At 42.3% G+C, this 72,089-nt stretch overlaps 1 protein-coding gene across 1 annotated transcript; it reads left to right on the forward strand.

Annotated features, from left to right (window-relative positions):
* The first annotated feature begins 22,226 nt into the window (after window positions 1–22,226).
* DPT (dermatopontin) lies at window positions 22,227–59,290 on the forward strand. Its single transcript, XM_006054331.4, has 4 exons — window positions 22,227–22,618; window positions 42,012–42,137; window positions 53,546–53,653; window positions 58,168–59,290. The coding sequence occupies exons 1-4, from the start codon at window positions 22,314–22,316 to the stop codon at window positions 58,232–58,234; spliced, it is 606 nt and encodes a 201-aa protein (XP_006054393.1). The 5' UTR covers window positions 22,227–22,313; the 3' UTR covers window positions 58,235–59,290.
* The last annotated feature ends 12,799 nt before the right edge of the window (window positions 59,291–72,089 follow it).

Below are 72,089 nucleotides of genomic sequence, written 5' to 3' on the forward strand. Positions count from 1 at the left end.
AAAATCCCATGGATGGAGGAGCCTAGTGGGCTGCAGTCCATGGGGTCACACAGAGTCAGACACGACTGGGAGACTTCACTTTTACTTTTCACTTTCCTGCATTGGAGAAGGAAATGGCAACCCACTCCAGTGTTCTTGCCTGGAGAATCCCAGGGACTGGGGAGCCTGGTGAGCTGCCATCTATGGGGTCGCACAGAGTCGGACACGACTGAAGCGACTTAGCAGCAACAGCAAGGTCTCTTGCAGGCCTTTGACTTTTCCCACCATCACACACATCTTGGAGCAGAGTGTGAAAACAACACCCAGACCTGCCAAATCCCATCCTTGTATTTTGCCTGATGAGCACTAGGCTCTTGGGGGCACACCTTTAGAAGAGTGAGGGCTTTCCAAGTCCGGACTCCATGGAGCCCACAAGGCACCAGGGCCTTGGCATTTATTATTCCTCGGGAACCTTGAGCTGTCCTATAATTTGCAATTAATATGGTGAACTGTTTCTCACTTGTCGGCAACCTTGACTGAGTGCCTGCTTGCTCCAGAGCACAGCTCACGGACCAGGGCTTTAAGTCCTGACTTGGAAGCCCATAGCATGCAGTGGGAGCCTGCACCACGGCTTACTCACTAGAGGGCTTGAAGTTCAATTGGTCCATCTGTAAAATGGGGATAATGTTAATGTAAGCTGTTGCAAATGGATGAATGCCTTGTCAGACACTTTCCCTAATGCCTGGCACTTGTTAGATGCTCCATAAATGCCACTGAGACAGTGAACAGTAGAAGAGTTGTATTCTCAGTGTGGTCACACTATAAAACAAAAGAGATAATAATAGAATGAAATGTACAGATTCCATGACTACATGGGTTGTAGAATACTGGACAATGACCTTAAAGGCATGTATTTTAGACAGAAGGTCACATTGTCAATGATGAAAGACAGTCAGAACTAAGGGGGCCTCAGCTTTAGAACTGCATTTTAATGAGAAGGATTTTTAATATAGTTATCATATGGCTCAGGGGTGTTGGTGATAATTTCATTCATCCCACAAATATTTTTACTGCCTACCATGTGCAAAATTTTTAAAATAAAACAACTGCCATATCCAACCTAGAGTGGCACACGTAATTTCTTATGAACTGATTGGAATTATTTGGGTTGAAACTAAAAAAAAGGCAGTTTGCCCTGTGCATTTTCCACTGATTGTTTCAGCTTTCCCCTTGCTCCGGTGTCCTCTCCTTGAACACATCTCAGCACAGGGGTCCTTAGTCATCTCTTGGGGTCTCCCTCTCTTCCTGATGTCAATCAGCATTTACCTGTCCTTGCTCATTGTCTTTGGTTTTTCCATGTCCAGTCTCAGCTAATTGAACTGGGAGACCATGTTTCACATCATATTAAAGATTACAATCCCATTAAAGTCTTTACCATTACGGCAATTTTTATAGCATAAACAGCGACGTGCTGGGTACTCAACACATTGGCTCAAGGAATCAAATCTAACAGGATTTCAAACACTGCAACGGAAGGATGAGGTACATACAGATATTTTTGCTTCCTATTGTGATACTGTTTTTGCCAAATGATGTAAAGAAGAAAGAAAAGAATTTGGAGAAAGAACAATGGACCGGATCCTGACTTGGATTTTGGAAATATGTAAATAAATAAGACAATCTGAATAAGTTTTAAGTAAGAGAAAGAATGTGATTTGGAAAGTGCAAATATACCTAATACATTTTCCTCCACCTGGAGATTTTAACCATGTTATGATATTTTCCCTTCATTTTTCGCTCTTTTGAAATCTCCTATGCTTGTCACCTCTCACCATGCACCTGATTCATCTCCCATTTGATCTGTTGGATCACTCCTTGAAATGCTGCAGTTCACAAAGCAGATATTTAAAAAGGAATCTTCTATTGTATTGACACAGTGCTTTTGCAGTCAACCCTTAAGTTTGTTTTCCTGGCATTTTAAAACAAAGGTCACAGCAGGGTGGTGCCTTCAGTTAGGCCAATAAGGTGTCACAAGTGAATATTCAGTTCAGTTCAGTTCAGTTACCCAGTCGTGTCCGACTCCTTGCAACCCATTGGCTGCAGCACCCTAGGCGTCCCTGTCCATCACCAACTTCCGGAGCTTGCTCAAACTCATGTCCATTGAGTCAGTGATGCCACCCAACCATCTCATCCTCTGTCGTCCCCTTCTCCCACCTTCAGTCTTTCCCAGCATCAGGGTCTTTTCAAATGAGTCGGTTCTTCCCATCAGGCGGCCAAAGTACTGGAGTTTCAGCTTCAGCATCAGTCCTTCCAATGAATATTCAGGACTGATTTCCTTTAGGAGTGACTAGTTGGATCTCCTTGCAGTCTTATCGAAATGTGATTATTTATTTGTCTTTACAGTCTGGGGTCAATTTTTTTTTCCCCCTGTGGAAATACCTTTGAAATCATAATTCAAGTAGAAAGTTTGGTTCATTAGGAAAGTTTGATTTTATTTACAAATATACAGAAAGGAAACTAAGGCTTATAATTTGAAGTTGTTCGATTAAAGTTTGATAATACTATATGGGTTAAAAGTCAGGAAATATCATATTTTTATGATTATAACCTGATACTCTCTGGAATGTTGAATTTAAAATTAGTGTCTCTGAAGGCAGAAGCAGTGCTCCTGTGCTTTATCTTCTCTCGGTAGGAATTCATGTTGTTGTTTAGTTGCTAAGTCGTGTCTGACTCTTTGCAACCACATAGACTGTAGCCTGTCAGGTTCCTCTGTCCATGTGACTTCCTAGGCAAGAATTCTGGAATGAGTTACAATTTCATTCTCCATTAGATCTTCCTGACCTGGGATTGAAGCAGTCTCCTGCACTGGAGACTTTACCACTGAGCCACCTGGGAAGCCCGGTATGAATTCACAGTCATAAAATATTAGGAAAGAATCCTTTAGAGCAGGGACTCATGGTCTGTGGTTGGATTCAAAGTGTCCATAATACCCCTGAAAATGTACATTAAAAATCTAATGTATGGATTTTCTTCTAGAAAGAAGGGTTTGTGTTTTCCTCAGATTCTCACAGTCTCTGATCTTCAGAATGCTAAGAATCACTGTCTTGAAGATAAACTACCTCAACCCTCTCATTTTACTAGTTGAGAAACTGCTCACTCCCTCCCAAACTTACTCGGTTAAGCAACTTCCCTGATGTTCTTCATAAGAGCAAGACAAATCCCAGGCATGGATAAAAGTCTGTGGACTTCCAGGACTGTAGGTATTAGAATCTTCCCCAGTAACATCCCTGGAGAAGGAAATGGCAACCCACTCCAGTATTCATGCCTGGAGAATTCCATGGACAGAGGAGTCTGGCAGGCTACAGTCCAGGGGGGCACAAAAGAGTCGGATTAGCGACCTAACACACACTAACACCAGGATCCTCTGGACTTTTCAGGCAAACAATAAATACTAAATTTAGTTTTTTAAAAATATCATTTTCCACCATAATTGTAAGTGGCTCATTAACACTAATGAGGAGCTGGAACGTATCAGTGAAACTTTGCATCATGTGCTATGTTCACTCGCACCCAGTTTGGCTTTCATTTAGCACGGGGGCTGCGTGTGTGCTGGAATAAACACCCTTTCCCTCCCTTTCACCTGCGCTCCTTCCTTCTCACGTTTGGTAGCAAGTGTTCCGTCTCCTCTGAAGGAGCCCTGGAGGTGGGGGGATGCTACCTGCTTTTTGCTTCATGGAAAATTACTGCCATATCTGGCCCTGATATCTGAAACCCCATACCACAGTTCTCATCCAACAGGTCTGTCAGGCGTGTGGTGTTTGCACAACAGTCTTTAGATAATTACAGAGAAGATAAAATTTCCCAGATAAGGAGGAAGTGGTGTGAGTTGAAACCTGCAGAGGTTTAATTTCCAGCTCTCCTCTCCTCACCTCATGCCTGCCCCTCTCAGAGTTACTGAGTGCAATGACAGCTGTCTGCGTACGCACTGCAAGCTGTACAGAGCCCACAAATAGTAGTTGTCAGTGACCCACAAATTAATATTTATTCTACTTACCCGGTGTGGAAAATGCTTTGCCTTTAGCTGAGTAAGTGTAAATAGAGTTGAATTGGAAAGGTTAAACTGTCAGGAGTTGAGTGACCTTGATTCCTTTTCCTGGCAAACCTGGGAAAAATCACCCCATTCATAGATCTCGACCCTCTCCGCATAACTTGTTTAATAACATTAATTCTAGGAGTTAAGTCCTTTGATTCCAACATATAATTTTTTTTCTCAATGATTTTTTCTTGTAAAACAGAATTTTCACTTGTGTTTGAATCACTTCTCACTCTTAGCCAATTTCCTGAGCACCCATGTCAGGGTGACGGTTAAATCTGACTTGTTTCTTGCTGTTTTGATTTTTGTCAGGGAGACACAGCACCTCTTTTCCCAGTGATCATGTTTGGCAGAAGGAGTTTTCTAGTTCATCATTTCAGTTCCATCCAACAATGACTTTTTGAGACTTTGCTGTGTACCTCCGCTGATTGTGAGGAAATCATGGCTGAATTAAGTCATGTGCTTTGTCCTCACGAAGCACACAACTTTGTGCAGAAGTCTCGTGTAAGCTGCTGGTTTTAACGCATGGCAGCATGACAATTTCATGCTGAAAAGAAATACAGGCAATGTGTTACGGCAACTCAGAGCAATGACAGTCTTAGCTGTGTGATCAGAAAACTCTTCAGGGAAGAGGATGCATGTGAGTTGAGGTTTTTTGTTTTGTTTTGTTTTGTTTTTGCCTAGTATAGTAATGGGTATCTTTTATTGAGTACATACTATGAAGTATTTTTTCATTTCATACTCAAAACAATTCTGTGAAGTGGATACTATCAATATTACCCCTCCATTGCAACTGGACATACACAAGCATAGAGTTCAAGTAACCAACTGCCAAAGGGAGTTCTTCTTGCTAACTCTAGAATCCTTTCTCTCACCACCCCACCATACACCAGCTTATTTGAGAAACTTCTCTAACCAGCAGAAGATGGAAGCATTCCAGACTGTACCTCCATGTTTACTGGGTGAGCAGCAGAAATGGAGTCTTGGAAGGCAGAACTGTAGAGCCTAGAAAAGTGTATGGGAATCGTCCTTAACTCCTTAATGGTTACTCTAAGCCAGGCTCTGCCTGAGCACCTCACAGACACAGTTAGCCTCTCATCCTTATAACACTCTTGAGAACTAGAGGTTATTATCACAATTTTTTAAATTGAGGAGACTCAAAGAGTTAAGTTTGCTTACTTGAGGCATCAAGGATTATTGAAAGGCAGGGGTTTGATCTCAAGTCCTGACAACTCCTTCCCAACCTCTTTAATCTATTATGGGAAGAGGAGGCTTCACAAACCTGATCAAAGACTCCTGTGCTTTTAACCATAAGCATACTTTCAACTCCTTCCTCTCTTCCAGAACCTGAACACAAATAAAAAAACAAATATCCTAGTTCCTTTCACCAAATTGCCTTCCTATTATCATTTGGATTATAAATTGGCAATGAGGAAGAAAGAGAGTAGATTAATTCTCACCATAGTCTCCCAAGATATATACTGCTTACGTTATTTTGCAAATGAAAGAACTTGCACTCAGAGAATGAAGAAACTTAGTCATGTGGATGAAAATTCAATTTAACTACCAATAAGAAAGAGAAAGAATTTTATCTGAGCCAAACTGAGGATTATAACCCAGGAAACAATTTCTCAGGAAGTTCTGAGAATTGTTCTGCTTGCTACACATCAAAGGCACAGTCATATACATTTTTGAGACATGGGACCAGTCAATATGACATAGTTATAGTTTACATAAAGTTGATCATGGATATATAGTCCAGATAAATGGGTACAAAGTGAGCAGCAAGTCACCATGACTCCGTTCAGAGTCAGGAAAGACCTCTACTTTTTAAGAAGTTACACTGCTATGGTCACAAGAAAGAAAAAAAAAATTGGTCTTTCTGGTTGAGGAGGCACTCCCCTCTTTGAGGAGCTCTGGTTAATGTGTAGATGCACACTACACATTAGAGAGGGAGGAGGAGGCCCAAGCACACACAGAGACTTTTATGTTTAATATTTTCTTGCCCTGCCTTAAAATATAAATTTATTTCATCAGTCAAAATCAGATAGCAATTATGAAAGGCAGAAGGGATGACTGTATCATTGGTTGATATTTATGGAGATTATCGAGATGTAAAATGCTTTGTATTCAGATATTTGGGCTTCCCCGGTGGCTCAGCAGTTAAGAATCTGCCTCTCAGTGCAGGAGATGCAGGTTCAATCCCTGATTCAGGAAGATCCCCTGGAGAAGGAAATGGCAACCTACTCCATTGCCTGGAAAATCCCATAGACAGAGGAGCCTGGCAGGGCTACAGTCCACAGGGTCACAAAGAGTCAGACCGAGTGACTGAGCATGCATGTAACAGACTATGGGAGGACAGCTTCTAATCTTTCTCAATAAGTTATTCTTTTCCAGAACCAAGAATGGAGAAGGCAATGGCATCCCACTCCAGTACTCTCGCCTGGAAAATCCTATGGGTGGAGGAGCCTGGTAGGCTGTAGGCCATGGGGACACAAAGAGTCAGACCGAGTGACTGAGCATGCATGTAATAGACTATGAGAAGACAGCTTCGAATCTTTCTCAATAATTTATTCTTTTCCAGAACCAAGAATGTAATAGTGGCTTTGAGGTTTCAGAAACAGAAGCTTTGACAACAAAGAGTATCTTTTTTCAAGAATAAATTTCAGATATAGAATTACTACATGGTAGAGATGGAAAGGGCTCCTCATTTATTGTAATCCGTTTGGTTAACAAATGAGGAAACTGAGGCTCAGAGAGGTGTGATGACTTATCCAAGGTCCCAGTGAGCATTAATACATGCTTTTGCTTTAATAAACGCACAAGTAAATTATATTCCTGGATGGGATGAAAGTGTTGTCAAAACGAATACTTTTTTATTTTCCAAATCAGGTATAGCATTCATACAACTCCACTTCAAGGGTCAAAAGGATTATTTATAAACAATACAACAAAATCACTCTAGAAATCAGCGAACTTAAGTGCTCAAGTCATTCAGGGGAATTGTCTATTCCACAATACAGTCTGCACAGAAAGGTAGAATGGAAGATAGGAACACATTCCTCTGAACACACAAGATAGTTTCATGCGTTATACCCCACTTTCAGGGCTTCCCTGGTGGCTCAGGCCGTAAAGAATCTGCCTGTGATGCAAAAGACCCAGGTTGATCCCTGGGTAGGGAAGATCCCCTGGAGGAAGAAGTGGCACACACATCCCACTTTTAATGAGTCTGAGTACGTTTTAAGAACACACTTTCCAAGGGAAGTGTTCTGGTCCTTACTACTGTCCTGCAACCTGACAGCCAGCTAACAAGCTTATGTTCAGGTAAGCCTTACAATGACGCCTTCACTGAAAGGAGCAGTAAAACCATCCTAATCGTCCCTGACTCAAAGCCTTCCATATCAACCCTTAAAAACACTTACTGTGTTAGCTCTTCTTCCAACTGCAATAATAATTAACACTTATATAATGTCTCTTATCCCAGGAGCTCTAAGGGATTGGCTGACATTACAGTGCTTAGTTCCTTTCTGATTAGGCATGGGAAAATGTCAGTTCTTGTTGCTCAGGAAAATGACTACTATACCCTGTACCCCCCACACAGCCTAATTCATCATTCTCAGGTCAGGGGAGCAGAGTGCCTGCACCGGAAGGAGAGACTGAGACAGAAAGAAAGGAGGGACTTGTGTCAGGAGTGGGATGCTGTTGTGGAGGGGTGTTGGTGTTTACTCTGGGCTCTGACTCCATCATGTGAGCAGTGCTGTGGGAGTTCTATTATTTAGGGAGCCTCACCCTCCACGCTGCTGTCCTTGGCTCACTGCAGTGTGCTTTAGTTCTGTGGTTTCAAACCATGCACTTCTTGTAAGCCACCTTTTTGATGCCTCATGAGTGAGTCTGTTTCAGATGCTAAAAACTCATGTGTGTGTATGTGGTTCCTAATTAACAGGGCAAGGGTTGCAGAGCATGGTGCTCAGTTCTCAATCCCTCAGTCTTGTCTGACTCTTTATGACCCCATGGACCGTAGCCCGCCAGGCTCCTCTGTCCATGGGATTTTCCAGGCGAAAATACTGGAATGGGTTGCCATTTCCTTCTCCAAGGGATCTTCCTGACCCAGGGACCAAACCCGAGTCTTCTGCTTCTCCTGCATTGGCAGGCAGACTCTTTACCACAGCACCACTTGGGAATGGACCACCTCCTTTTTATGCAATCTCACTTGTAGGGTATCCAAGTAGTTTGAGAACACAGATTACTCCTGTGGGGAAGCTAGTACTTTATACTCCTTCAGTATTTTTCCATCCTTGTAATAACTGTCTGGTTTTAGAGATAAACACAGGCTGCCTAACACAATAGGGAAAGATGAGATGATGAACTTATTCTGAACTCAAATCCCAGGTACTCTGCTTTCTGGTTTTGTGACCTTGGGCAATTACTTGTCTTCTTTCTATGAAACTGTTTTCTCATCTCTGAAATGTGTACAATCCCATGGCAAAGGTTGTTGTGAGGATTAGAGATGATGATAAGAATAAAGAGCTTAGCTTGATGCCCAGCACATCACCATGAGAATGGCAGCTTTTGTTACATCTGTGACATGGTTGCTATTGATAAAATTGCTCCTAGACTTAAGCCAAGTACCCTTTGCCTTTGCAGAAAAGAATAGGAAATTTTTTTCCTCTGTTACGGTGATCAGGGTTTTTGTTTGTTTGTTTGTTTTTAAAGAAAGATTTATAAACTGACACCTGGCAAAAACAATGTTTGCTTTTGGGCCCTTTTTTCTTAGTGACTCTTCCCCCCACATGCTGTTTCTTTTTTTTTTTTTTCCTTTCTTCTTTCTGATCACTCTAATGTAAGATATTTACGTAGTTATCAGCTTGTTACTGAAAAATTAGGGCTTACTAGAGAATTCTTATTAGCATTTGGTGTTAAAACTAAAATCTTCTTATCCTCTGTAACATTTAACATTATTTACCTCTTATTACATACCTGTATACCTTTCAAGTGTTCTATATATGTTGACTTATTTAATTCTCACCATACTTGTATGAGGTAGAAACTGTCAATCTCCCCATTTTACAGAGGAAGAAACTGAGGCACAGAAATGTTTATTAATTTGCTCAAGTTAACCATCCTATCTTCCAGGATCTGAAATCAGAGCCTGAAGCCAGGACTAAACTGTCAAGTCTCAACTTGGGAAACGCAGATTTGGGTGAAATGAAGAATCCCAGGGATGGGAGAGCCTGGTGGGCTGCCATCTATGGGGTCGCACAGAGTTGGACACGACTGAAGCGACTTAGTAGCAGTAAGCAGCAGCAGCAGTGATGAGGAAAGAGGTGAAGCCTGGGCAGGCATGTTCCCTTATGAGTCTGGATTTCTCTGGAATCAAGGAGACAGTATCCCTTGGAGGAATCAAATGGAAGGGACATTTGTCCACCCCTTTTCCGCCACGTTGTCATCCCTTTTGATGGAGGTGCCCTTCCCCTCCTCCCTGACAGCTCACTGCCTCTCACCTCTAGGGTTTGTTGTGTGGTCCCTCGGCTCAGTAGCTGCTCAGGAAACCAACGCTGTGCCATGGAGTGGCCACACAGAGCAGGTGGGGTGCTGTCAGAGTCAGAGAAAGAGGAGAGTGTTTGAAGGAAACTGAGAAGGCTGGCAAGGATTATGTTTCCTTCATGTTTAACTAGAAGGATGACTGTATCGCTCCAGTGCTAGGTAGAATCCTCAGCACCCAGATGTAATTTCCTAAAATATAACCTCAGATCTGGTGGCTTAGAACAGAAACTTACTCTCTCACAGTTCTGGAGGCTAGATGTCTGAAATCAAGTCATCAGAAGGACCATGCTCCCTCTGAAGCCTCTAGGTGAGAATCCTTCCTTGCCTCTTCCCGGCTTCTACAGCTTCTTACAACACTTGGGGTTTCTTTGCTGGTAGATGTATCACTCCAGTCTCCCCATTCTTCACATCACCCCCTTATCTGTGTCTCTCTGCATTCCCTCCTCTTCTTATAAGGACACCAGCCATTGACCCATTGCTGTTTAGTCATTCAGTCTTGTTCAACTCTTTGCAACCCCATGGATTGTAGCCTGCCAGGCTCCTCTGTCCTTGGGATTTCCCAGGCAAGAATGCTGGAGTAGGTTGCCATTGCCTTCTCCAGGGGATCTTCCTGACACAGGGATCAAACTCAGGTCTCCTGCATTGGCAGGTGGATTTTTTTTTTTTTTTTTTTTTGCCACTGAGCAATGAGGGAAGCCCATAGGCCCACACAAAATCCAACATGATTTCATTTTGAGATTCTTAGCAAATTACACCTATGAAGGCTTTTATTCCAAATAAAGTCACATTTTGAGGTTCTGGGTGGACATAGATTTGGGGAAATAATTTAACCCACTACAACAGACCTTAGGAAACCATCAATATTGGTTGTAGTGAAATAAATAGAATGATTATGCCCCTGCCTGAGTACAAAGACCACTGAGTGCTCTGCAAGACTTGGAGTTGAATAATTAAAATCAAATTACCTCAGAATGTACTGATAATTTTGTACACTGAACTTAAAGAGTAAAGTTACTAGGCAGCTATTAACGATTTTGAACTAAAGTGCATTTTTGGGGGGATGTCCAACTAAAATGAGCTGATACAGCCATGCTATTACAGAAATGGACACTTTGATGTAGAAGCCATTTAGCAAGTGATAGATACATCTGTTGGAGACGGCAATGGCACCCCACTCCAGTACTCTTGCCTGGAAAATCCCATGGACGGAGGAGCCTGGTGGGCTGCAGTCCATGGGGTTGCTAAGAGTAGGACACGACTGAGCGACTTCACTTTCACTTTTCACTTTCCTGCATTGGAGAAGGAAATGGCAACCCACTCCAGTGTTCTTGCCTGGAGAATCCCAGGGACGGGGGAGCCTGGTGGGCTGCCGTCTATGGGGTTGCACAGAGTCGGACACGACTGAAGCGACTTAGCAGCAGCAGCAGCAGATATATCTGTACATACATGCACACATATACAAACAGAGAGAAAATGAGAGAGAGAACACAGGTTTTACATGCCACTAATTATGGTATTTTGTGGTTCAGAAGGTAAAAAGTCTGCCTGCAATGCAGGAGACCTGGGTTTGATCTCTGGGGAGATCTCCTGGAGGAGGGCATGGAAACTCACTCCAGTATGCTTGCATGGAGAATCCCCATGGACAGAGGAGCCTGGTGGGCTACAGTCCACAGGGTCGCAAAGAGTCAGACACAACTGAGCGACTAAGTACAGCACCTGAAAAGGAAGGCCAGGACTTCCTTGCATTTTTGTCCAATTGTCTTTTAGTCAATGTCACTGGTGACTTTGGTTTACAAAGGATGGCACTTTTTGCAAATTCACCTCCTCTCCCCTCGAATTTGCCTCATGTCTCCATGAATTACATTTTTTTCCTGAAGTCATCTCATTTTGGATATTGCCACATGGTATGCTCTTTATTGTTGATTGTTTTCTCTGTCATGTCACTAGCCAGAAGGACACATTAGTTTAAGTCCTGCTTCAAGGACCCCTGGAAGCATTTCTGAGGGAGAGAAAAATGAACTGAGAAAGGAGGAGCAGACAGTGCCTTTACTTCATTGATGTTGGCCTATTTGAACTCATTTGTGGAAGAAAACATTGACTGAGCATCTAGGACAGTGCGGCAGTCCCTGGGATGGGTTCTAAGGATGCAGCGGTGAGCACCCAGGCATCTCCCCTACTTTCAGATGGCTCATTTCTGGTGGCGATTACTGGACAGCAGCTGCTTGGATATACTGTGATCATGTCAAGTGATGGTAAGTCAGAAAAACCATACTTTCTCAGCTACTGCTTATTCTAAATTTGATGTCTTAAGAGGAAGCAAACAAGTATTTATAGAGTCAAATGTTTGACAGGTACCCCATGGACCGTTTGGTCCAGTATCCTGTTTTCAGTGAACAAGCATCTGATAAACACTTATTGAATGTCAAGGATGTACCAGGCACAGAAAAAGCAACAGTGGCTAAAATCAGGCACAGAACTCGCCCTGACAGAATGTATAGTTTAGTGGTGCAAGTCAGATGTTATCAAATAATTACACAAATAAATATAAAATTATGATTGTGATACAGCTATGAAAGAAGTTTAGGCAGCATTGTGAAGCTGTGAGATTGGGAATTTGAGTCAAGGAGGTCCAGAAGGCTTCCCCAGGAATTAGACTTAAGGTGAGATCTAAAAGAGAAATTTTGCAGGGGGCAGAGAGGAGGGACCCAGCAAGTTCACTATGGACTCCCTTTCCAGATCCTTCTCTGGACCTGCAGCAGGCTCTGAAGATGGGCCAGGAATCTCTCAGGAATCTCCAATTCTTTTGCAAGCTCTCTAGGTGATTTGGATGTGATCCTGAGAGATCCTTCATTTTGGGAGCTCTGTGTTCCACCACATTTGAAAGCAGATTATCTGTACCAGCTGAGCGACCTTGGGCAAGTTTCTCTCTCAGCATCAGTCATCTCCTTCGAAAAACCAGGAAGAGTTGTCCTTCGAAGTGTACAAAGATGACATTCAATATCATGAGTATAAAAGTGCATGCCACGATTAGACATACTGATGTAAGTGACAGGTCTGTGAGATGTCATTTTTCTTTGCTCAGGAAGATCTCTACGAACAAAGACTGCGCGGCCTGGTAGAGAAGGCTGACTCACACACATCATCAGGACAACTCAAACGGACTCCCAGTCTGTTTTCTGGATAAGATTTAACATTGACTTCCCAAAGGCAGGTTGCAAAGGTGGGCCTTTGGATGGAGTGGCATGAACATCGAGGGTAGAAGACTGGGGGTAGAGTTGGGGCTGGCTTCCCACTGAAGAAGGAACCACATTGACGGTTCTCAACATCACACAACTGAAGAGAACATTTTTCTCGCACTGAGTAGCTAAGAGGCACAAGCTTCTGGAGGCATTTCCAATGCTGGGGACAGTTACTGTGTTTCAGAGTCACCCTTGTATTGAATTCAGCCAGTTATCACTTATATCGGTCAGGTCCTGACAAGAAAAAGGTACATAGTCAAAAGGGATGATTGGAGAGAATAAATGAAAGAATCATGTGCAAATGTGTGAGCAGGATTAAGGGTGAATACCCAGGCAGGCTCCACTAAAAACAGCTGAAAAACCACTCCCCCACCCTACCCCCAGGTCTGAAGGGGCAGGGAAAGAGTGATGTCTAGAACTCTGTCCTGGAAGAGGCGACAGCTGACAGAGGCTGAGGCCTCATGGAAAGAAATCCAGCCACTGCTTACCAGGACTTAGCAGGGAAATTAACATTTTGACCCTTTTTCTCTCCCTTTCATATTCCCCTGGTGCCTCCCACTGGCCAAGCCTGATCAGGACCCAAGGGCAGGACGGCACACTCATTCAGTGAATTAACCTTCCCAGGGCGCAGTGCTGGAAAGAGAAGTGATCCAAAAGTGAAATGAGAATATCCAGTACGTTACTTACAAAACCATGACTTCTTTTTTTTTTTAATACCAGCCTCTCGTCAAGCACTTTCCACATACCGTTTTATTTAATTTCATATAGATTAAAAGGAAAGTATAGGGCTGTATGTATGAGTGCATGAATGTGCACACACTTGTGTGTGCACACAGACACGCACACAACCCTGCAAAGAGGGCTGAGTGATTTGGGTAGATGTTAATACTGCAGCATTTTATAAAGCTGGGCTAGGAAAAGGAGTCATTAGTGTGCAGTGTGCCTGGCTCCAGGCTGCCTACGGGGAGGGGAGGAAGGCTGGCCTGCAGTTCTCCCCTCTGCTCTGTCACTGTCTGCATGGGCAGAGTGGGAGCGGGAGGGCAGAGTGGGCTCCATGAACACAGGATTAGAGGACCAAGCCCTGACCACAGCCCACAGGCCCAGGAGCTAGGGCCACACCAGGTACAGGGCAGAGGAACCTTGTCTTACTCTGCTTCACTCAGTTAGGGAAGAATATGAATCAGACTTGTTCTCAGGGAATGGATATGCCCCTTGGCCTGTGGCTCTAGATTTAGTTATGTATGAACATCATGGTGGTGGGAATGGTGTGCGAGAGCTCATTAAAAAGACAAATTCCAGAGCCCTCTCTCCAGAAACTGCACTCCAGTAGGGTAGATAGGACCCCAGGAATCTGCTTTTGGAACATTTGGATCCAGGTGGTCTGGGGTCACCTGAAGTTGAGAAATGCCGATGTGTAGTGGGCTTGTGTTTTTAGACTTGGGAGAGACAATAGGCTTCCTAGGTGACCAAGTCCAGTATCAGAAGCCCGGAGAGGTAAAGTGATTGTACAAAGCCAAAGGAAGTCCAAATGCATCGCTGCAGGAAAGAGAGGAAGAGCGTGAATCTTAGTGAAGGGAGCCAGGCGTGATCAGAAGCAGCAGGCAGATAGTGCTGGGGAACCGACTGGCCGAGATGATGGGAATACAGTCTCCCTGGAGATGAAAGTCACTTGCAGGGCTTGCTAACTGTACATGAGCTGGATCTTTGGAGATTCCTCAGGATCGGTCACCTTGCTCCCCTACGGGACACAGACTTCAAGTCTTACCCGAGAAACCTGGCCAAGCCCTGGGGACCGTCAGTACAGTGTTGTATGCTTCCAGATCCTCAGATTGGAACTGGGAAACACGGGTTGATATTCAGACCTTCTCACCCAATATGTCTGCAACTTTGGGCATTACCTCTCAAAGCCTTCATTTCCAAATTGGTAAAATGGATATAATAAACCCAGTTCAACAATGCTCAGATGAACTGAATCATGTTAAAGCCCCACAAATGGAAAAGACCAAATGTTTACTGAGTGCCCACCTCCTGCTAGATCATGTGGATTATACACAGAGTTTTAAGTATTGAGGAGGCTGATTTAGAATTAGGAAATTTGACTTGGGATGACAGCCCTTAAGTGTTTTTATGATTGAATTATTATCTTTTTTCCTCATCTGTATCCATGTGTTCCCAATGGGACGTTTCTTTACTATGTTCTCTAGCAGATCATCAACTCCTGATGACGTGTATTCTGATTTATGTTGTTTCACTTACAAGCACATAATATATCTACTAAAGCCATATATCCAGCAGCCTACATGTCTCTGGGCTTCCTTCATCCTCACAGACCTCTGAGCACTGATGAGGCACTTAGACCTGCCACCTTCCTTCCATGAGCATCTCAGAACTAACCTGGCTTGGCTCCGCCTTCACAATCTTGGTCCCAGTGCACACAAAGTCTTCCTTCTCCACCATAAAGGCTCCTCCTTCTGCCTGCTGCTTCCAAATCTCCTGAATTCTCGTCCCTCACTCTCAGTCTTCATTGCTCAACCCTGTCCTCCTGACATCTCTTCCCACAAACTCACTCTCAGTGACCTCCGCCATCCACTCTCATCATATGGACTACTGCAGCCCCTGAGGGTGGGAAAACAACAGGCTCCCAGCTTTGCTCGTTCCCAAACGAATTGCACCAGTCACGTGCCTGTGCAAGGACACTCAGCTGCCTGCTGAGCCCTCGGCTGCTCATCACACTAATTTGCATAATGATGCCTCCTATCCAGTGTCTTGTGTTTCTCTGGGGTGATAATGACAACCTCCATTTGTGTCAAGCATTAGAATTTAAAAGGCTTTGGCAGACCACAATTTGATGAGATTCTCACAACAATCTCATGGTGGTTATTATCTCTCGTTTAACAGACAATGAAACAGGTTTGTCTAACTCAGTGGTTCTCAGCCAGAGATGAGTTTATCTCCCAGGGAACAGGTGGCAATGTGGAGGCATTTTTGGTTGTCACATGTTGCGGAGGCAAGATCTACTGACATCTACTCAACAGAGGCCAGGGATGCTGCACAGCATCCCACAACATGCAGGACAGTATCCCCAACAAGGAATCATTTGGCTCGAAGTATCAATAGTTGTGAGGTCGTGAAACTCTGGTCTAGTTTCATTTACTTGCAAAACCAGAATTCTAACCCACTTGGTTAGAGTCCTTGAGCCTCTGTTCTAGGGATCTTGTGCCACCGCGTTCAGGTTTTATCACTACCTTGGTTAATATCATCTCCTGATTACGAGAAAAGGATTGATGATTTCATTGAAGTCCCCCTTGTGCCTTGAGCTAGCTATGAAAAATTAGGGCAAATGACTAATGCTTTCTGAACCTCATTTTCCTCAGCCATAAAATGTTTATTCTAGATTAACCACTGGAAGATTAACTGGCCTGTCCAATGTGAAGCGCATGGTAGAGAATCCAGCACACAGTAGATGCACTTTATTCTACCCCTCCCAATCTTCTCTCCTTAACTTCGGCTCTTACTCTTTCTCTGCTGACTCCAATATGAGCATTTTTTAACATTTTAGCTCTCACAGTTAACTTCAAATGGCAAAAGGGTGGGTTCCATCACAGGAAAGCAAAGGATCACACAAAGAGAGACACGCTTAAGGAAGAGGAGGACAGCCTAGGTGTGCCGGGGCTATTCGGACCTTCCCCAGATAAACTGGGAAAATGATAACATTCTTTTTGGAGGGAAGATATGAATGGTTCAGCAGACACTCACCAGCTTTCCTGATAGTATGTATATAAGGACCCTGTGTATAGCCAGGAGAAGGCAATGGCACCCCACTCCAGTACTCTTGCCTGGAAAATCCCATGGATGGAGGAGCCTGGTAGGCTGCAGTCCATGGGGTCGTGAATAGTCGGATACGACTGAGCGCTTCACTTTCACTTTTCACTTTCATGCATTGGAGAAGGAAAGGGCAACCCACTCCAGTGTTCTTGCCTGGAGAATCCCAGGGACAGGGGCGCCTGGTGGGCTGCCGTCTATGGGGTTGCACAGAGTCGGACATGACTAAAGTGACTTAGCAACAGCAGTGTATAGCCAGGTGCTGCTAGTGGTAAAAAAACCTGTCTGCTAGTGCGGGAGACATAAGAGATACGGGTTCAATCTCTGGTTCAGGAAGATCCCCTGGATGAGGGCATGGCAACCCACTCCAGTATTCTTGCCTGGAGAATCTCATGGACTGAGAAACCTGGCAAGCTACCGTCCATAGGGTGGCAAACAGTCAGACATGACTGAAGTGACTTCGCATGCATTTAGCCACAAAGAACTGCTTATGTATGAAGTCACTCCAGTCGGTAGAACTGTAGCCAAATCCTCATAATACACAGAAGTTAAAAGGGAAAAAAGTAAGTGTGCGAAATTGGAATCCTCCAATAATTTTCAGTCCATATTTTAGGTTAAATATCTGTTCATCTGGGGCTATCACCTTCCTCTAGGCACTAGGCAGAGACATGTCCTCTGCCTTTAATACCCTGTCCATGGAGCCAACAGGTTTTATCTATTAATAGCAGGTTTAGATCAACTCTAGAGTGACACTGTAAATATACACTGTTCTAACCGATGATGTTCCCTCATAGCTCAGTTGGTAAAGAATCCACCTGCAATTCAGGAGACCCTGGTTTGATTTCTGGGTTGGGAAGATCCACTGGAGAAGGGATAGGCTACCCTCTCCAGTATTCTTGGCTTCCCTTGTGGCACAGCTGGTAAAAAATTCTGCCTGCAATGAGGGAGGCCCAGGTTTAATCCCTGGGTTGGGAAGATCCCCTGGAGAAGGGAAAGGCTACCCAGTCCAGTATTCTGGCCTGAAGAATTCCATGGACTGTATAGGGGTCGCAAAAGAGTCAGACTTGACTGAGCGACTTTCACTTTCACTTTCAACTGGCAATGTACAACGGGATCTACTCTAGTCCTAAAAGTCGAAAAGTAATTCACTTGAAGGGAAGTGTTGATTCAAAGGCTAGTGTGGGGGTTCCCCATTGAGATCAGGGCAAACAGTGTATTCAGAATTTCTTAAGAATGAACTATATCTCTGAGGAAGCTGCCAGGAAGGAGCAGGTCCAGGCTTAGTCTCACCAGAGTGACTATGGCTTTCCACAGCTTTCAGAAGAACTCAGCCCTAATAGCAAGTATTGGTGAGGATGCAGAGAAATGAAACATTCATACACAGCTGGTACGAATGTAAAATGGTGCGGTTACTGCATTGGAAAGGAGCCTGGTGGTTCCTTAAAAAGTTAACAATAGTTACCATATAGCCCCCAAACTCCACTCTTAAGTACTCATCCAAGGGAAATTAAAACATATGGCCACACAAAAACTTGTATGTGAATGTTCATAGCAACAATGTTCATGGCCAAAAGCTGAAAACAACCCAAATGTCCATCAGCTTATGATGGGTAAATATCAGTGGAATATTGTTTGGCAATAACAATAAATGAAGTACTGACACATGCTATAGTATGGAAGAAGCTTGGGAAAAACATGCTAAGTAAAAGACCATCCATGAAAGAACACATATTGAATGATCCCACTTACATGAAATGTCCAGATTAGACCAATCCATAGACAGAATGCAAACTGGTGGCTACCAAGGGCTAAAGGGTTGAGGAAAAGTGGAGAGTGATTGCTAATGGTTAGCGTTATAGAGTTTCTTGTTGGATGATAAAGATGTTCCAAAATTTACCATGGTGATGGTGATACAACTCTGTGAATATGCTCAAAGCCATTGAATTATGTGTCTTAAATGGTGAAATGTATGATGTATGAAGTGTATCTCAATAAAGATATTAGAAGAAGGAGGAGGAGGAAAAGAAAGGAGAAGGGAAAAAAAAAAAAAAGGAAGAATCATCCAATCATTGGAATGCCCATGGGCAGAATCTCTCCTAAACATCTCAAGTCTGTTACTACTAAGAAGTCAGAGATCTCAGTGGTTACACTGTGGGCTCTGGCATAAATATGAATGGTTTTGGTCAGATAGGCATTAGCATCACTATATTACTCCTTACCAAGTGACTCCTGAAATTTGGCTACAGTCTTCTGAGATGACTTGTGTGCAGTGGTTCTCCAGCATGCATCAGGTCACCTGCAGGGCTTGTAAAACTGAATACTGTTGGGCCCCACCCCAGCGTGCATGATTCAGTAGGTCTGGAGTAGAGCCAGAAAATCAGCCTGCCATGCAGGAGACCCAGCTCAATTCCTGGGTTGGGAAGATCCGCTGGAGAAGGGATAGGCTACTAACTCCAGTATTCCTGGGCTTCTCTTGTGGCTCAGCTGGTAAAGAATCCACCTGCAATGCAGGAGACCTGGGAAAATCCCCTGGAGAAGGAAAAGGCTACCCACTCCAGTATTCTGGCCTGAAGAATTCCATGGACTGTACAGTTCATGGGGTCACAAAGAGTCAGACACGACTGAATGACTTTCACTTCACAGGGCCAGAGAATTTGAGCTACCAACAGTTTCCCAAGGGATGTTGATGTTGCAGGTCCTAGAACCACACTTTGAAAACTATTAATCTAATACTTAGATTAATAATTATTGTGATTAATTATTGAGAACTTAGTTCTCAAAGTTCCCCAGGGCCTACTGAGCATACTTTGCCAACAATAGCAGAAATTCATAATGTGAATTAGTGTGTGTGTGTTTAATATTTATTTGTTTGGCTGCACCAGGCCTTAGTTGTGGCAGGTAGTATCTTCTCTTCCTTGTAGCATATGGAATCTTTAGTTGTGGTATGTGGGATCTTGTTCTCTGACCAGGGATAGAACTCAGGTCCCCTGCATTGAGAGCATGGAGTCTTAGCCACTGGACCACCAGGGAAGGCTAAGTGTGTGTTTTAATATTATAAAACCTTATAAATATTTTATTTGGAAATTATTTCTAAATGTTGATGTACTAGTGTAATTGGTAGACTTTAGTTTTGATAAAATGATGAAAGAAATCACAGACTAGGACTCAGAAGATCTGGGGGTCATGGCCTTCCAGCTCTAGGAATTTGAACCAAAAAACTTCCTGACCACAGTTTTCTTACCTGTGGAAAAAAAAAATCACAATAATGCCTCACTACTATATAAGGCTGTGAGAAAGATAATATAATAATCTAGTTGAAAATATGTGGTGAGCTGTACATGCATTAAACTTATATTCTTTTTTGTTTTTTAAAAAATTTATTTTATTGGAGTATAGTTGCTTAACAATGTTGTGTTCGTTTCTGCTGTACAGCACAATGAATCAGTTATAGATTTCCTTCCCATTTACATCATCACAGAGTAGAGTTTCCTGTGCTATGCAATAGGTTCTCATTAGTTATCTATGTCATGCATAGTAATGTATGTATGTCAATCCCAATCTCCAAACTTACATTCTTTCTAAAAAAAATTTATTGGAATATAGCTTCTTTACAATGTTCCCATTCATTTCTCCTATACAGCATGACCTAATTTACAAAGTAGAAATAGAGATATAGACGTAGAGAGCAAATGTATGGATACTAAGGCGGGGTAGAGGGGGATGGGATGAATTGGGAGATTGGGGTTGATGTATATACACTATCGATACTATGTATAAACTTACATTATTTCAACTGGTGGTATATAAGCAGTCTGTAGTACAGTCACACCAACAGTATACAGAAATGAACTACTGATATTTAACGACATGGATGGATCTTGAAAAGTTTTCTAGTGAAAGGAATCAGACAAAAGATAGCATGCTGTGTGATTCCATCTATGGAATATCCTAGAAAAGGCAAAACTCCAGTAACAGAAAATAGTTCAGTGGTTACCTGTGGCTGGATTTTGGGAAGGATTTGACTACCAAGGGGTGTAAGGGAGCTTGAGGGTTGATGGAACTATTCTATGTTTTGATTATGGTGCTGGATGAATGACTGTATGCTGAACACAGAAGAGATGAATTTTATTATATGTGAATATACCACATTAAAAAGAAAACATGGAAGGGAAAACCACCAAAGGATAAAATGTGACTTTATTCAGATTAAACTCATTATGTATTGAAAAGCCAAGCACAGTTTCTAGGTGTAGCTGGGTCCAGTTTCAGCAGCTCAGAAGGATGCTTAAGTGTAGAGATAATGCCCAATTTATCTTTCCAGAGGCCCATAGTATATCCATATGTGACTTTAAAATTCTGAGTAGCTTGAAAATTGGTATTCCATACTTATGCATGTGCTCAGTTATTCAGTCCCATCCAACTCTTTGCAGTTCTATGGGCTGTAGCCCTACAGGCCCCTCTGTCCATGGACTTCTCTAGGCAAGAATACTAAAGTGAATTACCATGCCCTCCTCCAGGGAATCTTCCTGACGCAGGGATCGAACCTGCGTTTCTTATGTCTCCTGCATTAGGCGGGTTCTTTACCACTAACACTACCTGGGAAGCCCATTCCATGCTTATACTCAGGGTTAAAAGAGATTGGGCTGGGAACTTGAAAGCCGGGTTAGGATGGGAGATGGGGATTGACGTATATAAAACAGATAACTAACAAGAACCTACTGTGTAGCACAGGGGTAAAAAGAAGGTATAATCTGTTTGTAGGACATTTATTAAATTAACCTTAAAATGCATTCCAATATTCAGTAGGACCAGTATTTGACTCCACTTATACCTAGAGCAGAAAAATTCATAGAATCAGAAAGTATCTTGTTAGCTTCCAGAGACCAGGGAGTGGGGACTGATATGGGGAGGGGGAATGGGGACTTAGTGTTTAATGGGAACAGAGTTTCAGTTAAGGAAAGTGGAAAATTTGGGAGGTGGTTGTTGGTGAGATTTACACAGCAATGTGAATGTACTTGGTGCCATTGGACTGTACAGTTAAATATGGTTAAAAGAGTATGTTTTATATTAAGGGACTTACCACACACACACACACACACACACACAAAGAAAAACATTTTAAAAAGCAGGCATCCAGACTTACAGAAATCTAAATGATTCTGCTCCTCCATCCTATTATTTTGGTGTTTTGAAATTTCATTCTGCATATTTGTGTGATCCTGGAAGGGTGGTTGGTGGTTTGAAGAATAAATACAGGGGTTTGCTAGTGGTGGGTGAAGTGAGGGCAGAGAGAGGTGAGGTGCTAAGAGAGGAGGGACAAACACACTGTTTTTATTCCAACACTGTTTCTAAGGAGTGTGAAGCCATTTGCTTTTATAATCTAACTGCTAATTTTTTCCTTCTCTGGGAGTTTCTTCCATTTGCATGTTCCTTACATTTTCTTAGAATTCCACCTTAAAACAAACTGAATGTACTTATGGCCAATATTTCCGCGCTGAAAAGTTTTGCTTAAACGATGACACACTGCAGTTGGAGCCTGCTCACCCACATCTGGAAGCCACATGTCAGCAGCAGCTGTATAAAACCAGCAGCCCAGCAGACATAGGGTGACAGTTTTTGCCAGAAGCCCAGACGGCATGGACCTCACTCTTCTGTGGGTGCTTCTGCCACTGGCCACCGTGGCTTGGGGACAGTATGGTGACTATGGGTACTCCTATCATCAGTACCATGACTACAGTGACGATGGGTGGGTGAATCTGAACCGGCAGGGCTTCAGCTACCAGTGTCCCCATGGGCAGGTGGTGGTGGCCGTGAGAAGCATCTTCAACAAGAAGGAAGGTTCCGACAGACAGTGGAACTACGCCTGCATGCCCACACCCCAGAGCCTGGGGGAGCCTACGGAGTGCTGGTGGGAGGAGATCAACAGGGCTGGAATGGAATGGTAAGAGCCAGCACGCTGCACACGGCTGGTGATGCAGCAACAGACCCCTCTCACTGGGGGAGGCTTGACCCTCAGGGAATAGAGCTCACTGGAGACTGGGCAAATCCTACCAGGATCCTTTCCATTGCATGCTCCGGGTGTGGCAGGGTCGATGCTGAGCAGACCGCAGTACAGGACAAAAACTCACGATGGGGCAGAGGGGTGTCCATGGCAGATGGACTTCTCTGTGGCTCTCAGTTTGGTCCAGGGACTAGTATGGCTTTGTGAAACATTTACTAGTTTGCCAAAAGATAAGTACAGAAACTGAAAGTCTTTATGAAACTTTGTAGCAATTCAATTTTGCTGTGACATCCAAATGGCACTTTAGTATGGTAATAACTTATTCGGACTATCTTACAAAAAAAGTACTGGTACCCAATAGATTGGGGAAAATAAACAACAGAACCTTCACTACAGTTTGAGAAATATTGATTTAAGGCTAATGAGTGGGGGACAGGGGTCAAAGAAATTTAAGCAAAGAGAAGTGAAATGAAATGGCTTTTTGCCATCCCAATTAAATGTGCCTTCTCAGTTTTGAGTACCAAGGTCCTTCTCTGTCTGCATTTAAAATGGATTTCATTTCTGGGAAATAGTTTATTGAAATCTTTTGGGAGAAGTCTTCTCATTCAACTGGGTTCTGCAATGGTTAATGACCCAGAAATGGCCTGAGCCTGTGTCTTCACTGTGGCGTGTGACTGTCTCACACTAGTACTCAGTCAGAGCCCATCCCAGGAGCTATGCTCTGTGAGGCCAGTTAGTCACAGCAGCCTGCATGGAGGCAAGGCCACGGAGTGGGCTAGGGGAGAGGGTGAAGGCAGACTCAGGGGGAGGCTGGCCTGGGGAGGAGGAAGCCCAGCTGGCAGGTTGCTGCTATGGTAACTGTGCAGAGGAGATTCTACTGAGGGGTCTCCATGGGCATGTGGTGGATTGGGGCTTAGGGGTAGTCAAGCACAAAATTCTGAGTGTCACTCCACCAGCACAGAGATGAGAGGTCAGGAGGAAAAGACTGATGGTTGGAGGAGCCAGGCAATAAAAAGGACTTCTAAGCAATAAAAACAGCTGTCATTGATTGCTTAACCCAACCAAGCGCCCTGCTGAGTGCTTTAAATCTATAAGTCACTTTATAGGTAGATAAACTGATGTCTAGAGATCAGGGGTTTCCTCAACTGGAAAATGGTCGATCCAGGATTTGGATCCAGCGAGTCTCAGCTCCAGAGCATAAGTGCTTAGACATGGTGCTGGGCTACTTGAGAGTCTGCTGCCCCAGTGCATGGGCTCAGTCAGCACAGGTCAGGGTGGTAGGGCTGGTGGTAGAACTCAGGGCAGTTCTTCATCCTGGGAAAGGAGGGCTCTGTAAGCTGACAGCAGAAGCTAGTCCTGGAGGGATGGGGTCAGCTTGATTACTGCCAGGACTGAGGAGGGGCTCAGCCAGCCTGCAAAAGGGATGGGGGTAATGGTTCACAGCTGCAGGTGGGGGCCCCTTTATCAGGCCTTATTCATCCATCCCCACTGCCTCCAGCGAGCATATTTAATTAGCTAAAACCCTTCCAGACAGATGGCTGACTCAGAGTCCAGCCTCACCTCAATCACAGTCTCCAGTGGCTTCCCGTAGGCAGGCCATTGCCTGGCACAGAGCCTGGGGATGACCTAATTACAACTGTCTGTCTAGTCCTCCAATTTAGGGGACCAGTAGATGGGTGGGGCCCCTTTCTAATGGCCCCTTTTAGAGCCACACAAAACAGCACTCGGATGATTTTTTAAATCCTAAAGGAAGAGCCTTGGACTCTGAATCAGGAGGCCTGGACTTGGATCCTGCTTCTGAAGATAACTTGCCTGGTGACCTTGGACCATGGGTTTAGCTCTTTAGGCTCCCACCTCATTTGGAAAATGAGCAGTTAGACTGCCTAATCTTGTAGGGCTCTGAGGCTCCTAATCTCTGCTTGGCTCTGAAAATACAGCTGGATTGTTCTTTCATTCTGTTGATCTTTGTGTTTATCCCTGCTAGGGAGAGAAGGCAAATTGTGTTTAGTTTCAAACTTGCCAACGTGTGACTTGTTTGTCATTCACTCCCAAACTATTTGAAGAAAAGCACGAGAGGGAGTGCAAATTATATGATTTTGTTTGGCCAATGGGAATCAAATGAGAAGCTGACAGACAGAATCTCTCTTCCACCTTCACTTCCTCCACATATTTGATTGTGCAGAGTCAAATGATTTTTTTTTCTTTCCCCCTTCCCACCCTCTGTTGTCTCCATCTCCTCCTCCATTAATCACAGAGTTAAAAAAAAAAAAATGTACAAACGAAAACCAGTAGGACTCAGCTGCCCCAGGACTGATCCCGATTACCCCAGAGGCACTTCTGTTAGATGATTGTTGCTTTTAGTTTAGGCTCCAGTCTCGGTGAAAAAATCAGGAGAGAAATTGTTCATAAACTGGGGAGCAATTATATCTTCCCGTTACCTGTGGGTTCTTAATCTATTCTGGGGGAAGAGTTGATAGTTTTGTGCTATATGGCTGCCTTGTATAACTATATTTGCTTGCAAGCTTAGTTTTAAAGGGGATGGGGGAATCTCAAATACAGATATGACAAAAATACATAGGATCTGCTAAAGACCCTTGTTAATTGGAGCATAGTCTTTAAAAATTACTTTTGACATGTCTGAGTTAACTTGTAACACGGCTGTTTGCTAGGGATTCTCTGCTGAAAAATCACGTCTTCAGGTGCCAGATTCTGAAGTGTGCATGCTGGCCCCTACTTACAACTGCTTGGAGGCTTTACCTTGGTCCCATGAGTGGCATTTTGCCATCTCAGAGCATGCCCCAGTTGTTCTCAGGGAATCTTCTCAAACTTGGGTTGACCCAGGCTGTAGGACATGTGGGTCCCATGAAGCTAAAATTTGTTAGTGAGGCTGAGCTGGAGTGTGGTGAGAGGAGCTCTGGTTTTAGAATCAGGAAATTTTGATTCACAGCTCCTTTTCCTATCATCTCTGAGAGCTGTGGTCTTGGGCATTCAATTTCTCATTCTGGAAAAAAAGTGTAATACCCATATTGCAAGCTGTTAGGGAGAAGTACTGTGATGCTCACAAGCTAAAGTGTAGGAGAACTCTAACACAAATCTAAAACAAATTCCTGGCACATCATGGGCAGTCAACAAAGATTTTGTGAATCTGTAATTTGACCAGGCTGATTAAAGAGGCAAGTCAGCTTTACATGGAGTCTGAATTCAGAAGAACATTCAGTCTCCTGGCATTTGCTTTTTTCCCAGGTCCTCAAAGAATTCCCAAGGAGACATTTCAAAATGGCAGCTTGTTTTGGAATTGACTATTTGAATTTAATAATTCACCAAAGATAAGTCACGTGATAGACAAGAGGAAAGCACATTACTTCCACCACATTCCAAAATCATGAGCTACTCCAAAAGCATATCTACTATTAGTGTAAATTTTGGCAGTTTTATCCTTGGCTAAAAGGTACAGGCCCACATAAGAGCATATGAGTCAGCCTGTTAAGCTGAAGTAGCCATAGATAAAGGTACTACCTCAAAAATGTAAGACGAAGTTGCAATAATACCCAGTGCAGTATATGCCACTGTCATCTTTTAAATAAAAACTGTCAGTGAACCAAGAATAATCACAGTTACCCAGAGAACTTCCTAAAGATCATCACAAGAAGTCAGTAGGCCATCCCATCAGTGTTAAGCAATCATGAGGAACTTCATCAGTGCCAGAGGGGAGAAGAGTAGCAGAGTCAAGGTTATAACAACATGAATGAGTGGTGCGAGGAACAGTTAGCCAAAGGACTTCTTATGAGGTGAGACAGATGACTGAGAAATGTTCAGTGAGATGAGAATTCAGGAGAACTTCTACTGAGGTACAAAAATGGTTAAATGGTTCTGTCTCAAACGGCCACTCTCAGTCCTCAAGTTTTCTCATCAGTAAAATAAGAGCATTGGGATCCCCTGTGGCTCAGATGGTAAAGAGTCTGCCTGTAATTGGGATACCTGGGTTCGATCCCATGTCAGGAAGATCCCCTGGAGAAGTGAATGGCTACCTACTCCAATATTCTTGCCTGGAGAACCCCATGGACAGAGGAGCCTGGCAGGCTACAGTCCATAGGGTTGCAAAGAGTTGGACATGACTGAGCAACTAACATAACACATAGGGACTAGTATAAGGGACAATGAGGTGTTGAGCCTTATAATCCAATATGATTTTTATGCTTTGAAGGGCTTCTTTACTTACGGGATATTGATTAATTCTGGGAAGAGGTTTTAAGGGATCTGTTTGAACCTTGATGTGTAGTGGGCTAATTTTCCTGATATCAGTTGGAGATTTTGCCACAAAAAAGGTGGTAATTGATTCAGTAGAAGCAGATGATCAGTTGCTTCCAGAGTCAGCTCTAGTACCATCAAGAGCAAAACAAATAAATGTCAAAGAGTCACTTAATTCACCTGGTTGGCTGCTTTGATGACTACTGTCAAATTCTAGAATTATTTTCTCCTTTTAGGAAAAAGTCCTGTATATTTCTTTGGCTTTCCTGGTGGCTCAATGGTAAAGAAACCACCTGCCAATGAGGGAGACACAGGTTCAATCCCTGGGTCAGGAAAATCCCCTGGAGAAGGAAATGGCAACCCACTCCAGTATTCTTGGAAAATCCCATAGACAGAGATGCTTGGTGGGCTATAGTCCAACAGGTTGCAGAGATTTGGAGAAGACTTAGTGACTGAGCATGCACTCGCACCTGTATACGTCTCTAAGAAGTCTTCACCTAATAAATGGAAGGGAAAAGAAACTAAGAGAAAAAGGTATGTGCCTCTTAAAAGGCCTAAGCAAAAGGGAATATATTCAGAGACAGAAACCTCATGAGGTTTATTAGAGATTTCCCGCTATTTGAATTGTTTTAGTATTACAAGGCAAGGGCTGATTTAAGTAGTGCAGTTGAGTACCCAGAACGTGGCTCCAGTGTCAGTTAGGACTGGAAGAAATTCATCCCCAACCTGGACAAGTTTTATTCAAGTCATTTAAGAAGGATGATTGGAACGAGCTCCTTTTGTTCCCAGGAGTCTAGTCATTGAGGACTGAGACGATGTTGGAAAGGTTGATTAAAGGGCTGAAGGCAACTAAAGCCCTTAAATTTGTAGCAAATTATTTTCCAATGTCCTGACTTTTTGCAAAAATAGCAGAAACTTAGGGGAAGGGGTTCACTTAGGGGCCTTCATTTGCTGAAGTTGAAGAGTAAGAATTTTGGCAGTCTTCCTTTTAGGTAACTCATCTAAAGTAAGAGAGTGCTGGTTTATTAGGTTAGCTGAGTCTGGAGTGGACACAGTTTCCTATTTCATGCTGGTTCTTTTTACTAGAAGGGAGAGGTCCCAGATCAGCCTGTTACTAAACATAGAGTTTAGAGCTACCCAAATGGAATCAACATCTGGAGAAAGATCAGAATTTGTTTTAAAAATAATCTGAAGTCAGTTGTAATAGTCATAAACACATTCGTGAAATTTTTGTGTGCCAGCCTGAATTTTGTTCCAATCAACAGGCTTTAGAAAAGCCCTGGTAATAACTCAATGAATATGCCTAGTGATTGCCTGAGCCTGGACACATAGTAAGTTAGTGTGCTGGTCTCCCAGTTGTAATTCTAGAGACCTTTTAAGATTTTCTGTATTAGCTATTTTCATTCAAATTTGGGCATTGTCTTCATTGGCAAGCATATGAACTGGCTGATATATGTTGAAGAAACCAAGTTGATAAGTTTGAATAACTAAAGTACTCAGCAAATCTATGAGGATCTTCAGTTACTTTGGGAAAAAGTTTGACTGTGGCTTGCAGTTCAGCTTTAGTCCAGGAAATATTAGAGATTAAGGGTTGAGCCTCTGGGTCCCCAAAAGGCTTAATTTGAAAGGGACAATTTCTGATCAGTTCAGAGGAAAAGGGAATGGGAAGACCTTCAGAGAAAAGAGAAAGTCTGGCAAGAGAATCAGTACTGGGGGATTGGGGGTCTATATGAGATATAGGGGCTTCCCCAGGGCTTCAGTGGTAAAGAATCCACCTGCAATGCAGGAGTCACATGAGATGCAGGATTGATCCTTGGGTCAGGAAGATCCCTGGAGGAGGGCATGGCAACCCACTCCAGTATTCTTGCTTGGAGAATCCCATGGACAGAGGAGCCTGGTGGGTTACAGTCCATGTGGTCACAAAGAGTCAGACATGCCTGAAGTGACTGAGCACACAAACACATACAGGAGGTGTAGACGGCAAGATAGAGAAGGAGAAAGATGGCACTGAGGGTGGGCCCTGAGCAGGGGGTGCCAAAGGAGAGAGACAAGGTAGCAGAGGTGGAGTGAGAGACAGAGAAGCCGAGGAAGAACCCAGGCTTTGGGAGCCATGTTATCTTTCTTTAAACATTTTCCTCAGTTAATCTGAACATTTTACTTTGCAGAGATGCAACTTTAGTCTACTGATAATATTTGGAAGCCTCAAAATACCCATCGGAGTAGGGTTTTCACTTAGCTTTGGAAAATTTAGAGCGATGGCTGTCCAATTTGGTTTTGAGAAAAGTAAGCTTAGGGATTTCAAAAGTTCCCCCAGAATGGTCATCGGTATTCTAAATTGCCTTTGGTTAGGTCAATCCAATTTAGTTAGACATAAACATGAAGAATAACCTTGGTTTTCAAACATAAAATGGACCAAGATCGCTGTAGGGAATGGGTACCCTCAAAATATTTAAATAACTGGGATCCCATTTTCTCAGAGCTGTTTTCCCTCGAGTAAGAGAATTATTTTCAAACAACTTAGCTCGAATAAACCACACTGCATGCAGGTCTAGTATCAGCCAGTTCTAAGACAGCAGTCTGGCCCCAAAGAGACAGGAAGCTACTCAGCATACTTCCAATAAGACAGCCCCCCTTTGCTAAAGGCATGCGCTGATGGCCAGCCAGTTCCAGCTATATCAGTCTGATTTCGAAAATTGAGTCAAAGTGCCAAATAAATATTCTCATCGGGGAACAAGGTCTTAACCAGAAAAGATGAAACCTTAAAACAGATCCTGAATAAAACCTGGAAAGCTTCAAAATGCAACGCGGGTGAAATTCAGATCCAGGAGATAGATTTACTTAAAAATCTCAGGGTCAGTTAGAAAAGCAGTGAGCATCAACAAATTCAATGTGGGTACCACATCTGTTTGCTCACAAGCCTCAAAGTGATCAAGGATCTTCACTGGATCCCCCAATGGAACACCAAAATGTTGACATAAATAGACGGCCAGTTATATCTCCAGAAAACAACGCATTTGGTTGGGATGAGCAAACAATTACAATCTTGGGTCTACAACCATGGTGAGGCATGTGCAAATCCCTACAAAATGGAGAGAACGCTTTTGTGGGGGTAAAAGGAGTTGGGAGGGCTACAGTAAGCATAGAATCCATGGTTTTTCATTGGTTCCCTTGTGACAAACTCTCATTGGCTGAGCAGCATCACAGGGTATGAGAGCTCCCCCTTCTGGTCCATCTCCTGACTATTTAATTGAGATTTCTATTTAATTCTTTACCAGTAGGAACTCAGTTTTCCACAGTGTAATTCTAATTGAGACCAAGGTCCTGTCTAGTAAAGAGCAATGCTTCCTGATTCATTATGCTGGTCATTAAGTACACACTGAGCTCACCTGGTTTTCTCAGATCAGCTCCTCTATACCAGTGTCTTTCACCCTCTGCATCCCAATCTGCTTTATGTTTCTTGTGGTGCCCTTGTCCTTACCTGGTTTGTATTTTTATAGTTTGTTCCCTTCAAAATATAAGCTTCATGAATATAAGGAATTTGTCTCATTCACCACTGTATAGAATATTTTTCAGCACTAGAATAATACTGGCACATTGTGGGACCCACTAAATATGTAGTGAAATATCAAATAAGACTGGTTAGGGACTTCTTCGGAGAAGGCAATGGCAACCCACTCCAGTACTCTTGCCTGGAAAATCCCATGGACAGAGGAGCCTGGTAGGCTGCAGTCCATGGGGTCGATAAGAGTTGGATATGACTGAGTGACTTCACTTTCACTTTTCACTTTCCTGCATTGGAGAAGGAAATGGCAACCCACTCCAGTGTTCTTGCCTGGAGAATCCCAGGGACGGGGGAGCCTGGTGGGCTGCCGTCTCTGGGGTCTCACGGAGTCGGACACGACTGAAGCGACTTAGCAGCAGCAGCATCAGGGACTTCTTTGACAGTCAGCGGTTAAGAATCTACCTTCCAATGCTGGGGGTGTGGATTCGATCCCTAGTTGGGAGCTAAGGTCTCACATGCCTCATGGTCAAAAAACCTGAACATAAACACCAAGAGCAATATTGTAACAAATTCAATGAAGACTTTAAAATAGTTCACATTAAAAAAAAAAAAAAAAACCTTAAAAAAAGACTAGTTAGTTCATTGAGCAGCCCAAATCCCAGCCAATGTCCTCAGTGCCCTCCACAAAGAAGCCTGCAGATCTTCCTGCACAGCAAACCACTTTGGTTACATTTTTAAATTATTTTATTTTATTTTATATTGTAGTAAAGCTGATTTACAATGTGTTAGGTTCAGGTGTACAGCAAAGTGATTCAATTACATATAGATAGATAGATAGATAGATACATTCTTTCTCATTTTTTTTTCCATATAGGTGATTACAGGATACTGAGTAGAGGTCCCTGTGCTATACAGTAGATCCTTCTTGATTATCTATTTTATTATAGTAGTGTATATATGCTAACCACAGACTCCTAATTTACGCCCTCTCCCCACTACATATATACAATGGAATACTACTCATCCATGAAAAAGAATGAATTTATGCCATTTGCCGGAACATGGAGGAACCTAGAGATTATCATACTAAGTAAAGTAAGCCAGACAGAGAAAGACAAATAACATATGATATCACTGATATGTGTAATCTAAAAAAAAAAGTGATACAAATGAACTTCTTTACAAAACAGAAACAAACTCACAGACTTCAAAAACAAAGGTGAGAGTGAAGCAATTGAAAAAGAAATGAAACAGGTATGAAGTATAAGTGCTATTACCCTAATTTTAATTGATATGGTGCTATATAATTTATAAATCTTCCTCATTCATTTGCCTATTTATTCACTGCTGCTGCTACTGCTGCTAAGTCGCTTCAGTTGTATCCAACTCTGTGCGACCCCATGGACTGCAGCCTACCAGGCTTCTCCGTCCCTGGGATTCTCCAGGCAAGAACACTGGAGTGGGTTGCCATTTCCTTCTCCAATGCATGAAAGTGGAAAGTGAAAGTGAAGTCACTCAGTCGTGTCTGACTTAGCGACCCCATGGACTGCAGCCTACCAGGCTCCTCCATTCATGGGATTTTCCAGGCAACAGTACTGGAGTGGGGTGCCATTGCCTGCTCCCTATTTATTCACTAACAAATACTTATTATCACAAACTTTGCCAGACTCCAGGAATATGAAGATGAATAACATACAGTCTATGCCCCTGAGTTACTCATGGTCTAATCTTATTTGAGCCTCACAATAATACTGCAAGGCAAAATTACTATTGGGTTGGTCAAAAAGTTCATTCAGTTTCTTCCATAAGATGTCTCTAGTAGTGCTTAGTTGTTTTTTAACTTCACTTGAAACAATTTTGTTAGGCTGTATTGTAACAGCTATCATATCAGTGTGGATTTAAAAAATATATATCAAAATTGGTAAATTTTTGTTCAGCCATTTTAATATTGGAGATGGAAGAAGTAAAGCAACATTTTTGGCATATTATGCTTTATGATTTCATGAAAGGCAAAAAAAGCAGCTGAAATGGAAAAAAAAAATGTGTAGTGTATGGAGAAGGTGCTGTGACTGATCGAACATGTCAAAAGTGATTTGTGAAGTTTTGTGCTGAAGATTTCTCATAGGACATTGCTCCATGGTCAAGTGGACCAGTTGAATTTGATAGTGATCAAATTGAGACATTAGTTGAGAAAAATCAATGCTATACCATGTGGGAAATAATCAACGTACTCAAAATATCCAAATCGAGTGTTGAGAATCATTTACACCAGCTTGGTTATGTTAATTGCTTTGATGTTCCATGGAAGTTAAACAGAAAAAGAACAAAACAAAACCAAAAACCTTCTTGACAGTATTTCCTCATACGATTCTCTACTTAGGCGTAACTAAACCATTCCATTTTAAAAACAAATTTTTATGGGAGATGAAAAATGGGTACTGTACAATAATGCAGAACAGAAGAGATAATGAGCAATTAAAATGAAAAACCACCAACCGCACCAAAGCCCAATCTTCATCCAAAGAAGTTGATGATGTATATATGGTGAGGTTAGAAGGGTGTCCTCTACTATGAGCTCCTTCTGGAAAAATAAATGACTAATTTCAATAAGTACTGCTACCAATTAGACCAACTGAAAGCATCACTTGACAGAAACTGTCCGGACTTAGTCAACAGAAAGCCCATAGTCTTCTATCAGGATACTGAAAGACTGCATGTTTCTTTGATGATCAGGCAAAAGCTGTTACAGCCTGGCTGGAAAGTTCTGATTCATTCCCATATCCACCAGACATTGTACCTTCAGATTTCTATTTACTTCAGTCTTTACCAAATTCTCCTAATGGAAGAATTTTCAATTCCCTGGAAGACTGTAGAAGACACCTAGAACAATTCTTGGCCCAGATGTAGCATCTCCTTCCATTTAATTGCAAATATTTATGATAACAGTAATAGTAACAACCACTACCTTTTCTGTCTTTTCATAACATACTTTGTATCAGGCTCTGGGGTAGACACTTGACATATACCATCTCTTTAATCTTCATGCAATATTATCAGGCTTGAAGTTGTCATCCCCATTTTGTGGCTGTGCTGTGCTGTGCTTAGTTGCTCAGTCATGTCTGACTCTTTGCAACTCCATGGACTCCAGCCCACCAGGCTCTTCTGTTCATGGGGGTTCTCCAGGCATTCAGTATTCTCTTCAGAATACTGAAGTGTTGTCATGCCCTCTCCAGGGGATCTTCCCAACTCAGGGATCGAATCCAGGTCTCCTGCATTGCAGGCACATTCTTTACTGTCTGAGCTACCAGGGAAGCCCCCATTTTTGTGGAGGTAGGCATAAACATCAGCAGAAAGAACAAGATGGGACATGGAGTCATTCTGTTGGGGCTTGAGAGAAATATCCAAAACTTGTAAAGCTCCTTTGAATACATAAACTTGCCCCCAAACTGGTTTGTCTTTGTCCCTTGCCATTTCATTGCCCCACCATCCCCAGCCAGTTTCTTGTTTCTCATCTTTGACTTTAGTACCAGTCTATTTCTTCCATCCAACATCTGTATCATCGTGATGTCCCTTACTAGTACAGTTGTCTGGAAAGCATTCTGGACCAAGTACAGCACTTGTCATAGAGTAGGTTCTAATGAATACTTGTTGACTTAACAAATATTCTGAAAATCTGTGGAGCATGTTATACATGTCTGATAGCAACTCAAAGAATATTCTGGGGAAAAAAGAATTAACAGGAGTCCAATCTGGCACCCCACTCCAGTACCCTTGCCTGGAAAATCCCATGGATGGAGGAGCCTGGAAGGCTGCAGTCCATGGGGTTGCTGAGGGTCAGACACGACTGAGCAACTTCACTTTCACTTTTCACTTTCATGCATTGGAGAAGGAAATGGCAACCCATTCCAGTGTTCTTGCCTGGAGAATCCCAGGGATGGGGGAGCCTGGTGGGCTGCCGTCTATGGGGTCACACAGAGTCGGACACAACTGAAGCGACTTAGCAGCAAGCTTTACTCTAAAAGAATGAGTCTCGACAAGGGTGCCCACTCCCACCACTACTATTTAACATAGTTTTGGAAGTTTTGGCCACAGCAATCAGAGCAGAAAAAGAAATAAAAGGGCTCCAAATTGGAAAACAAGAAGTCAAATTCTCACTGTTTGCAGATAACATGATCCTCTTCATAGAAAACCCTAAAGACTCCACCAGAAAATTACTAGAGCTAATCAATGAATATAGTAAAGTTGTAGGATATAAAATCAACACACAGAAATCCCTTGCATTTCTATACACTAATAATGAGAAAATAGAAAGAGAAATTAAGGAAACAATTCCATTCACCATTGCAATGAGAAGAATAAAATACTTAGGAATATATCTACCTAAAGAAACTAAAGACCTATATGTATAAAACTATAAAACACTGGTGAAAGAAATCAAAGAGGACACTAATAGATGGAGAAATATACCATGTTCATGGATCAGAAGAATTAATATCGTGAAAATTAGTATACTACCCAAAGCAGTCTATAGATTCAATGCAATCCCTATCAAGCTACCAACAGTATTTTTCACAGAGCTAGAATAAATAATTTCACAATTTGTATGGAAATACAAAAAACCTTGAATAGCCAAAGCAATCCTAAGAAGAATGGAACTGGAGGAATCAACCTGCCTGACTTCAGGCTCTACTACAAAGCCACAGTCATTAAGACAGCATGGTACTGGCACAAAGACAGAAATATAGATCAATGGAACAAAATAGAAAGCCCAGAGATAAATCCATGCACCTATGGACACCTTGTCTTTGACAAAGGAGGCAAGAATACACAATTGAGAAAAGACGATCTCTTTAACAAGTGGTGCTGGGAAAACAGCTCAACCACTTGTAAAAGAATGAAACTAGAACACTTTCTAACACCATACACAAAAATAAACTCAAAATGGATTAAAGATCTAAACATAAGACCAGAAACTATAAAACTCCTAGAGGAGAACATAGGCAAAACACTCTCCGACATAAATCACAGCAGGATCCTCCTCTATGACCCACCTCCCAGAATATTGGAAATAAAAGCAAAAATAAACAAATGGGACCTAATTAAAATTAAAAGCTTCTGCACAACAAAGGAAACTATAAGCAAGGTGAAAAGACAGCCTTCAGAATGGGAGAAAATAATAGCAAATGAAGCAATTGACAAAGAATTAATCTCAAAAATATAGAAGCGACTCCTGCAGCTCAATTCCAGAAAAATAAATGACCCAATTAAAAAATGGGCCAAAGAACTAAACAGACATTTCTCCAAAGAAGACATACAGATGACTAACAAACACATGAAAAGATGCTCAACATCACTCATTGTCAGAATCAAAACCACAAAGAGCTACCATTTCACGCCAGGCAGAATGGCTGTGATCCAAAAGTCTACAAGCAATAAACGCTGGAGAGGGTGTGGAGAAAAGGCAAACCTCTTACACTGTTGGTGGGAATGCAAACTAGTACAGCCACTGTGGAGAACAGTGTGGAGAGTCCTTAAAAAACTGGAACTAGAACTGCCTTATGCTGGGCATACACACCAAGGAAACCAGAATTGAAAGAGACACGTGTACCCCAATGTTCATCGCAGCACTGTTTATAATAGCCAGGACATGGAAGCAACCTAGATGTCCATCAGCAGATGAATGGATAAGAAAGCTGTGGTACATATACACAGTGGAGTATTACTCAGCCATTAAAAAGAATACATTTGAATCAGTTCTAATGAGGTGGATGAAACTGGAGCCTATTATACAGAGTGAAGTAAGCCAGAAAGAAAAACACCAGTACAGTATACTAATGCATATATATGGAATTTAGAAAGATGGTAACGATAACCCTGTATGTGAGACAGCAAAAGAGACACAGATGTATAGACCCGTCTTTTGGACTCTGTGGGAGAGGGCAAGGGTGGGATGATTTGGGAGAATGGCATTGAAACATGTATATTATCATATGTGAAACGAATCGCCAGTCCAGGTTTGATGCATGATACAGGATGCTCAGGGCTGATGCACTGGGATGACGCAGAGTGATGGGATGGGGAGGGAGGTGGGAAGGGGGTTCAGGATGGGGAACACATGTATACCCGTGGCGGATTCATGTCAATGTATGGCAAAACCAATACAATATTGTAAAGTAATTAGCCTCCAATTAAAACAAATAAATTTATATTAAAATTTTTTTTAAAAAGAAAAAATATCCATGGAAAATACATGTTTGTTTGTGTTCGTGTAAGCTTAATTTTCACAAGATACATTATCTAAAATAATAAATAAATAAATATATAAAAGAATGATTCTCCCTTGGTGAAATTTAAACCCTTATCACCTGGATTGGGAGAGCAATTTTGGGGAGTAAGAGGTTGAGCCACGTGGTCTTCTAGTCACAGGGAGTGGCTGCCAGCCTGGACAATGGGAAAAGTTGCTTTTATTCCATCTTTGTCGTGGAGTTGAAGACTGGCTAGCAGACCTGGAAATACAGTTTGTGGAGCTGGAAGAAGAGACAAGCACAACCGGCCCATCCATTTGATGGGATTCTGAAACCTCTTCCTTCACCTAGTTGATGCTTGTTTCCGTATTCAACCCAATGCCACCTCCCACTTGCTAAGAGTCTGGGTTTTCTGTGAGTCTGGACTGAGACCAGCAGAGACTGGAATGAGAAACTAAAACTTCACAGAGAAGTTCACTGGCAAAACCAGACATATGAACAGCTTCCCATCCTGGCCACTGTCACTGAGCTTGACCAATGGCCCTGGACCCAGGGAGGGACACAACAGCAGGGAGAAAGCTTGTCTGAAGAATGGACCAGAAAGCAGAAGGACAATCATGGAGCAACTTTTTGGGCTCCCTGAGAGTTCCTGAACAGGAGCTCTGGCCTCAGGAAAATCTGAGTTTGGATCCTTGCTCTTCCTGTTTCTATCCTGGCCAAGAGCTTTGCAGGTGTTATTTCACTTGATTCTCACAGTGACCTAGGTGAGGCTCCACATGGAATGTGAAGGTCACAGCTAGGACCAGAACTCAATGCCTGCCAATCCCTCAACAAGGACTCTGTCCCCCGAATCCTATTGCTTCCACATTTTGCTATTGTGGATATAGAAGAAAGTTTTCCCAGGGTGATGGCCCTGAGAAAAGAGAAATCACTTTCAGAAAGGCCATTTTCTCAGAAAATGTCCATGACCATTATTGTCAGAGGAGAAACAACTGCCTGGTGATTTTCCTTCTAGAAAGTTTCCAGCGTCAGGTGGAGCAGGGCTCACAGTGCTCGAGTTTGTGAATCTGAGCCTCCAGCCTTCAAAGGGTTGATGAGAAAGAAGGTACCATTTCACGCCAGTCAGAATGGCTGCGATCCAAAAGTCTACAAGCAATAAATGCTGGAGAGGATGTGGAGAAAAGGGAACCCACTTACATTGTTGGTGGGAATGCAAACTAGTACAGCCACTATGGAGAACAGTGTGGAGATTCCTTAAAAAACTGGAACTAGAACTGCCATACAACCCAGCAATCCCACTGCTGGGCATACACACCAAGGAAACCAGAATTGAAAGAGACACGTGTACCCCAATGTTCATCGCAGCACTGTTTATAATAGTCAGGACATGGAAGCAACCTAGATGTCCATCAGCAGATGAATGGATAAGAAAGCTGTGGTACATATACACAATGGAGTATTACTCAGCCATTAAAAAGAATACATTTGAATCAGTTCTAATGAGGTGGATGAAACTGGAGCCTATTATACAGAGTGAAGTAAGCCAGAAAGAAAAACACCAATACAGTATACTAACGCATATATATGGAATTTAGAAAGATGGTAACGATAACCCTGTATGTGAGACAGCAAAAGAGACACTGATGTATAGAACAGTCTTTTGGACTCTGTGGGAGAGGGAGAGGGTGAGATGATTTGGGAGAATGGCATTGAAATATGTATAATATCATATATAAAATGAGTCGCCAGTCCAGGTTTGATGCACGATACAGGATGCTTGGGGCTGGTGCACTGGGGCAACCCAGAGGGATGGTATGGGGAGGGAGGAGGGAGGAGGGTTCAGGATGGGGAACACGTGTATGCCTGTGGCGGATTCATTTTGATATATGGCAGAACCAATACAATATTGTAAAGTTGAAAAATAAAATAAAATTTAAAAAAAAAAATGTCTTTTCAAAGGGAAAGGAGAGAGTCTAGATGCAAGGAACCCCAGGGCCCTCAGATTCTGGGAAATGTTCTCAGGGAACCTGTGCCTAGGGCTCAGCTGGGTCCTATTATCCTTTACCAGGAAAGCTGCAGTCTTGGGCCCATCCTCTTTTCTGCAGACCATTCAAGAACAACAGTCATGCACTGGGCAGTGAAGTAGAGCATCAGGGATGTCTTTTCCACAACTTAAAAAAAAAAAAATTGAATTTGAATCACTTTAGTAATGCAAGCTTTGTCCAACTCCCCCTCCCTCCCCTCCTGTTGATAAGCTGTCTTCATTCCCCTTCTCACCTGCCTGGCTCCTGTGTTTGGAATCCTGCAGTTTGTGGACAAATCTTTAGGTGGATCTTATTAAGTACTTTTTGAAAAGGTGATTGAAAGGGAGAGGAGTGGAGGAGAGGAATGCCCCAAACTAGATTCATTTTGCACCCTCATCCTGGAGTAGGCTCTATTCCTGAAGGAGAAGGTAGAAGTGGGAAGATGTATCGCTCACATGAGTTTCTGAGAACTGCTTGCAGAGAGTTTCTGGGTCCCTCCTGGATTTGAATGATGGACTCTTACAAGTGCATTCTGGGGAACTTCCCTGATGGTCTAGTGTTAAGAGTCCATCTTGCAGTGCAGGCAATGAAGGTTCAATCTCTGATTGGGGACCTGGCATCCTACATGCTGTAGAACAATGGAACTAGCACATCTCAACTGGAGAGAGTTGTATATGAAAGTGAAAGCGTTAGTTTCGATCAGTTGTGTCCAACTCTTTGCAACCCCATGGACTGTAGCCCTCCAGGCTCCCCTGTCCATGGGGTATTCTCCAGACAATAATACTGGTATGGGTAAGCATTCCCTTCTCAAGGGGGTCTTCCTGACCCTCCTGAGTGATTAAACCCGCATCTCCTCTTTGGTAGGTAGATTCTTTACTATCTGAGCTACAGAGTTGTGTATGCATTGCTTCATTTGGTCTTCACAATAACTTTAATAACTACATACTGTTATTACGCCCATTTTACAGATGAGAAAACTGAGACCTTTAGAGGGTATGAAGCCTGTCAAAAGTGATACAGTCAGGAATGGTTGGAGTAGCAGTCCAGCAACATAGCCTGTGCTCTTAACTACCCTGCTAGACTGCTTCTACATGAGTGTGAAAATGTCCCCTTACAAAAATCCAATTCTAGAAGGAATAATTTCATCACGCTGGCCACACACACTGCCAAGCTCCGGTACAGGCTCACTCTACCAAAATGTGAAAACAGTGGGACATAAACTGGGGGAGGTGAGCTCTGTCTGGTTAACTAGCTTTCATCATATGTCCTTGGGCCCTGGGCGTGTAGTGTCCAAATAATCTTCACAAGGCAGTGTTATTTTAGGTGGCGTTTGAGAGAGTGACACACACACACTTCCCATATAGGACTGTGGGGTCAGCTGCCTGGCTGGCAGCCGGCAGAGAATTCATGGAACTTGGATGGGCTTCACAACTGGTACCGAAACCATTCAGCTTATCTTGTTACATTTATTTTTGCTTATGGGAACTTACCATCATGGGAATGCGTCCCTGTGACAGTCTGAGTGCCCAGGACAAACCAAGACAGTGGAACAACAGTTCCAGGAAAGCCTGGTTCAGTTCTGACAGGGCTGATTTAGAGGGAGGCAAACCTTTAGGGATGGAGAAAGATCACAGAGAGTACCAGTTTGCTGCACCATCACTCTTTGGACACATATGAGCTTGGTTTACAACTCTTAGAGCTTTCTATTGAAGTTGCATCTCACTAGCAAGGCTAGAATTAGGATAGGATAAACCATTGTGGAAAATCAGCCCCCAAGGCTACCCTTCAGACCTTAGTCATCCATTCCAACTGTATGGATTCCTGAAATGTACCAGGTGCTTTCCAAAGCTGAAATGTGAGCAATGGGAGAGCAAAGAAGTCTAGGTCATCAATGGGCATAGGTCTCAATGTACATCTTAAGTTGCATTATTTATATCTTATAGCCGAGCTTTCTAAGGTTTGTCACAACTTCTTGCAAGTCCTGGGAACAGGGAGTTCAAGCCAATTTGCCTGTTGACTGAGTACCAAGCCCATTTCTTGATTTTTGTTTCAACACAGGAGCACAGAGATTGATACAGAATAGTGAGGAGGTACAAGTTTGTTGGATGAATGGATAAATAAACACATTTGAATATGTGCTCAGTTGTTAAGTCACATCCAACTCTTTTGAGACCCTATGGAGTATAGCCCACAAGCTTCTCTGTCCTTGGGCTTCTCCAGGCAAGAATACTAGAGTGGGTTGCCATTTCCTTCTCCAGGGGATCTTCCTGACCCAGGGATCGAACCCGGGTCTCCTGCATTGTAAGTGGATTCTTTACCTTCTGAGCCACCTGGGAAGTCCCTATTTGAATCTGATCAAACTAGATACTAAATATATTTCATGTCTTGTCAGGAAGCATCTTTTTTTCCCCATTCGTTATTCACTTATTCATTCATGCTTATATATATATATATATATATATATATATATATGTATGTATATATTCAAATACATATCTACATATGATCCAGAAGATCATTTCCAATAATTAAAAAGAACAAAATGAAGTTCAGTCACTGATGGTTTTATAGTTTGTGTGTCAGCAAGGTCTCTCTCACCTATCAGCGCTGGGCACTTATTCTTAATCTATTATATTTTCTGGAAACTTATCTTTACTTGGAAAGCAGGGATATATTCCAACTGCCAGGTAGTGACACAGAGACAAATTCCTGCTCTGCTTCCTCACAAGAGGGAACGGGATCAATGTCCAGGTGGGTAAAAATGCAGAACAGAGTTAGCTAAGACTCACTTGGGAAAAGCTTTTGCAAGCTTTCAGGGCGTCCCTGGTGGCTCAAGGGTAGAGAATCCACCCGCTCTTAAGCAGAAGAAATGTTTATTTGAAGTTCATCAATCCGTTGTGTTTTTCCTTGTCTTCATTTTATTTCAATTCAGACAAAGTGAATTATATTATCTTTTATTTTAAACGGCATGAATAATACAATCTTGCATTTGTAAAAATTCTAGATGCCTCTGTATCCATCCATTTATGCATTCTTCCATCTAACAACATATTCTCAGAGGTCTAACAAGAGCAGAGTTTCCCAATTTTCCTCCAGTTGAAAGATTTTGAATCATTTGAATTTTAACGGTGAGTATATGTCATTCCTACCAATAAAACAAAGTCTTTTTTATTTGCATAAAATAGAATAAATTGTAAGGAATCTAGGTCGTTAAAAGAGTGGCTTGGCTTAGTAACTGGGTGTTAAGATCTTGGGGAGGGGGTGAATTTGTGCACCATTGTGTTAGCTTATTTGGAGTTTTCTCTTCTCTTCAGGTACCAGACATGCTCCAACAATGGACTGGTGGCGGGGTTCCAGAGCCGCTACTTCGAGTCAGTGCTGGATCGCGAGTGGCAATTTTACTGCTGTCGCTACAGCAAGAGATGCCCATATTCCTGCTGGTGAGCCTGGCAGCCAAACGCAATCCCTTAAGGCTACTGGGACTGGAGGGGAGCTTGGGGGGGTGTGCTTTGGTCCACGTTTCTAGTTTCATATAAGCATCAGCCTTCATAAACAAGTTTTAAATATAGCAGCTAGTCTATAGAAGGGAGAAGGAAATGGCAACCCACTCCAGTGTTCTTGCCTGGAGAATCCCAGGGACAGAGGAGCCTGGTGGGCTGCCGTCTATGGGGTCGCACAGAGTCACGACCGAAGTGACTTAGCAGCAGCAGCAGCAGCCTATAGAAGGGGATGGATAGATGAAAGAAAAGGCCAGAGTAGTATTCACACTGGGAGGGACCTTACAGGTCATCAACCCAGTGCTCCTACATCCCTCTTTTGGTAGAAAAGCAAAAAAAAAAAAAAAAAAAAAAAAAAAAAGAGCAATAGAGCAAAAACGTGACTTGCCCCAGACCAGCCAGCTTATTTCATGGTGGTTCACCTCTAAGCTGAAGTTTACAGACCCCTGTTTCAGTGCTCTTTTCTGTCTCTATCATTATAACTTCTCATCACATCCAAGGACACTGGACATATCTGGGACCCTATGTTTTCTTGCAGGACTTCTTTTGAAGATCCAGCCTTTTTCCAGGTCAGAGTGCCAAACATAGTATATAATCATAGACTTAAAAAGGACCTGGCCTTTGAGTATATATAAATTCTGATAACTTGCATTGGATGTTGACAACACAACTTGTCCCAAGTTCTTCAGTCTGGAAACAAGTCAGACATTTCTACTTAGAACAAAAGAATAAGTATCAGCATTTGAAGGTTGACTCACTCAAGTGACATATCTTTCCACAGTGTGATGTGATGCTTGGAAAAACAGCCTTGTGGGTCACGCTTATTCTCTGTAACCAAACAACCCCACAGATGCTCAAGTAGGGCAGAGTGTCTCTAGGGATAGACAGCATTTTTCTGTTTGAAGCAGTGATGAATGGTAAATTCAGAGCTCAAAGTCATCTGATCGCAGTAGCTCTCTGATGGGGCAGGGACTTCAGCCAGCTGTCCAAAATGCCTCCATGCTGTTGTTGTTGCTCAGTCACTCAGTCGTGTCTGACTCTTTATGACCCCATGAACTGCAACATGCCAGGCTCCTCTGTCCTCCACTGTTTCCTGGAGTTTGCTCAAATTCATGTGCATTGAGTCAGTGATGTTATCTAACCATCTCATTCTCTGTCATCGCCTTCTCCTCTTGCCTTCAATCATCAGGGTCTTTTCCAATGAGTTGGCTCTTAGCATCAGGCAGTGAAAGTATTGCAGCTTCAGCTTCAGCATCAGTCTTTCCAATTAATATTCAGTGTTGATTTCCTTTAGGACTGATTTATTTGGTCTCCTTGTAGTCCAAGGAACTCTCAAGAGTCTTCTCTCCAGCACCTCAGTTTGGAAGCATCAATTCTTCAGCGCTCAGCTTTCTTTAGGGTCCAACTCTCATATCCATGCATGACTACTGGGAAATCCTTAGCTTTGGCTTTACAGAACTTTGTCAGCAAACTGATGTCTCTGCTTTTTAATATGCTGTCCAGATTTGTCAAAGCTTTCCTTCCAAGGAACAAGCGTGTTTTATTTGTTTTGTTTTGTTTTTTAATTTCATGGCTACAGTCACCATCCACAGTGATTTTGGAGCCCAAGAAAGTAAAATCTGTCATTGCTTCCACTTTTTCCCCATCTATTTGCCATGAAGTGATGGGACCAGATGCCTCCATAAAGCTGGTCTTACTCTACCATGGTTGGTGAACAGACATGGCTAGGGTGTAGGTTATAACTGTGAAAGTTCCTGAATCCAAGACCTAAAGGGTCTTACATTCAGGGTAGAGTAGCAGGAGCCCACCAGTTTCTAAGAGGCTAAGAATTTAATAAGCATGGAGCCGTGTATGTGGGACCAAAGTCTTGAGATCAAAGGCTGACAGAGATGAGCAACTTTTATTAAGTTACCCAAGACATTAAAATCTCTGGTAACAAAATTTATCCTTGGCCGTGGTCTGCAATGGTCTGCCCATCCTCTCCCACCACCCCACTCTCCCCATTCCTCATCCCACTCCATCACCCAGACTTGACACTGACAGTTGGTAGAATCAAACTGTGGAGAGAGAGAGGAGAAGAATGGAGAGAGGAGATAATTCCTCCGAAAGACACAGAAAGTCCACTTTGAAGTGGTCCCTCTAAGAAAGGCTTCCCTTGACTGGACCTCTTCCTGGTTGTGTGGTGTCAGAGCTGAGAACTACTATGGTTGTCAAGGAAATAGTCCTTTTCCAAAGGGACACTTGGAACAGCACAATGAGATTGCAGGAAACTCTGTGGTATGCAGGGCATGACTCACTGTCCCGCCGGCACGTCTAGACATTTCAGTGGCATCTTTAAGTTTCCTGAGTCATGACAGTCTATGTTTTTCTAAATTGCATGAAACCTCTAGGGCATGAATTAGGTCTTATTTCTCTGGCATCTCAGCTTATTGCTTGGCACAAAGTAGGCAATAAATTTTTCAAATGAATAGTTGAGCATCACAGACCCCTTGGAACAGTAACAGTGGGGAAACCTGACATTGATATGAGGAGGTTTTATAGTGGAAAAAAGTCTTCCTTCAAGTGCATTATTTTATCCGATCCTTTTAACAGCCCTTCGGAGCGAGAACTGTTTTCCCACACCTTCCCACAGTGAAAGCTCCTGATAACCCTCTTCCTCTAAACCTTCCCTCACATCACTTTAACTAACTTGAATCACCTCCCAGGGAACTGGGCATATGTGGGTGGAAACATTTTTCTCTTCCCACTTGGAAGGCTGTTCTATAGCACTGAGCCTGACACTGAGAAGTGAACATCTATCCTCTCCGAGCTTGCAAGCTTTTAGGGATTCAGGAATAGCACCCTGTGCACAGGAAAAAAAAGTAAATCATCCAAGCAACTCCCACGTAAGTGCGGGATTTATTTGTTTGGTGGGGACCAAGGCGCCGCTCCCATTTCAGTCTCTGCAGTTTCTCATGAGATATTATAGCATCACTGAAGTCTGGTAAGAAAGCAAATTCCTGATAGAAGCAGACATGGCATCACTCACAAGTCCCCACTGGGACTGGATACAGACATAAATGTTGTTACACAGATTTATTTATGTGTGAGAATATGCATTCTTAGTCCATTCATCTGCAAACCACAAACACGTGTCACTGAGGAAGCCACAACCTTTCAGAGACTGAATAATTCCCCAGTCTCCACACAGCTCCAGTGGCTGCTTGCCATGCACCAGGCTGTCCCCCATCAGCACGCTGAGGCTGTCCAGGCGTAGACCATGTCGCAGGGACCAACAGTTTTGAATTGAACATGTGTTTCCTTTCCTAAATGTTTCTTTTCCAGATTCATAGCCTTTCCTCAGGTTCACTGCATAATATGTTTTGACTAAAAAAAAAAAAAAAGCCCTTCCTCAGAATCAGCATAGATAACCCATTAGTTTTCCTTCAGCCTTGAGTTTCTATAATGAATTTCTACTATGAGTTTCTATATGAATCTCAGATACTGTATTCTGTTCTCCACTATCTGGTCTCCCCCTCCATTATGCTGAAGTCATAAGCCAGAGATTTTTTTTTTTTTTTAATTCCTAGATAGTTCTGGCTAACAACTACAACAAAATCAGCTCATCTGAATATTCTCCTCTTCCTACCCCAAAGCACTCCATCAAAGCTTATCTTTAACTACTGCTTTCATTGTCCAGCTTTTAATACAAGATGGCTAATGTTTGCATTCCCATTTCCCGTGAGACCATGACAGGGATAAAGATGACCTCAGAGGCATCTCCATGTGGCATCTGCCCCCCCCCCACCCCTGCTCAGATGCCTACCACAGTACTACTCCCAGAAGCCTGGTGGGAAGGGAGGCTTCTACGATGCTTCCTCTGAGCAGGTTGGAAGCTGTGATTACAGAGACGGAGACACCCACATTTTGAGAAAGTAAGACCGGATGTTACATTTTTAAGCAGCTTGCTTTGAGTTTAGCTGCTTCTGGGGCTTAGATCAACCATCGCCTGGCACCGCATGAAACACGAAGCACTCATTTTAGGGGTCGATGGGCCCTTTGAACTTCAGCAAAATCAATCGTATCTGTCATCATTTGGGGTGGCGTGGCTGTCGTAATCATTGTGCCATATTTCTAATTTAGAAATGTATTTGCCGCCTGCATGTCAGTGCTTCCTCCCTTCCTATGCTCAACCTTTAAGAGTAGAAACTTCAGAGATGTGGCTGGTTGTCTAGTAAGTATTGGGTAACATAAGACCAGGTCCTACTTGCTGCTTAGAACAAAGTAAATCTTGCAATTCCAAATTTGTGGCTCTATACTTTCTTGTCCACTCTCTTTTATTGTATTCTAGAAATAATCATTCATTCCTCTATTCATTAATTCACTTAATCAGACTGAATATGAATGGATATAAGTACAGTTCATAGACTTTGATTCAGTTCCTAATGATGATGATAATTTTTATTTTATTTATTAATCTACCCTGTTAGCTCATTTACTTCTGATGCACAGAAATCATGATCTATGGCCCAGATGATAGAACCAGGGTGCAGAAGTTGTGACTTGTTCAAAGTTCTGAACTCAATTCCAACAGGTCTGTCTGCCTCCAGATCCCACATGCTTTGCACAGTACTGAGTCCTCTGAATCTCGATGAGAAAATAAGACCTGGACAAATGGAGTATTAGGTAACAATACAGTGGGCATCTCATAGTGAAAACAGAGAAGAAAGTGGTTATTTTAGCTGGAGGGGAGACACTGCAGATGGAGTTGTCCCCACCAACTGCAGGATCGGGCAACCATGACGCAGTGTGGCCAGTGAAAACTAACATGAGTCAAAACAAATGTGCTTACTGACCAGCCCTGGGCTTGGAATGGTGAGCTGGAAATTCATTTCCAAGAGAGTGATTTGGAAAATACTTAGGGACTTTCCTATTCTAATTTAAAACCACAGATATATCTAGAACTGTGTTCCCCCTGTTGTGATACATATTTGAACACTTTGATACATAGTGCTCCAAAATGCCACAAGAGGACAGACATGACCGTATTGAATTCTTTCTCCTACCCCCAGAGTTCAGGGCCTCTCTGCAGAGACGGGCACTTTGGTGACTCCAGAGTCATTTAGTCCCACTTGAACTCTTCCCCCAGCTCTTTGCAGAAGTCAGTTGACTCCGAGGTTGCTTTCCTGTATGCATAACTGCAATTGGGTTTTACTTTTTTCATTTTTGCAAAAATAATTCAAATAGGTTCTGATATAGCACCTACTGGGGATGCCAGGCCACTGGCAAATTAGTCTCACCTAAAATTTTCTCATTCTTTGTAGCTTACCTGGCAAAGCATTTATTAATCAAGAGGATTGACCACAAGCAGATTCTGTTTATTTAAGACACTTTTCAGTGATTTGCCTGTCAGAAAGGGGTGTCCTCTTTTTGACTGTATGTGGAATGTAGGCCAATCTCAACATATCCCAAGTCTATAAATGTTGAATTTCTCCACATCCACAGCTGAACTAGATTATAAAAGTGTATATGCTTGTCATATACTAATGACCCCTCAAGGAGCTCACTGTACTGATCACCATTGTGAAACAAGATGCTATACAGTATTCTGTTTTTTGATCAAAAGCTAAATATGTGGTGCTGACAAGTAATAGGACTTTATAATGTTGTTTAGTCTCTAAGTTGTTTAGTCGCTAATGTTGTTTAGTCGCTAAGTTGTGTTAGACTCTTTTGCGAACCCATGAACTATAGTCTGGGAGGCTCCTCTGTCCATGGGATTTCCCAGGTAAGAATACTGGAGTGGGTTGCCATTTCCTTCTTCAGGGGATCACTCCTGACCAAGGGGTAAAACCCATGTCTCCTGCATCGCAGGCAGATTTTTTACCACTGAGCCACCTGCAAGGCCCAGAACATTAGAATAGGGTATTTTAAACAAGGTGTTAATTGAAAAGCAGAAAAGTGACATGTTAGTTGCTCAGTCATGTTTGACTCTTTGTGACCCCATGGACTGTAGCCCACCAAGCTCCTCTGTCCATGGAATTCTCCAGGCAAGAATATTGGAGTGGGTTTCCATTTCCTTCTCCAGGGTATCTTCTTGACCCTGGGATTGGAACCTGGGTCTTCTGCTTTGCAGGCAGACTCTTTACCATCTGAGTGACCAGGGAATTCTGGGAAGCATAGAAAATAGAAGTAAGACAGAATTAGAGGTTGGATTGACCAGAAGAAGCTTCTGAAAATGTTGTTTGAGGATGGGCTGAGCACTAAAGAATGGGATGGGAAACACTGTTTACTCTTGTTTTGAAAAAAGCTGATGTATGGCTTCCTCAGGTAACCCCTTCTAGTTTGTTAACTTGTAGATGCTGAGTTTTCTTTCAGTTTTTAGGGTAGGACATCTGTGGTGTGTGCTTCTTGGCATCCCACAAAGTGGGATAAGGTTGAGGATGTGACACTAACTGATGCTGGGCCATAGGGCATGGCCCCATTTGTTCTCGTGCACACCAGTGAAGTACACAGCCTAAAAGTGGAGCCTCTGGGATGACCCCCAAAGAATCCAGTTGTCCTACTTGCTGACAGGTCAGACAGGTAACAAATAGATGCTGGTACTACAAGGTCTGACCTTGTGTTCAAGTCTCAGTAATCAATAATAAATGGCTTCCTGAATGGCTCAGTGGTAAAGAATCTGCCTGCAATACAGGACATGAGGGTGCAATCCCTGGGTTGGGAATATACTCTGGGGAAGGAAATGGCAACTCATTCCAGTATTCTTGTCTGGGAAATCCCATGGACAGAACCTGGTGGGCTATAGTCTATGGGATTGCAAAAGAGTCAGATATGACTTAGCAACTAAACAAAACAAATCAATAATAAAGGTGAAGTTTGATAAAATCTATACTGAGTCACTTTCTGTTGAGAAAGAGTCAAAACCCTTTCCTTTAACTATTAAAAATTGCATAAGTTCTCAAGCAAACCTCCAACAATAAGTAAATTGTCCTCTTTAAATTCTATCTCTACTCTCCTTTTTAAAATGAATGTGATGATATATATCTGAGTAAGCTCTGTGACATGTCATGTTCTCATAGAAAAGGAGAATGCCATCTGTCAGCTGTGGCTCAATTTGTGGTAACGTACTGGACAGCAATCATTTATGGATTCTAGCTGAATCCATTGATAATTTCAGAGCTTTAATAATCTTAGATGAGAAAATCCTATATCTGTTTTAAAAATCACCTCCATTTGCATGGGCCTTCTTCAATTCATACCTAAGACATTATTTAATTTCTTTCCATCTTCTTCAAACTTATCTAATACAAGAAATTGTACAAGTGGTTCTATGTTATCAAGTTCTCACTTAGTTTTGAAACAACCTTCTGGTCCTGTCCCCTTGCCTACAGTTCAGTTCAGTCACTCAGTCGTGTCCAACTCTTGGTGACCCCATGGACTGCAGCATGCCAGGCTTCCTTGTCGGTCACCAACTCCCAAAACTTGCTCAAACTCATGTCCAATGAGTCGGTGATGCTATACTTTTGCCTACAGATGGCATTAAAAGTAGTTTAAAGTGAGAAATTATGCTCCAGTAGCCACTCATCCAAAAGTAATAGGGGAAACACACACAGAGGGACAATTAGCTCTTTGTAAAGGGATATATAAGGATCCTGATAGAAGAGGTTCAGTAGTAGACTCATTTCAGTAAATTGCATAAAAACGTGCATATAATCAAAGCTATCTTTTTTCCAGTAGTCATGTATGGATTGGCAGATTTGGTCCATAAAGAAAACTGAGCACCGAACAATTGATACTTTTGAATTGTGGTCCTTGAGAGTCTTGAGAGTCCCTTGGACTGCAAGGAGATCAACCAATCAATCTGAAAGGAAATCAACCCTGAATATTCATTGGAAGGACTGATGCTGAAGATGAAGCCCCAATACTTGGGCCACCTAATGTGAAGAGCTAAGTCATTGGAAAAGACCCTGATGCTGGGAAAGATTGAAGGCAAAAGGAAGAGGAGGCAGCCGAGGATGAGATGGTTAGATAGCATCACTGACTCAATGGACATGAGTTTGAGCAAACTCAGGGAGAGAGTGGAGGACAGGGAAGCCAGGCATGTTGGAGTCCATGGGGTCACAAAGAGTCAGACACAACTTAGTGACTGAACAACAGCAATGTTACTGACAGAACTTTCTCTTCTTGCAAGGGAAGGCCTGTTTGATTGTTTTAATTGGTCTGGAAATGTATGGCAGTGCTCCGTATGAAGTGTACTTTGCCATAAAACTGCCTGCCGTGACCTGGTAATCCACAAGGAATCTGGAACCACACTGAACTCCTCCCCTTCTGCCCTCAGGAAGCCCATCACCATAGTTTATGAAACCCTTATCTTGTGCTTCCTTGTAGTCTCTTTTAATTTCCTGACAAGTCCCTATGCCCTTGTCCCCGTGTCTTGTTCTGAACGTTTAAATTCTATTTTTTCCTTCTGAGGAGTTATTACTAGGGCTTTCACTTATTGGAATATTTTGTGTGTGCATGACATCCTCAGAAACTAAATGGAGGCACATTTATCTTGTTCTAGAATTCAGAATCCTGACTGTATTGAAACAGCAGTTCCCTCTATGAATGGTGTTTGGGAGGTTTATTGATTGGGATTCTTTCTTCCTCTGTATTTTTACTTTCATAAAGTAGAAGTAATTTTTACCAAAACCCAAACTCTTGCCTTACCCTCTTTATCAAAGATTCTGTAAAATAATCTACACTTGACCTCATGATTTTATAACAAAAACAAAACAACATGAAAATCCCCAATATCAAGTAAGAACAAAAAACTGGCTGGGACCAAGATGGAAATACACAAATAAGCATGTATGACACCTTCCTGAAGGTATTCTAGAAATTTACTGAACAGCAGTCCCCCACAGAGGAACCTCATAGACAAACTGTCAGTTGAACAGGAGACTTTTGGTCTGGCCACTACCAAAAATGAAGCCATAGGAACTGCTAGTTGAAAAAAGCAATGCATAACTTTTGTCCCCCTTTGAAGCTTAAAATATCATTTTTTTTAAAAATGCAAGCCTCTCTTTCCCATTTCATTCCAAATGTATTTAATTATCCAAATAATCTGAAAGTAGATCAGTAAAAACTTAAAAAACTATCAGTCTAGCATAATGATTTCCAATAGTTTTGGGAACTGGATTTAGCTTAATGTAGTGTTGCCTAGGGGCTTTCCTGGTGGCTCAGATGGTAAAGAATCTGCCTATAAAACAGGAGACCCAGTTTCAACCCATGGATCAGAAAGATCCCCTGGAGATGGGAATCGCAACCCACTCCAGTATCCTTGCCTGGAGAATTCCATGGACGGAGGAGTCTGGTGGGCTATATAGTCCATGGGGTCACAAAGAGTCAGACACGACTGAGTGACTACCGTACACTATTACCTTAGGTGGATTTCTGCCTCAGCACATCTTAAAATGTTTGGCAATCAACTTTTATATATTGTATCTAAAGAGTGCTCTAAAAATTCTGTAAAATATTTTGTGCTCCCTGATGTAAGAAAAAATGCATTCTACTCCATCTCTTTTAATCCTAATTTTCATTATCAACAAATCCCTCCTCCTTTGGGTAAACTTGAATCTAGCACTTGTTAGAATCCTCAGGGATCACAAACCAACAGAATCAAAATGAAAACCTATTAGGGCCATTTATGAGTCATTTAATGTTTTCATTAGGAAAAGAAAGTCCTTGTTCTGAGTCTCTTTGGAAACACAAAATAGGGTTCTGCCTTAGCTTGTTTCCTTCCATAAATATTAAGCAGAAACACATGGAACCCACTCTAGATAGGGCTTGGTGTTCTGATAGAGCATAATTATGTCTTGAGAAGAGAAGAATCAGAGAACAAGAACAAGTGCATAATGTGGGAAAAGAAATGGTTATGAACAAAGAGAGTGAAGTTTTAGGTTTCGGTTTGGGCTTCCCTGGTGGCTCAGAGGGTAAAGCGTCTGCCTGCAATGCAGGAGACCTGGGTTCGATCCCTGGATTGGGAAGATCCTCTGGAGAAGGAAATGGCAACCCACTCTGGTATCCTTCCCTGGAAAATCCCATGGACAGAGAAACCTGGTAGGCTATAGTCCATGGGGTTTCAAAAAGTCGGAGACGACTGAACAACTTCAACTTCAATAACTCAGGTTATCTTGTGTTAACTTGTTGCATCGAAGCTTGAGAATCTTCTAAGAGACCTTCCAGTTTATGAATCAGGCTTTTAAGATCTCATGACAATCCTTGCAGTATTAAGTTTACATTTAGGGAGATCTTTATATCATCAACATACAATGACCTGTGACCCCAAATCAGATTAAATTACTGACACTATTTGTTTCCCAAGAAGTTTGGGGGTGCAGATAAAGACTTTGGGGAACACATATCATACCGAAAGGACTATTTTGATCCTGAAGATCCCCAGTGGTGAAGCATTATAAGAGCCAGGAAATTCTAGATTTATTCTAGTGGACCACAACAAGCCTACCCAGGGAGAGGCCAGGGCTTGGCTTAATCTTGGAGGAGAAAGAAGGAAATGTGAAGGAGGAAGAAGACACAAAATTTCTCCTAACAATTCAACTCCTACCACGTGTCATACTTATTTGTGTTAACCCAAATGACAAACCTATAAGGTAACTTTCATTCTTCTATAGACCAGGAAACTGAGATTAAATGACTCTCTCAAGGCTATTTATTTATTCAAAAAATACTTACTAGGACCAGGAACTGTTTTAGGTGCCAAATAAACAATGGCAGACTAGGTAAAAACTACCTTTATACAGCTTATATTTTATTTTAATATTTTTCAAATACAGTAAAAAAAAGTGCATATTAAATTATCAGACCATACAAATAACATACAAATACATGCACACATATATATTTTAAACAAAGTTTTTATCTACATACACAATAACTTATCTTTAGTATGTATAATGCAGTCTCTGATATTTTCTATTCAATCTCTTCTTCTTTTTTAAAGCTCAGCTGGTCCTAACCAATTAAATTGATTTCATGATCTACTAGTAAGTTACAACCTGTATTTTGAAAGCATGGTTCTGGTTGACTGGATTGGGATGAACTAATACTGATACAAGTCAATGTTTCCTCAAGGCCTGAGGAGCTCGCTGTATCTTTTTTAGTGTCTAGTTTAGTGGCAAGAAGGAACATGAGACGTGAGAGAAAACTGTCCATCTTTTTGCAGCCTGGAATGGTTTAATAGAGGTCATCCAGCTCTGATTTGGGTCTCCCATAATGTTGAAACTGTATCTCTCCATTATAGCATGTCTTCTGTTTGCTCCCAGCAGTATAGTTTTATCTTTTCCCTCTAACCTTTTGTTCTTCCCACATAGGCTGACAACAGAATATCCAGGCCACTATGGTGAGGAGATGGACATGATTTCCTACAATTATGATTATTATATGCGAGGGGCAACAACCACTTTCTCTGCAGTGGAAAGGTGAGCCTTCCCCATGGCAAGGTTGGAGTGGTCAGAACCAGCTCCCTGCAAGGGTCATATCTGCAGGATTTTTGATCTGGGGTTTTCCCTACTTTAGTTTCCTACTTGGTCTAGGTTAACTAAAAGATTGACATTACAATGGAAAACAATGGGAATTGAACCTACTTTGTGGAGTAGCTCACCCTTGGAGATGAGGATGGGTTCCAGATTGCTCAGAGCAGGAGATGCCAAGTTGGTATTCCATGATGGTTTATGCTCTTCCTTTTATCAGTCTTAAAAAGCATTTTTTTCCTGCCAAACATGTTAGAGAGGACAAAAATGATTAAAAGAGTGCCCACTGTTGAAATGAACCCTGTCCAATATCACTTCTCTATATGATCCTCACTTTGGGTTGTGGGAAGGGAGAGAAAAGAGAAGAGAGGGGACTGGAGAGGAGAAACACGCAAAACTCACCAACTATATTTAGAAACAAAAATGGAGAACTTCAGAGAAAAACAGTACTAATTTTTTAAAACCCCTTTCTCTCATAATCAGTTTCCAATTTTATCACAAATACATCAAAGCAAAACAATAAGAGGAAAATAAAAATTCTTCTCCCTGCTAATAAAGAAAGAGATATGAATAAATTCAGGTGTCAGAAGGTTGATTTGACCTACTTATGGTTAGGTGATCATCACTTTACACAGCAAATGAATTCCTGAAAAGTTACCACTAACTGTTTAGCAAATAGAACAAAACCTAACTCATTAATTCATTAAATAATAGAATGACAAATTTGGTTGGGACATTTTTGTGTATATTTATGTTTTTAAGTGCAATGATATCATACCTAATTGGAGTTAACTTATTTAATATGACCTTTAATTAAAAAAAAATTAAACAGAAAAAACAAACATGAATGAAATCTGAAAAGATGCAATACAGGTTTCAGGCTCAATGAACAAAAACCCTTACATTTATTCATAGAAAACCCCCTCAATTCTCACACATTAATTGTTTGCATTTTACATACCTTTTTATCTAGCTTAGTTATTATTTTCACAACCCACATTTTGAAAGCATGGTTCTGGTTGACTGGATTGGAATGAACTAATACTGATACTAGCCAATGTTTCCTCAAGGGCTGAGGTGCTCGCTATATCTTTTCTAGTGTCTAGTTTAGTGGCAAGCAGGAACATGAAACGTGAGAGAAAACTGTCCATCTTTTTGCAGCCTGGAATGGTTTAGCAGGCAAATTAAAAAATAAACTACAGTGAGCTATAACCTCATACCAGGCAGAATGGCCATCATCAAAAAGTCTACAAGCAATAAATGCTGGAGAGGGTGTGGAGAAAAGGGAACCCTTTTACACTATTGGTGGGAATGTAAATTGATACAGCCACTATGGAAGATGGTCTGGAGATTCCTTAAAAAGCTAGGAATAAAATCATCATATGATCCAGCAATCCCACTCCTAGGCATATGCTCTGAGGAAACCAAAATTGAAAAAGACACATGTATCCCACTGCTCTTAGCAGCATTATTTGCAATAGCTAGAACATGGAAGCAACCTAGATGTCCATTGACAGATGGATGGATAAAGAAGCTGTGGTACATATATACAAAGGAATACTATTCAGCTGTAAAAAAGGAACACATTTGAATCATTTCTAATGTGGTGGATGAACCTAGAGCCTATTACAGAGAGTGAAGTAAGAAACATAAATATCATATACTAATGCATGTATATGGAATCTAGAAAAATGGTACTGATGAATTTATTTCCAGGGTAGCAATGGAGAAACAGACACAGAGAATAGACTTATGGAGGGAGAGGGTGAGATGTGTGGAGTGAGTGCCAAGGAGACATACATTACCATATGTAAAATAGATAGCCAATGGGAATTTGCTGTATGACTCAGGAAACTCAAACAGGGGCTCTGTAATAATCTAGAGGGGTGGGATGGGGAGGGAGATGGGAGGGAGGTTCAAGAGGGAGGGGACATATGTATACCTATGGCTGATTCATGTTGATATTTGACAGAAAACAACAAAATTATGTAAAGCAATTATCCTTCAATTAAAAAAATTTTTTTTAATGAATAGGGAAGATATTACTTCTCACCAGTTAAAATAAAACAGGTCAATGATGTGACACACACAAAACTATATTTAAGAAAAAGAAAAGGAAAAACCTAAGAACTCAAAGCCCTGAAGGGCAACATTGGACAACAGTATAGAAGGGTGCTCAATGTTCCTAATGATGTTTCCACGTCAACGAGAAAATTAGTTTGGCATTTTCTGTTTAAGGAGACAGGAAGGAATACAGTAAAGAGAGTACACCATCCAAAATTTCCTCAAAATAAATATAATTTGACAGCTAAAATGTCCAGTGGCTATTGACTTGGACATTTTCAGTTATGTAGTTTAACCTAAAATCTTGGAAAACTGAGCTATTCTATCATGCATTTGTTTACAATTAATATACCCATGCAATTTTGCCGCGGTCACTAACAATCAGTGGTGTGAAGATCCACAACTTGGATTTCTCCCGCTCTGCTGAAAGATGCTGAGGTCATCACCTTCAAGAAGTATTTTCAGTGTAGGACTCATTGGGCAGGAGCTTTTCCTCCACAGGCAGATCATAGTGGTTTTCTCCTGGAATGGAGTTGCGCAGCTGGGGCACAGATAGCTCTTTGTTGCAGGAGCCTTTCCCATGCGTTGCAGATGTTCAGCAGCAGCCGGACCCCTCCACACTAGATGGCAATAGCAACCTCCCCTCCCCCAGAGCTGTGACAACAACAACAATAAAAATCCCCGAGGAGCGAAACTGCCCCTTCCTGAGAACCACCATCCAGGAGGGAAATCAGAGACTAAGCCTGATTTGAATAACTTGGTTCTTTTACAACCAAGTCTAACTTTTGCTTAGCATCAATTAAAGCCTTTTGAAAGAGCAGCGTGAATGCCTGGCTCAAGATCTTATTTAGCTATGTCTGTTGGCATAGAGATAAATCAGACTTGTCTACAGTAATGAAATTTATTTTATAAACTCACATGCCACCGATTTCCTAACCTCCATCTGAAACAAGCCATGTTCTCTGTGAACAACTGCAGGAATAAATACTAATAAATAATTGGTTACCCAGGCTCTTGAAAACTTTTTATACTTGGGCAGCCTATGCCCATTACTCTAAACAACCTCAAGCAGCAGACTCAAATTACAAAGCCTGCCTTACTGTGTGAGCAGCCTGTTCCATAGCTGTTGGCAAGAGTTACCTCCCAGAACTTGAGAGTGGTCAGCCCCACCTTCCAGATTTGCAGCTTGATGATGATCTTATCAGTGTTGGTGTCTAAGAAAAATTGATCTGGGAAGAGGCCTTTCAGACTGAAGAGGAAGAAGAATATTCTAAGGTTAAATGACCCCACTGTGCTTGGGAAGCATTTGCGTGGCTATATACAGAATGACTTTTTTGCCCTTCATCAGGACTTTGCAAAAGATATGACAGCCGTGTTCTCAATGGGGGTATGGGTGTCAAGTTACGGAGTCATTGTGGTATCAGATAAAGAGCAAGATTTGAGTTCAACAAACTTGGAACTTGCAATTGTCACCTAATTATGTTAATAAAGTTCATGTTTCTCTGAGTCCACTTCTCCACCTAAACAATGACATATTGTGAGGAGTAAATGAGAAAATATGTAAAGCATCTAGTGCAATGCTGGACATACTGGAGGACTCAGCGAATAGTGGTTACAGTTGTCATTACCTTCGCTGCTATCATTGTTAGATAATATCAGACCAGAAGAGTGCTATGCAGAGTAGGCTTTCAATATATTTTTGTTAAATAGGTGAACAAAGGACTTGGGCTAGTCCTTAGCAAAGAATGTTCCTTGAAAGGCATCCACACTATATTTTTCAAAACTAAACAATTCTGTTTTCTCATACCTATGCCTGACCATCTAAACAAATATGCAATTCAGTTTCTGTCATGCAAAAATAACAGGCACTTTCCTTTTCATGTTAAGGCTTTTAGAGTTGTTTTCTCTCTGTCCACTTCCCTGTGATAGTGTTTTCTGAAGAGGGTACAGCACAGATCCCAGCACATTGTACGTTCTCAGAAAAAGAAAGAATGAGCAGATGGATAGCCAATGTAAGAGATGATTCTCTACAATGAAATGAAGAAAATGTTAAGTAAATGTTTTTATCCCAAGCTGTTAACCTGTATGTCCAAGAAGGTGCTTTTGAGACGGACCAGTGATCAGCTGATCACTGGTAATAAACAGGACCTAACCACACTGGCGACCTAGTTAGTCCCCTCCAAGATGCACCTTGAACTGGGTGAGGAGGTGTCTAGGAGTCCTGACCTCATAGACAACTACCAATAGGTTTTCTAGAGACTTCTTAGAGATGTTTCCTGAGAGGAAAGTGAGATTAGGTATCCCTTAAGTTCCTAAATTCTCCAAAGATTGCTCATTGCTTTATTCTTCCCAAGGTATCTTTTCTCACTGATATTAGCTCTCTGACTCTCTCCCTACAGGGATCGCCAGTGGAAATTCATAATGTGCCGGATGACTGACTATGACTGTGAATTTGCAAATGTTTAGATCTGCAACCTACCAATCTGAGTGAAGGGAAGAGGTCCAGGAGGCCTGAGGACTCCACAGATGTTAACATCAGCAGGGAGTCCTAAGTGGTTTCTGTTGCTCTCTTTTCTTCTGCTCAAGCTGGTTGGTAGCTGGAATGCCAGTTTTCTGGGCTTTCTGACTAGTATCACGCTTATAGTAAAATCCCTAATTTCTCACTTTCAACATGTTCCGTAGAAACCCTTTTGTATGAGTGACAATGGCTCTGTTGCACACCATATATTCTGTGTGCACATGCACAGCCTGAAAACAAGCCTAGTTGCTTGAGCACCTGTCTCAGCTTTGCTGTTGCTTTTACTACCCAGTGAGCTGCCTGGTGCTGAGCAGTACCTGTGAGGAGGTTCAGTAGTAGAATGAAGGGGCAGAAATTGAAGAAGGGGACCAGGAATGCTCTCTGGAGCTCTGTCTGTTTGAAGGAAACCTAGGATCTTCACAGAGAACAGACCTTCTGCCTTAGGGCGACCTGCTTCCACTCTCCCACTCCACATAAGCCATACTTGCCTAGAAGTTCAAGTGCAGAGCTCTGTGCTCCAGGAGGGAGGAGACTAGGAGGTGAAATGGGGAGGTGAAATTGTTTGGGCCTGAAAGACTGAGGATTGGAAGAATTTCCCAAACTGGAAAAAGATTGTTAGCATGCCCAGTAATGAAAATGAGCACAGGAACCAGAGAAACCTGTGAGAATCAGTCTCAAGTAAGACAAAAACAAGGAGGATGAGAGAGGTCAGAGAATGGGACTCAAGTTAGGAATCTGGAGGAAAACTGAAAAAGGAGTTTGACTCTCCAGCACCTGGAAAAACTGGCAAAGGCCCTGTAGTTGTGCGAGCTACTGGCAAACTCATTGATTGGTTTCCGTTTTCTGGATGGGAAAGGCTGCCCTGGGGGATCTACTTCTTTTCAATGTGTAGTTTAGGGGTGTCTTTTGCAGAGATGGCACTATTTTTCCTCCTCCTGTGATGTCCCCATCCCCAGCCCTTTGTACTCTCTTCATCATAAAAAGAATAAAAATATTAACATTCACTATGTTGCAAATGTTAAGGGTCATTTTTCTCTCTCTGTGCTAAGCCACTTCAATCATGTCCGACTCTTTGCAATCCTACGAATTGTAGCCCTCCAGGCTCCTCTGTCCCTGGGATTCTCCAGGCAAGAACACTGGACTGGGTTGCCATTTCCTTCTCCATTTTGCTCTCTGCTGCTGCTGCTGCTAAGTCGCTTCAGTCATGTCCAACCCCATAGACGGCAGCCCACCAGGCTTCCCTGTCCCTGGGATTCTCCAGGCAAGAACACTGGACTGGGTTGCCATTTCCTTCTCCAATGCATGGAAGTGAAAAGTGAAAGTGAAGTCGCTCAGCTGTGTCCGACTCTTAGCGACCCCATGGAATGCAGCCCACCAGGCTCCTCCATCCATGGGATTTTCCAGGCAAGAGTACTGGAGTGGGGTGCCATCGCCTTCTCCGACTTTGCTCTCTACTCTTCCCCTTTCTGATTATTCAGAAAATATAGCGTCTCATTGTGATTTGTGCCAAGCACCATGCAGGGCACCAGGAATCCAATAATGATAATGACAGAGTATGAGAAATCCAATAAATAAAGCATAAAGTGCTAAGTGCTTTCATTAAGGATTGGATAAAGGGTGGAATCACATTTCTTTGCCCTTGAATCTAGCTGATTTGTCCTCAGCATCCTATGGACCTCCTCATGCCAATGTGTCACATGATTTTTGACCACAGGGAGCCTCTACTTTCTTTATCCACACAGTTTGCCTTTTCTTTTCAGATCTGTGCTGTGCTTCCCTTCTCTTCTCTCTCAGGAGACCCAGGCAGGCAGGCAAATCCACAGGGATCACCTACCTTGTTAGGCAACCCATCCAGGTGGCCAAGACAGTGAATTTCAGCCAGTGAAGCTGGCATTTCCCAGTGAGACCTCGGTATTAGGAAGAGAAAGGCAGAGCTAAAGATGTCTGCCTTTGACTTAATGCTGAGGCCCTTTTTCACATTATATTTCTGCTTTATTTCTTCCATTTCACTGTTTCCATGTCTCTGGCAATTTTCATTTACACCAAGCTTCCCTGTGTTTTTTCTCACAAAGGGCACCATTAATATTTTAGCAATTGCAGCTTTGGGTCAGGATGGCAGCCAGGAAATGGACTTAGCCGGGTGTGTGGAGCACAGCTGGAAGAGAGACAAGCAACGCAGACTGGCTGACTTAGCAGCCATGAAGGAAACCAAAGGCTGGGGAGGAGGTGGGGGAGTAGGGCACCAGAATGCTGGAGGCTCGGGTTGGAGAGGTACAACTGGGAGCAGCAGTCCAGGAGACTGCCAGACAGCACGAGTCAAGGAAAAAAAAGTAATACAGCAATCCAATATGTGTCTGTGCCAAGTAGAATAAATGGAGAGAAGAACTAAGAGAAAAGCTATTTTTGCATATAGGCCAAGGACAATAACAGGAAAGTCATCATCAGCTTGGTTCAAATCTGAATTTATACTTTTTTTTTTTGGTCAACCTCAATCAGAAGAAACCAAGTGCCAGATTGAGGCTTCATCCCTGATCTTCTGACTGTGATCTCTCTCTGTGCTCTCATTACTCCAATCTTTCTAGTAACCTGCACACTACCTTAGACAAACCACCTCCCCACTCTATGAGGAATTTATCCAGGTGATATTGTGGTTTCTTGCAACCTCAGAAATCCTGTGAATGCTGAACAATCTGTCCCAGATTGTTTACAAATTCCTAAGGCATTTTCTTCCGGAGAAGAAGCCTGGGATGGGATTTGAAAACGTAGTTCCTGCCCCTGGCTCTGACAACAAGGTGCTGTGTAATATTAGACAGATCCCCAAGCCCACTCTTTCCTCATCTGCCTGGTTATGAGCAGGAGTCCCTTTTCCAGTAACTTCACAAGAGGGTGGTCACAAAAACATGGGAAGAAAAGAGATTTGATTCCTGCCTCACAGGGCCTACAGTCTGACAGGAAGAGATGAGAAAACAGACAATGAAGACACAAGTGCAGGAAAGTTTCCTGAGGAAGCCAAGCCCATGGCTGGCCCTGAAGGACCCATAGAACTTGTGAAGTGAGTGCAAGAGGGCCCCGGATTCCAACAGTCAGGGCACAGATCCTTGTTCCATCACTTATCAGCTGCATGACCAAGGCTCAGTCACCTACTTTCCCTAACACTCTATTTCCTTACCAGTAAAGACAATAATTTGAGATGGAAATGGCAACCCACTCCAGTGTCCTGGGAAATTCCATGGATAGAGAAGCCTAGTACAGCCCATGGGGTCACAAGAGTTGGGCACTACTTAGCAACTAAACAACACAACAAAACCTTTTTTTCTTTGGAATCCTAACTCTATAAAAGTCACTAAAATCCACCTGCAAAGCAGAAAATGTGAGTTCAGTCCCTGGGCCAGGAAGATCCCCTGGAGAATGAAATGGCAACCCACTCCAGTATTCTTGGCTAGAAAATCCCATGGGCAGAGGAGCCTGGTGGGCTACAGTCCATAGGGTCACAGGAGTTGGACATGGTCTAGTGACTAAACAACAACAAAGACAATAGTAGCACCCACACTGTGGGGTTCTTGTAAGGATTAAATACGATCTCATAGTGTCTTGCCCTAATAAGGACCCAATAAATGTAGTAAGAGAAATAGAATATTACTAGCATACTTTAGAAATAATGTTCCTTGTGTAAATTGGATATTGGTATAGATGAAGAAAAGGAAAATTCATAGAAGAGGTGAGATCAGTTTTGCTATCATCCACTTATTTATTCATTTATTCACATTCGGTCACTCAACCAATAAATTATTAAAGGCTTATTATATATCAGCCACTTCACAAGGCAGAGTTCCTGCATTCCAGAGGATTATAAACTAAGGGAGTCAAACAAGCAAGCAAATCATCACAGTCCAGGTTGGTGAGTCAAGAATAGGTGGCATTGCAACAGAGAGTGGTGAGAGGTTAGGGTGGGAAAAGGGAGAGTGGCATTTCAGGCAATGGAAACAACATCATGGAAGGCATTAAGGATGTAAAGGCTTAGGAAAGTTTCCCCAGAAAACACTGATGCCACCAAAGTGTCTGGGAGGCACAGTACACAGTCACAAACACCTAAGGATGTATAGGTAGCTCCCATCAGCACCATAAGGCATTCCACCATGTGCGCATATTAATAATTACAATTATGGTATCTGGAACTCAGATTGCAGCTGAGGCCTCCTAGAAATCTAGGGAGAGGGAATTTATCCAATCCTCTCTCTGCTCCATGCACCCAGATGCACAATGCCATGGCCTGGGGAGTTCTCTCCATCCTGGGTGTTCATCCATATATATTATCTTTATGGGTCAACTGCTTCAACCCAGACTAGAAACTCAGCATTTTTTTAGTTCCTACAGAGGAATGTAATCTCATAAAAGCATTAATGAATGTACAAACTCAAACTAAAAAATCAAAGAACAAAAATTTAGACATTTTGGTTGAGGCAGTCTGAATGCAGGTTGGAAAAGAATTTCCATACACTGAGCATTTCAGAATAAAGTAAGTTTATTAAGAACAAAGAGCAGAAATAATGTGACCACTGTGAATGCACTAGACTGACCTCCTGACAGACCAGGGAAAGCTGACAGTTTTCATGGATTAGTAGCTAATTTTTATAGCCTCGAGACAAAGAAAATTACTGCTGGAAGGTTGGCAGTAGGTGATTGGTGGGAGCACTATAGGGGATTTACTGGAGTGGACATCCTTGCCTATTTTTGGAGTCAGGAGGCTTGCTAGTGATGATCAGGAGGCTTTTGGTGATAGTTGTAAAGGGGTTCAGTTAGCTTTAGAGGTGTTCTTGGTTCTAGGCTCTGCTTCGGTGGCCTTGGGGCAGGACTCAATAATTTCCTTCTTCCATGTTTATTTATTGTTCATCATGTAGTCAGGGGTTTTCCCCCTTTCTAGCCGGTCCCTTGTCTAGCTTCCAACCTACTTGGTTCTCTCCTTATACTTCCAGGTTCTTCTCCCCCTTTTAGTGAAGGAAATTGTCACTCAGTACAGCCTGCATCCAAACAGGTATGCACATCAGGTGGCCAACACAAGCAAAGGCCACAGAGCCAACAGCATCTACTCTTACAAAGAAAATCAAAGAAAAGGAAAAAAAAAATCTTACAAAGATCCAGTCCATTTTAACTAAACCTTCTGTTTAGTTTTGTGAAATTAAACCACTGTGTTAAGAAGTACTACCAGAGCCTGGTTACCATTCTGGGAGCCAGAGTCATGAAGGTAAGTGAAATCTTTTGCAAAATGGGGTCTGGATCTAACTGGGGTGTTTATCCATTACCAAATGCACTCAGGTTAGTTGCCCTGAGGCCTGTGAGATCTTAGTTCTCCAACCAGGTATCAAACCTGTGTCCCCTGTATTGTGAGATAGATTCTTAACCACTGGACCCTAGGGAGGTCCTTACCTGTGTATTTTAAAACCTATTTATTAGGTTCCTCTGTGCCTTCTTAAGCACTGGAAATGTTTCGTTTGTAACCTTCTTCTCCTTTTCCTAATACCCCCTAAAGAAGCCCAGTTATCCATGTGAATGAATATCCGTATCAGTGAAAACTGCTGAATAGAAGCATCTTTTAAAAAATGCAAATTATTATATCCTCTGAATTCTCTGAATGGTAGCATTACTGTTTATTTCTTTATTTTTTTAATACTTCTCTGCCTTTCCTAACATTAAAAAACAATTACCATTGATTGTGTTTATAATTTTTTAAAAGTAATTTTAATCTTATGGGACACGAACAGTCACCAGCTGCTAAACAGTTCAGCCCTAGGACTCTGTTCCAGCTGAAAGGTGAGCATATGGTGACTTCATGGAAAGAGAGAGATTATAAAACCAGACTCTTTCATCTAACAGTCTGCCTAGTGGGTTATAATTTAATAGGCAGAATTACCTGCTCTTTCCAACATCTCTCACCATCCCCAGAGACAATGGAACAGATGTTCATTCTGTCATATGGCCAATGAGAAACAAATATTTAAAACCCCTCCACTCATTGAAGTGCCCTTGCTCTTGCTTGCCCTTCAGGACCAAGCATGGGACTCAGCTTCCCCAGAAAATTTGCAGTGTTTGCTAAGACTGGTTCAGGGTCCCCTCCTGGCTTCTCAGTAATCCAGTCTTTGTTTGCATTTCCCTAAGGGAAGAGGTCCTGACTTATTTATTTGTAGGTTTCTAGTGCTTAATAGGATGTTTTTACATATAGTGGGCATCCAAGACTTATGCTTTAAAATTAATCTGGATTTCCAGCTGGTTTTCAGTTTTTATTGGGAAGACCTATCACAGCTCTGGGGCTTCCCTGCTGGCTCAGTGGTAAAGAACCCGCCTGACAATACAAGAGACGTGGGTTTCATCCCTGAGTCAGGAAGATCCCCTGGAGAAAGGAATAGCAATCCACTCCAGTATTCTTGCTGGGAAATCCCATGGACAGAGGTGCCTGGAGGGCTACATTCTTTGGGGTCGCAAAAGAGTCACACACCACTTTGCGACTAAAACAACAACAAAATCAAAGCTTTAAGGAATCAGTAATTGGAAACATGTGTAAAAGCACTTTGAAAATTGCATAGCTGTATTAAGAAGCATGGTATTATGATAATGTGTGGTTTAGAAAGGAGTTAATGCCCTCTCCCCCTGGAGGGAGGGCATGGCAATGCACTCCAGTATTCTTGCCTGGGAGAGCCCATGGTCAGAGGAGCCTGGCAGGCTACCGTCCACGGGGTCGCAAAGAGTAAGACACGACTGAATCAACTCAGCATTCACACACGCAATGCCATTTCCCGCTTTCTCTTCAACATCATTAGGTAATCATTAATTTCATCCTTCTAAGAGCTACTCATTAATGATGAATGAGTTGGAAAACATACTAGGCAGTCACAACTGTTACTTACATGTTCAGAAGGTGTGTCACCATACTAAAAACCAGAATGTGAATTTTAGTGTTTTTATGACCTTTTCAACTATATTGAAATCAACATCTGGGCAACAAGTACAGGACTTGTTGCTATTGTTCAGTTGCTAAGTCATGTCCAACTCTATGTGACCCCAAGAGCTACAGCTCATGAGGCTCCTCTGTCCCTGGGATTCTCCAGGCAAGAATAACGGAGTTGGTTGCCAGTTCCTTCTCTAGGGGACCTTCCCAATCCAGAGATAGAACCCAGGTCTCCTGCATTGGCAGGTGCGTTCTTTACCACTGACCCACCAGGGAAGTACAGAACTAGGCATTTGTTAAACATGAGGTAGCACCTAGGTAACTAACCCTTGAAGAGACTGAGGGGCTGAGGGCAAAGGGGCACAGGTTGGTAAATTGGTATAGCTCTGTATGAATTTGGATGCATTTTGAGTCTTATAATAGCATATGAGTTCCAGAGGATAGGAGGGAAGTGATTTTTGTTTGATATATCCCTATACAACAAACATTTGATAAGTAAATACAAGTAGAGTCCTAAGACAAGCAATAACACAGATTAAAATTTTGTGAATATAGACTTTATGACCCTTGTTTTTCCTTGTTATTCCCACAAAGAGTTGACTTGTGAGACTAGCTGGTGATTAGCTGGGCTGAAGCAGTGAAGCCAGTTTCTGAGAGTCAGGGTTTCCTGTTCATGACGTTGCCTGGCAGGCATCCATAGACCATGCCTGTGTGTCACATCTTCCCTCTCTGGGACTGGTGGATTTCAGCTGACCTGAGTGTCTCCCAGATCTCTTTTGTTGGCAGACTCAAAGGTGGGCTCATTAGCCATTACCCCTTGGAAAGATGTCTTTGGGAATCAAACATGCTCTGAGTCATACCTGCCTGTCCCCTACTGAGACAGTATAATGTCACTGACAGTACAATGTCATGCAAATTAGTTCTGCCCATGGCTTCCAGGAGGAAGGTGCCAAACACCTCTCACAGTATAAAACAGCACAGCTCAAGCTGGAGAAGGACTTCACAGAAATTCAGAGCCAAGGCAAGCTTAATTCTCTACATGCATAGGTAAGCCTTGATAAAAACCTTTGCAGAGGGATAGAAAAAAAAAATGGAAAGATGTGGATGAGTGGATTATTGGTAGTGGGGGCATCAGACTCAGCCCTTCCCAGAATGGCACCAATGCTTGTTCCAAATCCATAATCCTACACATCTGTGCTTTTGTACATTTAATGTCGACTGTTACTTCAACAAGGTATCATTAATCACTTACTTTGTTCCTGGAACACACTGAAGGAAGTCACAAAGCCTAAAACATACTTCTTTCCTCAGGAAGAATTTCGTTCTAGTTGGGGAGCCAAGGCCTAAAATCCAGAAAGGTTAGAAATCAAAAGAAAGCTGTTTACAGTCGAGGGCCCAGTGAGTGACAGTCAAAGGCACAGGGAGTGACACGCTGTGAAGAAGGATCACTATGTGCCTGACAGGAATAGAACGGGACAGCTATACAGGTAGTCGGAGAAGTCCCAGTAGGGGCGAGAAAAATGTCACCACCCTTCTACTGATTTGAATAAGCCCTATGATAATCCTGAAGAAGAAGTGAAGTTGCTCAGTCGTGTCTGACTCTTTGCGACCCCATGGACTGTGGCCTACCAGGCTCCTCTGTCCATGGGATTTTCAAGGCAAGAACACTGGAGTGGGTTGCCATTTCCTTCTCCAGGGATCTTCCGGACCCAGGGATCGAACCCGAGTCTTCCGCATTGTAGGCAGACTCTTTAACATCTGAGCCACCAGGGAAGAATCTAATAATAATGGTAATCCTAGTTGACCTCATAGGGTCAGACACTCTCCTGACTGATATAAAGGAGGAGCTAGTGATGTAAGCCTGACGTCTTCTTGAATAAGGTGGTCTTTCCCCCTCCCCCACTTTCCTTTGATTATAAAATCATAGCCCATTTAATCGTTGGGGCAGAGCTCCGCCGCCTGCCCACTTGCATCTCTTACAAGCATCCTATATTAAAAAATCTACCCCTCGACTATCATTTTGCCTCCGGCTGAATTCCTTCTGTGCTGAGACACAAAGAACCTGAGCCTCAGTAAATCTTAAGTCCCAGTTCAAGTTTTGGCCAGGTTTGAGTCCCAGCACATGGGTTCAAGTCCCCATCCGAGGTAAACAGTTTCAGGCTGATGAAACAGAAGACATCAGAACAAGTGAAGGAAGAGTAAGAGTCATGCCAGTAGTGGAGACTGCCTGGGCAAACCTATGGAAGTGAGGTGCTTCTCAAGGAGCTGAGGGAAACCATGCGTGCAATTCTTACGTCTTACTAACGGAAGACTGGAGCCCACTGAAGTCAATGACTTGCTCAAGGATACCCCATGAGTAAGCGGCACAGTCAGATCTAGAATTCAAGGCTCTGGGCTATTAGCTCAGTGATGTACGCTCCCAGGTCCCTGCACAGTGGTTTAGTACGGTAACATGAAAGGAAGATTCAGGCCCTTGAACTCTGTGCTCTAACAGGCTTTCCCATTTGACACTTGCAGCTACTCTACATGGGCCTTCTTATTGCCATTTTATAGCTCAGTTCAAAAGTTCCTGAAATAGAAGACTTGCCCAAGGTCACACAGCTAGTGAGAGTGGACTTTGAATCCAAGTGTGGCTGTTTGTGAAGCCCAGCTTCTCTCTGCTATGTCAACCTGGAGCCAAGGGTTTCCACTGAGAGTAAGAAGAAAGTTTTTAAACTGCTTCTTATTATTCCATAGCTAAATGTTGTACAATAGAAAAGACTTACAGCTTTATTCCAAAATTTTACATATTACCTTTAGAGAGAGAGGCACACTGTAAGGTAAGTGAGAGAACATTGTTGGAAGTCTAAAAAGTCAGATGGGTGGCCTGAAAATCATAACCTTACTACTCAACTATTTCATATTACTTTAGACCTTACCCATCCCAATAAAACCAGGAACAGATTCAACATCTCCTGTAGTGACAATACCTCGTTGTTGTCTGCCTTCGGTAATGACTCCTACATCACAAACCCCCAATTCCATAAATCTAACCCAGCTAAGAAGAATTACTCTGACAGCTGAGATATACTCATCTTTTCTTTGTTCCCAGCCTCCACAATTGTTTCAGTTCCACACAGAGTCTCAGACTCATTTCTCTTTGCTGCACGTGCCCCGGGAAGATTTCTGCCCAGAGAATCATCATCACGCTTAATAAGCACTACTGTTCTCTTCAGCTGATTAAACCCCAGGATACCCAGTCTGTTAGCAGAAATGTGCTGGGCTGATAGCAAAGCTGTAGCTCACTTCATCTCCTGAGGCTCTTCTCCAACATTGTCTTGAAGGATGAAGGTTACCTGCATCATAAATCAAATTTATCACTGGTATTTGGTAGTCACAACCAATTCAATAGACATATAAATTATTTTTTATTATCTTTAATTCCCAATGAAGGAATTTGGACACCTAATCTAAGGAAGTACAATAGTGTACCCCAGTTTCATCAGACATTATAAAGATCTCACTTCTAAAAGAAAAGTAGAAAATAAGCAAATTTATAGGTAGTGGCAATTTTGAGGTCCTTCCACATGAAGTCAATCATCATTAAGGATGTTGCTGCCTTTGACTTTATGTGAAGCTTCGATCCACACAGGCCTCCATGAATTCACAGTTGATCTTCATGTACTGAAGTAACCAAGTCTTTGATTTATCTGTGTCTCTAAATATAGGTATCAAATCATGATTATGATAACAATTATTTTTATACATGCTCTAAGGCAGGTACCTTACTTGGCCCTTAAATGAAGCTCATTTGAAAACTCATAGTAAGTCGACTTACAAGGTGGCTCTCATTAATCTCATTTTACAAATGAGAAAAATGACTCATAGATATTGAGTTAGTTTTTCAAGACCACACACTCTACTCATCAGACCTGGCTGAGGCCAGTGTATGTGTGTTCCAGTGTAGACTGAGCTATGCTGCCTTCTGTAGGCAATGCCATAGATGGCCAATCTCATCCTTTCTCACCTCATCTGAGGCCTCAGCCAGTACGAGCCCCAAATCAACCCAACAAATGAAACTATGAAGGCAGTCAGTCTCCGCCTGGTACACATGGTCCTTTACTGTATCCCCAGCACCTGGTGGAGTACCCACCACATTGTTGGAGATCAAAATATGTTTGTTGAATGATTGAATGACTGACTCTTTTGATTATTCTTTGCTGAAGGACTAAGCGGCAGCCCCTTTATATTTTCTCTCCCATACTCTTTATTCATATATTCTCTAGCTATTCCTTTCATTCTTACATCCCCACACATTTATACTTCCTAGGCTCTTAGAACTTCTATCCCGTAGATTAAAAAAAGAAAAAAAAAGTAAAAGAAAATAAAAAACCATACATCTTCCATTGTTTTCATGGATGCATGCCCTACCTCCTTGCTTTAAGTAAATCCTAGTTTTCCCTGCATTTCTCTTGAGTGGGGACCAGACATTCTCATATGCTCCAAGTACTATGGAATCATCAGAGTAGTTATAATTTTCACTTCCTGGGCAATTCTTGGATTTGATCTATTTTATTTAGTCTCAAAATATTACTTTTTTAAACCCTTATCATTGCTTCCTGGTCTCCTTAGCTACAGTCTTTACTTTGGAAATCCGTCCATCAGCTGGAAGAAGATTTTTCCTAACATAAATCTAATATGTTGTATCCTTGCTAAAATCTTCACATGATTCTTAAACACATTCCTTCTGATGACATATATTGCTTCACACACTGCCCACCAGGTATAATTCTATGTTAGTCATGCAAAATAATTCACGTTTCCCTGAAGAGACATTGTCATGTTCCCCTATGCCTTTGCACCCTTTATATACTATTTTCCATACTTGGAAGCCTCTGTACCTGGGCCTTCTTTCCCTGGCTGACTCGCAGTGCTATATGCTCTGATTCCCCAGGTGTGTTAGAAGTCCCTCTGGGGTGCTGCCATAATTCATACTTTACATCACTTGTCATACTTTTGCGTTTTCCTGTTTTGACAAAACTACATGTTCTCTTTGTCTCTTTGTATCCACTGCCCCACCTACAGCAGGTATTTGTTAACTATTAGCTATACAAATATTTAAACAATGAAAGAAGTGCCTTCCAACACCAGAGAGTTTCTATAGTTCCATGAAAATAACTACAACTAGAACTCATCTTCTTTTCCAAACTACTGCACCACTTTTCTATCAGGTCTCCTTATCCCTATTCTGACTTGCTTCCTTCAAATGCCACTTATACACCGCTAGGGGAGTGATCTAACATAGTGATTTTTAACTCTTACTTTATATGCTCCCTAGAGTGCATAGGGTTAAGTTCCATTTCCTAGTAAAGCATCATTGTCTTCCTTGCCTTCCGTGATCTCTCCCAGGCTGGCTAGGAGGTCTCCATGGGGGATCCCACAACACTGTGTGCAGAACACCCTCCCTGCCTTTGCCACAAGGTGCTGTGGTTAGTTGTTCAGTCATGTCTGAGTCTTTGTGACCTTTGGGACTGTAGCCCGCAAGGTTTCTGTGTCCATGAGATTTTTCAGGCAAGAATATTGGAGTGGGTTGCCATTTTCCTCCTCCAGGGGATCTTCCCGACCCTGAGGTTGAACCTGAGTCTCCTGATACTTTATGGCAACTACTTAAAGTGATATTCCTATCCCCAGAACAAATTTCTTTAGGACAGGGACTGTGTCACATTTATCTCTGAATCCCTAGTAGCTACTACAGCTTCTGTTCGAGCATGTACTCATCAATGGGTACTGAATTAATAATATCTGAAATAGACACAGTAGTTAGATGGCCAGAAAAGTGTTGCAAAGGAAAGCAAACTTTTGAACAAAGATCAGGCCTTCCAGGAGTCTAAATTTAATGTATCTCAGAATGGTAGGGGACTTGTATTTCTCACCAAAGGTTTTCCACTGAAGACAATCTGCTTTACAAATTGAAATTTGATTATACTATAAAGATAAGTAGAAAATTAAAATGTTAGTTTGTTAGTTTCAAAACTAATAACACATGACATTAGCATCACTGCATTTATTGGTTACTATAAACAGCAGCTGACTGCATTCCATTACATGCTCTGCCTCACTATTTGCCACCCCACAGAGCCCCCTCTCATCAGGCAAGGTTCCAGTCAATTGGTCAACAAGCATTTATTAAAAGGATCTTGTGGGGACAGCACCACGTGGTCACAGTGGGGGAATAATGAAATAACAGCACTTAAGCAGCTCATAATCTGTTTGGGTGGAAGGAGGTACCCTCTTGCAATAAAAGATAATATATAAATATAAAACTCAGAAGCTAACCACTGCAAATCTGATGAGAGGAGGCAGTCACTAAAAGCTGAATGGAGAAAGTGAAAGTTATTTGGACAGGAGGAAATAGAAAAAAAAATATTTTATAGGATTTGAGAGTCAATATATGCTTCATCTGTTTGTCTTTTTACTCATTTATCACATAGACATTGAAACTAAGTCCAGTGCAAATTCAACCCCCACCTCCAAGGGCTAGTCTGGTCACAGTCATGTGTTCTATCCATGATTATTACTAACGAACATAACAACCTGAATGCTGCTGCCAAGTCGCTTCAGTCGTGTTCGACTCTGTGCGACCCCAGAGACGGCAGCCCTACCAGGCTCTTTCGTCCCTGGGATTCTCCAGGCAAGAACACTGGAGTGGGTTGCCATTTCCTTCTCCAATGCATGAGAGTGAAAAGTAAAAGTGAAGTCGCTCAGTCGTGTCTGACTCTGTGCGATTCCATGGACTGCAGCCCACCAGGCTCCTCCATCCATGGGATTTTCCAAGCAAGAGTACTGGAGTGAGGTGCCATTGCCTTCTCCAAACAACCTGAATA

The sequence above is a fragment of the Bubalus bubalis genome, chromosome 5, assembly GCF_019923935.1.
Source record: "Bubalus bubalis isolate 160015118507 breed Murrah chromosome 5, NDDB_SH_1, whole genome shotgun sequence".
Classification (NCBI taxonomy): Eukaryota; Metazoa; Chordata; class Mammalia; order Artiodactyla; family Bovidae; genus Bubalus; species Bubalus bubalis.

Coding starts and splice junctions, on each gene's coding strand:
- DPT (XM_006054331.4), top strand. CDS start 22,314: ATGGACCTCACTCTTCTGTGGGTGCTTCTGCCACTGGCCACCGTGGCT. Junction 42,138..53,545: donor AGATGCCCATATTCCTGCTG/GTGAGCCTGGCA, acceptor CTTCCCACATAG/GCTGACAACAGAATATCCAG. Junction 53,654..58,167: donor ACTTTCTCTGCAGTGGAAAG/GTGAGCCTTCCC, acceptor CTCTCCCTACAG/GGATCGCCAGTGGAAATTCA.